This window comes from Pseudonaja textilis, chromosome 1 (genome assembly GCF_049901715.1).
Source record: "Pseudonaja textilis isolate UNSWEBS1 chromosome 1, rPseTex1.2, whole genome shotgun sequence".
Lineage (NCBI taxonomy): Eukaryota > Metazoa > Chordata > Lepidosauria > Squamata > Elapidae > Pseudonaja > Pseudonaja textilis.
Window position 1 is genome coordinate 239,628,165 of NC_141990.1, and position 55,431 is coordinate 239,683,595.

General features: G+C 35.7%; 1 protein-coding gene across 2 annotated transcripts; it reads right to left on the bottom strand.

Moving 5' to 3' along the window:
* Positions 1-3,412: 3,412 nt before the first annotated feature.
* PDE3B (phosphodiesterase 3B) lies at positions 3,413-49,617 on the bottom strand. Of its 2 annotated transcripts, none has more exons than XM_026706489.2 (16): positions 46,361-49,617; positions 29,720-29,770; positions 27,888-28,136; positions 24,483-24,616; positions 18,039-18,148; positions 17,608-17,812; positions 16,999-17,069; positions 16,182-16,306; positions 15,223-15,360; positions 14,322-14,433; positions 13,500-13,613; positions 12,456-12,649; positions 9,059-9,262; positions 5,602-5,760; positions 4,958-5,192; positions 3,413-4,567 (listed from the first exon to the last, which is right to left on the bottom strand). In XM_026706489.2, exons 1-16 carry the CDS (start codon positions 47,366-47,368, stop codon positions 4,362-4,364), a joined length of 3,315 nt encoding a protein of 1,104 aa, XP_026562274.2. In that variant the 5' UTR covers positions 47,369-49,617; the 3' UTR covers positions 3,413-4,361. The 2 variants fall into 2 exon arrangements, with proteins under 2 accessions (XP_026562274.2, XP_026562273.2); XM_026706488.2 differs by having other exon boundaries at positions 16,999-17,075.
* Between the last annotated feature and the right edge of the window lie 5,814 nt (positions 49,618-55,431).

A 55,431-nucleotide genomic window follows, 5' to 3' on the forward strand; every position in this document is an offset into this window, starting at 1 on the left:
TATTCAGTTTGATTTCAGCTCAGTTATGATAAAGTTGCTGAGTTTCATTTGGTTTTAACTGAAAATACTGTAGTTAATAATTTGGGAAATAACCAATCTAGACTAGGAACGTAAGGTAGAGATAGGTTTCGGAAGCCCTTCAAAAATTACTTAGTGTGAGAAAATAGTGCAATCCTCTATAGCAGGGTGTCAAACTCATGACCCATGGGCTGGATATGTCACGTGTTGGCCCCACCCGTGCCCAGTTTAGCAAAGAGGAAAAAAGGCCTGATGTGTCATGTGACACCACCATGATGATGTGAGTTTGACACCCCTGCTCTATAGGGATGCAAAATATTCTGGAAACCATGAAGGCAGCCTGGAACAGATAAGAGAGAAAATAGTAGTGCATCTGGAAATGAACATAATCTGCTCTCATTGTTATTGTAGACATATATTTTAGTCTCTAGTAGATGACATGGATGGGAAGTCCTGCCATTCTCCATATATGAGATGCCAGCTGTGTGACTGCCACACACATTTTCCATATCTGCAAATAAGTCAAGATGGCTGGAGTCCACACTGAGGCATAGCTAAAAACTGGAAGGCAGCACAATCAAGGTGGAGATCCTGAAGGTAAAACCATAATAGTTTTATACTTGTTGAAATTCATGGAGCCTTTGATATATCAAAGTTCTTGAACTGAAAATGGCCATTTCTCTTCTACAGGGAAAATTTGGATGATATGGCCAAATTGCAACATGGAAATAGGTGTCCTATTTAAGGACACCTATTAGGGAAATAGGGAACCACTGTGTTTGGCAGGCAGATAGGACTTGTAAGATATTTTTTTCTAGCCAAGAGAGATTAGCAGAGATGAAATTTCTAAGGTTGCCAGAAAGTTCTGCATTTGTTCTCCTCTCTCAAAGAAGAGCAAACTGGATGCAGGTCCAAAGAGACAATTTTAGGGAATGAAGCAAGAATTCTAGCAGCTGGTTGCTAAAATATACAGGTGGGGGAAAGACAATGTCTCAAGTATTGGATCATTTCCAGTGGCCAGCTTTACCCTATCCAGGCTTCAAGGCTTCTGCTTTACATCAATTAGAGTCCATAGTGTTGTATTTAACAACTATAAATTCCAAACAAATTGTGACTACTAAAGAGCTTCTTTCTGCAGTCTCGTGGTTCTATGCCTTTCAACGCTTTGACTTTTGACCCAATATCACTGGTTTTACTTGAACCATGCTCCAGAGTCCAAATCAGAATCTGGAGCTCCAAGGTGCTAAAGGTTCAATGGATTATATGCTCAAATATAGTGAAATTCAGCACTCAAGTTGGATCTAACCAAGAACAACAAACCCAAGATGGTGCGCTCTGAAAAGTGCTGGACTGAATTTAAGCAGCTACAAACAATTGTTATCCTATGCTACAAGACAGAATATAGTCCAAAGTTCTTAACTACTGTTGCTTTTGAGAGATGCCTTGGGATAATGCAACCCTTGATTGATCAACTTAATACAAACAAGGCCTAATCAGTGGGTTTTTCTGAATAAAAAAATCAATTGGAGAGTGATTTGTATTTTATTTGTATTGGTCTATGTCAGAAAATAAAATTGGCTGGGTAACTTTTGCTCGCTTCCTAAGTAGGTAGGGCCAGAAGTCCTGGTGGCAGCTTATAGTTTTGGGACCATTGCTACTGGTCTACTTTTGATGGTTGAACCTTCTTGCATTTTGCTTCTTTTTACCATTTCTTTTCTTCTTTAAGTCCTTAAACTATTTTTCCCACTACTTTTCTCCCAGTTATCATTTCTAGTCTCCTAACAACCAGTTACAGCAGCTGAGATCCAATAATAAGGGGTTTTTTTTTTTACTACTTACCTCCAGCAGTGCTCCATGGAGGAAACTTTTCTGTCTTTCCAAGGCACTAGCCCATTTCCACCCAGCACTGGGCATTTTTCTTCTCTGAGGGAGTCCTTAAATTGGCCAGGTGGGAGGAACAGCATAGACAACTCTGTTTTTTTCTCTCAGATACATTGATCAATGTATCATAGATACATAAATCCAGTAATTGAGGAATATTGCCTACCTCTTTTTTTCCTGGTGCTTTCAAGTCACTGTTAACTCTTGGAGACTGCCTGACAAATCCATGCAGTTTTCTTAACAAGGTTTTCAGAAATGTCTCTTTTCTACGGCTGAGAGTGGCTCACTGATCCAAAGTCACACAGCTGGATTTGTGACTAAGGGGAACTAGAACTCATTAAACTTAAGCCCTAGCTTAAGCCCTAATCACTGTATCAGATTGCCTCTCTAACCTTGCTTATGTAAGTGTGACGACCCAGGGTGGGATACAAAAGCAACAAAGTCACAAAAACAGGTGAAGTCCCTTTAATTCCTTCAACTTGGCTTCAAAGGTCCAATTATCATTGACTGGAGAAAAAACTCCCCCACAAACAGTTGTGAAAAGGAAGAACTTCTGTTCAAACTCAAAATACATATAAATTATAAATAGAAAAAAACCATACAAACCATACTGAAGCGATTAATGAGAAAAGGCAGGGTAAGGGCTTGAAGACATCCACAGTTCTCAAAATACACACACTGGGAAGGACGCCAGAACTCAGATAAGAACTGACAAACTAGAAATGTTTTCACGCTTTGCTTCCAGCACTGGCCCATGCTCAGTTTGTCCTTTTAAACAGTCCTCACAGCTGCAGCCCATGAAGGGGATCAAGGCCTTTTCCTCCCCTGTAGACCACGCCATTCATATTTCTCCCTTATCCACTTCTCCCTGCATGCCTAGGATGAAGAGGGGAAGGGCCTGGGTCTTCCTCTGAATGCCCAGCCAACCTGTGCCCTTCCCCACTTTCCTCCACAACCTCCAGAGCCACACTCCCACTCCCTGTCGGCTGTTCCTCCTCTCCCTCAGAATCAGATTCTAACATGGGTGTGACAGTAAGGGTTTTCTGTGTGCATTCTATTATTGGTGTACTAAGTATCAAGACTTCACATAATTGTGCATCTCATACATTTTCCTAGGAAACAAAAGATAATCTCACCCCAGCACTGATCATCTGGTTCCCTTGTAAAATTGGATGGAGAAAGAATACCACGAGCCATCAAACATTACTCCCCTTAAAGAAAAGAAAAAGATAATTGCTAATTACTTATTGGCCCCAGATGAAATAAAGGAATTTGGCTGCAATTAAGAATACAATTCCAGAACAGCAATAGATCTACCTCCCATATCCGGGTACAAATAGATACTTTATAAAAAATGAAATTGAAACTTAGTTAACATAAAATAGATCAGATAATTGATTTTATGAGAATATAGTAATGTTTCTTTTTTCAAGCTTGTCCTATTAAAGTTTATTCAATAATATTTCTGATATGTTGGATACCATGTAAAGTGACAAAAGCTGAGTTTAGAACATTTATACAAAACCATCTTTTAATTTTTATGACGATTATATACAGAGCAAAAGTCAATTTTTAATGACCATCTAGCATTAGCATAAATCTGTAAATATAAAATCTGCTGTGCCATGTTTTTAAACATGAATCCTGAAAAAGAATGGAACATATTTATAACATTGACTAAAAGAATAAAATCCTGTAATTATTAAAATAGTTAAATAGCTTGTATGTTCTATTACAGAACAATGAGAAAAAAGGCAACAAGGGTATATTTAGCAAATTAGCCTGAATACTCATTGGAAACCTGTACATTTTTAGAAAAATAAAATAGCAGGCTATTTACCACAGTAAAAACAAAAGCATCAAACAGATGCAGAAGAAATTCAATTTTAACCATAAGTACCCGGCAATTCTGATCGCAGCCATCTAATGGTTAAATCAATCCAATAACTTCATTAATCAAACTCTTGCAAATTAAATTTATGGGAACTGCTTGTTGATAGGCACAGTGATTTTAAGGGTCACATTAAAAACAAAATACCAATTCTAAAACATTATAGGCCTTTGTTCAAGAGCGTCTGTAAAAAAGAATGTCCTTGTAGCTTGAAAAATCATATTGATTTTTCTCCAAACTGTTAATTCCCTTTTGATAATAAAAAGTTACTTTCAGGAAGGCAGCCAAACAAGATACTTGAAGACCAAGCTGGACATAAAATCTTCTCATCATGGAATGCAGTACTGTGTTCAGTAAGTCTATGAAGTTTTTTAAAAATTTCCATGTGGCAAAAGTGCATAGAAGTGTGATAATGCTGAAGAAATAAGTGTCCTTTCACATTATTCCGTATACTCTTTTTCATACTTCCCTCAGGGCTGTCAGTTTACAGCTACCATTATGGGTAAAAATATATTCTTGTAGCAGTCTAGAACACTGTTATAAAGTCTATTTAAAGTGTTTTTCCTTGTTCTTAATGTCGTTCGTCTTCTTCATCTGCTTCCTCGATGACCTGAATCTCATCTGTTTGACATAAGGTGGTATTTTCTGAATGTGCATTTTCTTCTGATGTATTTAGTTCTTCTTCTTCAATTATTTTCTTCCACAATTTATGGTTTTCATTCAAATGGTATATTAGTTGACTAAACATTTGCTGTCTGTTTTTTCTTCTTTGTAATTCTGCAAAAGAAAACAAATTTTCCAAACTCATTTCAAATAAGTAACACGTTTTTAGAAAATAAACCATGTGTTGAATTTATGTCCTGTTTAAAGAAAAGAGGGGGTGAGGGAAAGGAGAAAAAAGAGGCCTGTTATCAGTTGAAAGTTCTTTTATGGAAGTACAGGTAGTCCTCAACACAGATCATTTAGTGAATGTTCAAGGTTACAATAGCACTGCAAAAAGTGATTAATGACCATTTTTCACATGACCATTGCAGCATCTCCATGGTCAACATGATCAGAATTCAGTTGCTTGGCAACTGATTCGTATTTATGATGGTTGCAGTCAGTGGTGCAATTCAACCAGTGTAACAACCAGTTCAAATTGTTCAAAAAAGCATTTAGTCTTACTTGTTCCTAAATCTTCCAATTCCTCTTCGCTATCCTCTTCTGCATCACAATCTTCAGAGCTTTCCCTCTCGTCTTTTTCAATCCACTGGCCTGGAAGCAAGCCGGCTGCATCGTAAGAATTGCAAAGAGGACCAACGATGTCGGTTATAAAAGAGTCTTGTAACTTGGCAAGTTGAGGAGAATGTCGATTCATAAAAGGGCTAATAGGTAGCCCAAGGTTTGCTTCTTCATCTCCCTGGAAATTTATACATACAAAAGAGTTAGAACAGATTGGACAGAAAACGAGAAGAAAAAAAGGGGACTTCTTCCCATAATCTTACTTAGTGTTACAAAGAGCAAAAATAATTAGATCTTTGCTTTTAAAATTGCATTACACTTAGATGCTTTCTAAACAGATGAAATAGGATATAAAAGATGGACAAATTCTATGATCAACATTCCTTCACACAAATAATGGTCTAATAGAAGAATAGGCAGGCTGCAGGCTTTGTATTACTTACATTCCAGTTTTTAGCATGATTTTACATCCCTCTGTAAAAGAATACACTTAAATATTTTAAGATTCAGTTTTATGCACATAATCATTCCATGTACAAGATTATCTGCATTATTTTTTCATATATGTTCTGTTTACACAAGTTTACCTGTTCATAAAATTCATTAATAATTCCCTCTGTCCATTTCAGGTGTAGATCTCTAATTTTGGCTGGACCATTGATATCTGCCAGCTTGATGCATATCTGACAAATTAACAGTCGATCACTCTCATTGCTCCATTCAATACCATGCCCATTCATGTTCACCTATTTAGAAGGGAGACAAAGTGTTTTCTTCAATCCCTTCATAGCTTTCATATATAAATGTAAAACACTTTGGGAGTTTCTTATATAAAACACAGTTTAATTTGTTCATATATTCTGCAGTACTCATGTGTAATTTGAATTAATTTCCAAATATATGGCTTACTTCCAAGGAAGGAGGCAATGGGTTCACACTTATTTGTGTTTAAGTATCACTGAATGGAGTGAATTGAACTAACTCCTGTCTGTCTCTCTGTCTCCCTCCCAAAGTATTTTTAAAGAATTTCGCTGTTGACATACATCTCCTTGTTCCTGTCTAACATTTTGTGCTTAATACTTGAAGAATAGTTAATACTGAATTCAGCAAATAATTAAAAACATGCAATGCACTGAAATTTATTTGTTTACTGAAATTTATTTATGTACATACACACACACACACACACACGTATAAGACAATAATAACTGCATCACATTAGCCAACCTGACAGCCACTCTTCAAGGAATCTTATGAGCACTCATAAATCTTCATCGATTTCCTGAATAACAGCAAAGAAAGGGCCTGCTTGACCTCATGAAACAAAAAATGCCGTCTCCTTCCAAGCGTAAGAATATTCAATATGAGTACTTGGCCTGAATGAATTGAACAGGCAGAATCTACCTGGAGAAGAGAGCACCCTTCCCCCAAAACTAAACTATTAAGGATATTTTAGGTAATGTCCCGCATATTGAAATGGGCCCAGAGCCCAAAGCAACAATACAACCTTCACAGTACCGTTATCACTCTGAGATTTCAATCAATCTGGAAGTAAGGGATTATGTTTAATTCATGCTGTAACTTTAAGTAATGTTCAGGAATAGTCCCATGTAAAGCAAATTACAGTAGTCTAACTAGAAGACAAAAGGTCATTATTCACTATAGACAGCATCTCCTGAACTAGAAAAGGTTGTAATTGGTGCACTAGCTGGAGCAGGCCAGTGTGTCTTCTGTCCGTGACCTATTCCTGTTGCTCAAGGAGAAGCCACAAGTCTAGAAAAACCTGATGGACTGCCACCTTATCAAGTGCTAAAGATGGAACTAATCTATTAGCATAAGGCCCATTCAAAAAGAGCACTTTTGTCTTGCTACAATTCATTCTGAATCTGTTCCTTCCCAGATAATTCTTCACACCTCCAGGCGCTGGATCAAGACTCCCATTTCATGATGGAACGAATAAACTGAACACTTTACAATGTACAGATATACATAATTTCCAACTTCCACTCAGTGCAATTATAAAATCCACCATTTAAAAACAAATCCTCTGATACAATCAAAGATGCTCTGATCCATCATAGACTTTTAACAATAGGATTTAGATTAGATTTCTCCAATTGCAAAACTCACCCAGGACATTAAAATAATCATAAATTAAACATACATGAATTAGCACCACGAAAAATCTACTACAAAACATATCCTGCTAATAGTTCTCAGCTAAAATTCCTCAAAGGTATCACAATGAGAAACTGATCTCAGTGTTTTCCCTATTATCACTCAAGTGACCCTATTACAGAACTCACTGATATCATGCATAGATCAAGAATCTACATATCTGCACATCTTCCAATGTGATATATATTATTTGCTTACCACATTTTATATAGAATAAATTAGCAAGTCACTATTGTATATAAAATAATAAAAGGACAAACGGGCTCTCAGATAGGGCAATATATTAAACAGTCTAGAATTTGGATTACTCCAAAAGAAATAGAGATTATCACTGATATGCCATGTAGTCTACAAATAATTAAAGTGCCAATTCAACCAAATAAATAAAGTGCCAAGTGTAGAGAGAATCCATCTGAGCAAGAATCTGTTAAGAGCTTCAACATCTTTCTGGTGATTAATTGAATTGAGGCCAACTGTTCTTTCCAGAATAAAAATCTTAATCAAATCCCCAGTGCATAAATATCTGTCACACCAAACAACTGCTTGATGAATGGGTATTATTAAGATTTCATTATCATCATCTGTAACTTCAGAACTTCATTCCCCCTGATATTACTGCTGATCCTGTCTCCAGATTATAATTTATATGTCTGATTAAATGAAGTATAAGATTAGAAAAGCAAAATCACAATAAATCTGTGCCTTTTCCATTTTCTATTGGTTATCCTTGCCCTTTGTTTCTATTCTGAGAGAATAAATTTGTAATCCATAACATTTGATCAGTAATTGTGAATTTGGCATACCAAAGCGAATTGGTATATAATAGCCAATAATTTTAGGATATGGGTTACAAATTAAATACACATTTCCCAATCATACGTGGGACATTTGTATGGAATAGAGAACTGTATAATTTCACTAGTACCCTCTCCTCAACTAATTGTATCTGGTCTTTCCCAGTGGAGGGTCTATCATTCCCCCAATAACAATAATGTAAAATATGCAATCTATGACCTAGGCCATATAACACCTAATTTAACCTTATTACAGCAAATATATTAAAGGCTTCTATACCATTCTAGGAAGTACTGACGGACTAGTAAGATCACCATAGAGAAATTGTTGTGATATGCATCCTAACCCTTCTTGCACTGACTACCCAAATAGGTGAGGCTTTTTCTATCACACACTAGGACTACTTTTCTTCCTGATTTTATATTGTTCTATGTTCAGGGGATTCTTAATGCAACATAAAAGTGTACAGGAACAAATAAAATATGTGACAGCCGGATAAGGAATTACTTTTTCAATTTGCCCTAATGTAACACATTAAAAAGCCATTCAAAACCTATTTATATGTGGCTAAAATGTGATTTTATTGGTCTTATGCAAATTAAGCACATTATGTATGTAACAATTTGGTTATATCCTGTTTTGATTAATTTAACTTTGTTCTGTATTTTTCATTTATTTATAAACCTTTTCATTATATACTGTAAAAAAACAAATAAATAAGCAAATATTTATGGAGCCGCAGTGGTTAGAATGCAGTACTGAAAGCTACTCTTACTGCAATTTGGTAGATTGAATCCCACCAGGCTCAAGGTTGACTCAGCCTTCCATCCTTCTGAGATGGGTAAAATGAGGACCCAAATTGTTGGGAGCAATATGCTGACTTTGTAAATGGCTTTGAGAGAGCTGTAAAGCCTTATAAAGCAGTATATAAGTCTAAGTGCTATTGCTATTACTAATTAAATAAGTAGTATACAATATTGCTCAAACCATATAACATACATATGTATTGTATATTTCTGTACATTTCTATAAATATAATGAATATAAATAATATTAAGGAGAACAACAAACCTTGGCATTAAATTCAGCAAGAAAATCAAAATGTTTCTTGAGATCTGTTGCAAGGATTGCTTCAATCACTAAGAATCGAAATCGTTTGAACTGCACGTGATCAAGATTAGACAGAAAATTATATTCCGGTAGTGATAAGAAGAGGCTCCATGCAGAGGCTGCATGATGATTTTCTAGAACTGATCTATCATTGTACAACACAGCCTGAAAAATAATTAGTACAAATATTTTAAAGAGTGACATTTCACAAAACTGTAACAGCCCATTCAGGTTATCTCTGAGAAATAGAAGAAAGCGGTTACTTCTTTTTGGGAAATATTATACTAAGCAATTAGATTTACGTTTCTAAATAAAAACACTACCTGAGTTGGATCCAGCAAACGTAGACTAAGTTCAATTTCCTACTCTTAAGGAAGAACCATGTTCAAATAAACTGCTTAGTCATTCTTCTCCATTTTCTTGAAAGGTAGGGAAAAGCTGAAGCAGGGAGCGGGAAGCTTCAAGCCAAATCTTCAAAGCATAGATTTTTGGTGAAAAAAAAGAAGAGCCAAACAATATCATAGAGCAAAAAAATGTCAAACTCACGGCCCATGGGCCATATGCGTCACACACTGTCCATAAACCCCCCCACCCCCCCCTATTTTAGTGAAGGGGAAAAAGTCACAATACGTCACATGACAACATGACGCCACGAGTTTGACACCCCTGTCACAGAGTGAAAAAAGGGCTAAAAGAACTACAGTCCTCTTCTGTGATCTGGCTATCTTGGCATCCGGTTCATGATGGATCATGGGTCTGTCAGTTGTGTACCATCAGGTGTGTAACTATATTGTGGAAACAGGATAATCTGTAATAATTATAGCTGCCTTACTAAGCAACTCTGATGCTTTACATCTAGTGATGGATAAGTGGGTCAAATGACAGGCAATGTCACTCCTCATCCTGCTGCACAGCTGCTTTGCAGTCTGAATGTCCCAGTATGGTATCATCATGAATATGAATATAAAGGATTAAATATGGGTAAAAGGACCAATATTTGTGGTAAAATTTGGAATATCTTTCCCTGAGAATTGCCAGGTTCCTTATCCTCCTAGCCTTCCAATAAGCCTTGGAGACTTTTCTCAAAAGCTCTGAAACCTGGAGTTTTTATGCTTTTTTAAAACTGTTAATTAATATTCCCTGCTGAGATTGATGCAACAAAGCCTATTCTGCCCTTGTATGGCCAAAGGGCCAATTTGGATGGTTCCAAAGGCTCATAGTTTTCAAAAGATTCTTGAATATAAGAGTTGTTGAGGCTCTGGCCATACATTAGAATGAGATCCCAGGGGTTGCTTTTTCAGAAAGAAACTGGACTTTCTTATTTTTTTACTTTGGAAAGCACCTTTGAATGGTATGGGAGTACAAATGGATTTCCAGAAAAAATTGCAGACTACAGGAACCATTTGCACTTCAGTTTGAGATACAGACAACACAGACACATCTCCAAGAGCTTGCGCTTGTCTTCAACAGTGAAGGGACACAGGGCAGAAAACATCCTGTAGCCAAGGCAGCTCCACACCCCTTTGCACTACTTAGGTGATCCTGAGGACACAGATAAACCTCCAAGTGGCCTTAACGACTCTCTAAATTAAAAGAATGAAAACGACCAGCTGTCTGCAAGGAATATAAATCTTTTCATTCCCCACCATCCAGTCAGAGCTGAAAAAGTTTCTTGGATGATAAGTGAAACATCTTCAAAGAAAAACAAGGAAGTCCAATTGCCTCCTGAAAAAGCACCTTTGGGACAACCATCACCTGGATGACTGAGAAACTCCATAGATTAGACTGAGATAAAATAGCTTGTTGATACTTCCAAGTACCCTTCCTAACCTTCTAGAAACAATATTACACCCTGATTGTCATGGGAATAATTAGTGATACAGGCTTTATGATGTTTAAAGCAGACTCACTGCAAAAGTGTACATTTATACTTAGAAGTAAGCAGCATGCTGGCAATTTTATGGATGATATCACATTAATCAGCTTGATTTAAAAAAAACTTTCCAGAAGGAATTTCAGAATGATTTCATTAAAAGGTAATGGTCGGTTAAATAATAAATAGTTTGGTTCAAGTGAATGTAATGTTATGCACATTGTAGGGAGAGCCTTTACCTCACATATGCCCTATTGGGAACTGAGCTGCCTGTAACTAGCCAGTTCATGGGATTACTACTGTGGCACCAGAATGTGCAGAAGCGATAAAAAATGCAAATTTCATCATAGGAATTTTTAGGAAAAGGACTGAAAATAAAACAAGTGATAATGCAGTGCCTTTACAAAAATGAACATTCATCTATCTCTGAAATATTGTGTACATTTCTGGTTGCCAAACTGAAATTAAAATGATTAAGAAATCCAAATGCATTTCCTACAAGAAAAGCTAGATTGTTGAGAACTGCTGAAGTTGGAAAAGTGATTGAAGGAGGGCGTATAAAAACACTCATAGCATGGAGAAAGTGGGCAGGAAGAAATTTTCTGATTTTCTCAAAACTGTAAGACCAGGAACCATCCAATTAAGTTGATGGGAAAGAGATTTAGAACCACTACTATAGCAGCAGCCACAAAAACCCTTCACACTGCATATAATTAACTTCTGAAATTCATTATCCCAAAATGCATTATCCCATTTTGTAAACTAGATTATCAGACCCTTGGAGGCCTTGGTCTACAGCTGCAGCTGCTAAATGCCAGTAATAAATTTCTCTTTATCTACAATGTCATCAGAGATGAGGAGGCAAAGCTGGCTTGCAGTACCAATACTTGGATGGATGCAGAGGGAGGTGTTTCCCCTCTCTGAATGTGTTCATCTAAGGTTAGGTTCAGCTGCAAGCCTATGGCAGAAGAGGAAGGAGAGCAACAACCATGCAGAAACTCTATAGAGGTGCTGTTCCACAAATAACAGGGTGTGAGATCTTGTTCTTCAGGGAAAAGTTGGAACCGCTGCTGTTGTACCATCTCCTTCTGCAGAGCACCATCTCTTCTTGAGCTGCTTGATCGCATCTCTGGGTTGGCAGTGGGACCTCCTGCTGGCTTCCCCACTGACTTTGCTTGTGGGAAGCTAGCAGGGGAAGATCCAAATGTTGATCACGTGATTGAGAGACACTGCAATTGTCATAACTACAAGCTGTTTGCCAAGTGCCTAAGTTGCAATCACATGACTTTGGGAATGTTGCAATGGCCACAACTTCAAAGACTGGTCAAGTTTCTCTGATTCAGGACAGGTGCTGAATACACTGCTCTGCGAGTATAAAACTTAAAATATCAGAACTGCTGGAAATCTCATTATATAATGCTAAAATGTAATAGCTGAATGAGATAGCATATATGACTTTTCATATGATACAGAAAATGATCCTACCTGTGGAGCATTTGTTGCTACTAGAAAGGCATTTGTCCGACCAGGATGATCATAATCATGCATGGCTGCTGCTACATATAAAGCCATTAATTCTAAGGCTGGAATATTTGATGCTAAATATCCGTAGTTTTCATCTAGAACAGGACAGCTTTTGGAGGAAACATAGGCAACATGGCCCACGGAAATATCACTCTCTATATCCAAAATAATAAGCATAAAAATAACATTTTAAGAATATTCAGAATTTTTATAAACATTTTCAACATATCAAGCAATCTATGATCTCACTGTGCTGGATCCAGTTAAATATTTCCTTAGCCAGGACTCTTATCAGAGTACAACTTGATTCTGCAGAGCTTTTCTTAAAGGCCCTACAAATTACATCAACCTCTGAGCTAGTGAGACAAACTTTCCAGCACAAGTGCACGAGGAAGAAATTTTCCGATTTTCTTAAAACTGTAGGACCAGGAACCATCCAATTAAGTTGATGGGAAAGAGATTTAGAGATTTATATTTAAATATATATACCTTAGCATCACAGTTCACTTTACATAATATTAAATAATTCATTCAATTCACGTGATGCTAAAAATAATAGAATGTACTAAAGAGGTATATATTAATTGAAATAGAATGTTGAATACTGTTTCATTTTTCCCATGGAATAATTTTAAAAAGCTCTAATTAAATTAAAGACTTCAAGTATTTTTAGTCTGACGCATTTACTTTAATAATTAAATAAGGAAAAATTACTCTAATGTATTTTAGTTGCTAGAAACATGCTGACCAATCATGCTGACCACTGCAGTAAAATATAGGCCTTATTTAGGAGAAGGGTTCCAAATGGAAACAGTTTACTTGGCTAAGAAGTAAAGTCTGTCAGCAATTATCCAATCAGTTTCCTAAAATCTTATTGTTTATAAATGCTACTAAATTTAGTTTCAAGCAGGCAATCTTCAGACAAGTGTATATTTACTTCAGGTGTATTAATTTTACTCTATCAGACATGGCCTCCTTGTGGAATAACACAACAGACTTACTCACCCCTGGTGGTTCCACTCCCAGAGTCACTGACTATTTGCTGAAATCCGGGAATTGGTCTCGTTGTAAGATACCATACAGCATGAAGAACATCTGTTGCATGTATTCTATTGTGATCTTAAATAATACAGTTTTTATTAAATGTAAACTTGCTGTTACATATGAAGACTCAATAACCCAAGGAAACATAAGACAGAGGCAAATATAGAATTCTAACTCAAAAAAAGGGCCTCACAGACAATAGCTGTATTCCACCCTCCCATTAAACAACTTGCATGCCAGTTCTTCATCAGCTAATAAACCACCAGAATTTCAAACCCACAGCTTAACTGCACAGGGCTTCAATGAGATTTTTTCACTAGGCTCAATGTGTCAATGAAGATTCATCCAGGTAGAATCTTCTGGAAAATGAGTCATGGCAACTGGACTTCTTTTTGTAATTTTTGTTTTGAAATGTTTTGCTGCTTATCAGTCTGAAGAAGCTACTTGGATTAGCAGGAAAACATGCTAATCCAAAAAGAAGTCTAGATGCCATGACTCAACTAGACTCCAGATGCTAGTCTCAATGAAAATTTAATTCCTATCTCTCCTTAATATTTTTTTTAGATTAGCAAACTCTTACACATATTTGGCTTTATCTATTTTTTGTATTATTATTATTATTATTATTTTAAAACTATTCTCATCAAATTATTAGTAAGATTAAGAAAAAAATAAAAGAAACAGAAATAAAATTCTGCTAGAATTCTATTTACAAATATCTTATAAAATTCAATGGAAATCTCAGATTAATAAATTAGCCTAATTTTGTCAACTATTACTCACAGGGAATGTCTCGATATCCATTTTCTAGTGCTTGAAAGTAGTTCATGAAATGCTCAGTTGGAATTTTGAAAATTTCAAATAAACCAGTGTCTTGAAACAATGTAAATGCAACCTAAACACATAATAGACACATATGAAAACATTTCTTTTTTTTTTAGATTCTTTGAGAATGAATGTTTGTCCTCGTCCCCCCCGCCCCCCCAATGCCTCTTTCTGGCAGTCTACCCTGCCAGGAGTTGAGGATCAAGAACACCTCAGCTTGAAGAATATGTAATGAGAAGGGTATAGGAATGGGGCTTAACAGAAGGTGAAAAATCATCTTAAATTATAGCATTGAAACTATTGATGTTTTTTGTCAAAATCCAATTAATATTTAATGCTAATATAACATAAATTTGCAAACCAATCCTTGAGATTTTCTTCCTACCTGATAAATCTGTACAAGTCACATCTATATATGTATATGCATATTTACATACAAAAAGAACAAATTTGAGATATATCTCAGATGAAATATTCTTGATTAATTAATTTAATTGATTTACAAAATCAACTGATCCATAAGTGTATATATTAACTATTCTTTCTAAATACACATAAAACATATACAGCAGAAAAAGCAGAAAGATTTATAAGGCCATCTGTAAGTACAGTCATTTCTACCCTATGCTAACAGCCGTTTTCAACAGCTTCTTTTATTTTTATCTATTCTCACTTCCTCCCATTCACATGGAGCTATGGTTCAGTCTGGAAAAAAGATACGTTTGTTTGCAAATGTGCTACTTATTTATATCAATGTCTGTATGTATTTATACAGAGAGAACAGCTTGCAAAATGTTGATATATGTACAGTTAGAAATATTCAAATAAAATAAACAGAATTTCTACAGTAGCAACAAACCTGACTAAGGATTCTTCTAGATTTATCTCCCATTTTTTGAACAAGATCAAATATTTGAAAATTCCAGCTGTTCATTTCCTCCATTAATGAATTATGGTTTTCTATTAACATCTTTTCTAAAGAAGAATTCTCCTCAATCTGTGACAGAAAAAATAGTAAGACTAAATAAGAACAGGAAGTTGAAAACAAACATCTTTTATTATCATAAAATCAAACTCTGTTAATCAGAATTCAACTATGTACTATTATGGTTACACAAAGTAAAGGGACATTTGTATGTATTTGATTCTTAATATAATTAAGATTATTTGACTGTTCTGATGTAATTACTGTAAATAGATATGTAGCATCTTCTGAGATATTTTACTTCAAAAAATACGTTCAGTCTTCACAGTATTATTTTTTTAAGATTCACAATCTGAGGTACTTTCTTCTCCCAATTTAATATCAATCTGTATATATGCATGTACTGTAAATCTCAATCTGGTCTTTGCTGAAGCAATTGGTATAGATATAAGCGGAGCTTTTCTGTTAACAGCGCTTATAATTCAACATTTGGAATCACTAACGATCTGCAAAAAACCAACACCACCATAAACCATCCAAAACAATTATTTCAGGACACTGGGTTGCTTTGTGTAAAAACAAAGATGCTCAGAGAGTCAGAATATTGTTACAGTTACAATTTGAGTCAAAATAATAAGTAAGGCAAAAAATGCATGCAAAATGTGTTTTAATATTTTTGTGTACATTTACTGCCTCTTTTTTGATTCTGATATTTTGAAAACTTCAAGATCTATTCAAACAAAAACTAAAGAAAATAAAATTCAGTGTAAATAATAATATAATAACAGGTAAATAGGTGAAGTATAAAGGTAGTCTTTTTACAATAAAATATCAAACATCTTATTAAAACCAGAGATCAAACCACCAAGGTATGTCTGAAATAATATACTTGCATCAGACTGAAAATTCTTAGTTTGATCCATCTGACAACAGGGATGTTTTGTTTCTCCCATTTCACTGTGCAGTTTCTCTGCAAGATGGTTGGGGTCTTTTGAAACTTCACTGTTTCCATCCTCACCTTAAACAAGTGCACATAATATTAGTAATTTAATCAAGCAAATGTATAAAAAACATGATTTCCTAACCTGAATCCCATTATATGACTTTTTAAACATACTAACATTTGAAAACATTGTAATTACTATGGACTGCTCTAAGATTATTAAAATAAAATATACAAAATTTTAAAGAAATATTAAAATATCTTTTTTAAAAATAGTATTTCAGATCTATAGGGCTCCCACCCTGCTGATGTTTAAGAAATTGCTGAAAGGTTGGCTTGTTGAATTAGGATGGTTATTAAGCCCCTTGTGGGATTTTATCTGTCACTGTTTTTTTTTCTGGACATACATTGTCCTTGGTTCTTTTGTTGTTACTATGTTCAATGCTGTATACCCCTCAAACTTAATTTAATAAATAATAACTAAATAATTCTTCATTTTCTAGTATCACCTCCTACTATGTTCGCAAGACCAATATTTCACTACTATGTTTTTGGGGAGTGGAGGATGGGGAAAACAATTAAAATTCCCATTTTCTATACAAGTGAACTCTGCTCATGTTTTCCACTTTACACTGGATGGAAAACTGTAGCCGAGATTGAAATTCATAAATGTGGATCACCTGAAGTGTTTTTCATGAATTCATATTCCCAAAGAAATAGTCATTACTGAAACAAATATTAAATATTAACATGGACCATAAACCTACCTGATTTTTGATTTTGAGATTCTGCTACAGATTCAAATAATGAGTTTGCAACAGAGTTGAATACTTGTCGTCTGCAACTTACGGAAGATTAAAAAAAACACAGAAATGTCATTTTTGATTTGTATTCACATTTTCCCGAATGTATTTTTCTTAAGTATTATATCAATGAAGAGATACCAAAACTAGTAAGACAGTAAGATTATCACTGCTGTAACTCCAATTTGAGCATCCATCAATATCATTTTAGCTGCACTCAAGAAGAAAAGGGCTTCAAGAAAGCAGAAAGGACCAATTTTTTTAGAGAATTTTTTTCAGGTACTGTCTCACGCATTTTTAGGACATAAGAGAAGAGAGAAATGTATTAAAAAGTAAAGGATGATGCCAACACAAAGAATCATAATTAGAGAAAGCTTACTTAAGTTCAGATAAAAGAAGCCAATATTGTATAAACCAATATTTTTTTTAAAAAAAATATTGTAACTACATACCATAGCAAACAAATTATTATTTAACTTTAAAAAGTAGCAGGGGCAGGAACCCTACAATGACACTTTCTATCAAATAAAGATATTATATATGCTAGCTGTTTAAACAAAAATAGATCATTACCTATTACAGGTATAACATGAAGATGTTCTAAGTTGTTGCTGACAATCTGAAGAATTAAATGAGCTTCCCAGAGATGTATGTACATTAATACTAGGTTTAGTAAAGAAATCAGCAGTATCAGGAAATTCTACAGATGATCGGTGGTACCCACTGGAGAGAAATCCATTACTGGGTGAAATTCCAGGACTTAAATTCTGAGAAATTCCTAAAGGGGAGATGAAGGAGAAAACCAAAGAAATAAAGTGTTAGAAGAATAGCACTGGTCCAACAGATGTTCTCAGGTTGCAGGAAAAATCCGGAACTCTCTGTCTAAAAAGGTTGTTGGGAACCTCTCTGTTAGTATACTTCTACTGAGTCAAGATCTTTATTTTCAGAAAGGCATTCTATGGACATCCTTATAGACAACTTACAAATAATTGTTACATTCTTACCGGCTCGTCTAGAACCTGCATTGTTTGCTGAGGTCACTGAAGATGATCTTTGTTTCGGAATTGTCAACAGGCTTGTGCCAACAAGAGGCCCATTTGGATAAGATCCTTGGCTAATTGAAAAACAGAAAAAGAAATCTTTCTCCTCTTATTTTACTAAACTAAAATACAGGAAAGTACATTTTAAAATTGCAGTTAAATGTATGACATCGATCAATGATTGCAGCCAAAGGCCAGGGATACTGAATACTAGTAAAGATAGTAAAATAAAACAAATAGTAAAATAGTAAAGTAGTAATAAGAACCCTAAAACAAAATACTAAATGTCTCTCAGGTGGCAAAAGACCAGCTCCACATATGAAAGTTCAAATTAACCGATTTATTGCTAAAAGGAATCTTCTCAATTAATGGTCGGAACCTGGTTCTACTGAGATAAGGGCAATCATGGGGGATTGGTCTTTGTGGCTACATTCTAGATGATCCCTCTTTTTACTCCTACCTGACACTACCAGTCCTTCTCCTAAAATGACATCATGCTGGCTAACAAACAAACCAAGTTCTGACTATGGGAGATCTTACTTTAGTTGATGCCTCACTTTCATTGCTGCTACACAGTATTTTGCTATAATTTGGGCTATAGAGGTTTTGCAGTCTGAAAAAAGCAAAGCGCATATAGAAATGAAGTTTAGATCATTGTTCTTCCAGGATACTAATGAAGCAAGAGTAAGTCATGTTTGTATATGTCCCCACAAATGTAAAATAAGACATTGTTTAAATAAGCCCGGTTCTTCATGGGCACATATGTTTCCAATAAAGGTTTCAAAATGTCCTCTCTTCCCTGTTATAGTGTTACAGGCAAAATATTATACTTAGCCAGAAAAAAGTGTTTCTTAACTTGGGAAAAGTAAATATGGACAGATAACTGGCTGCTTCCCAAAAATCTTTTGTCACCCAGGTGCTGCTTCCTTGTACTACCTGATACTTCCAACTGCAACTTAACATCACTCAAGTCTCTGCGTATGCTTGGTAACATGATATAGGTTCACATGAAATTTGCTGATAACCTACAAGTCCTAAACTTTTGCTCGATGACATTGTTTCAAAAGTTGCCAGAGTAGAGCAAGGATGTTTTGGGTTGTATGTGAGATATCCCAAGGGGATGACTAAGGTGTGGAGTTTGGTTGTGTTTTATGGTTTTATGGATTTTATTGTTTGGGGTTTTACTGTTATTGTGAGCCACCCAAAGAAGTGTTATAAAAGTGGGAGATCAGAGTGTTAACTGCATCTTTGGGTAAGGCAAATATAGACCTCATAGAGATCTTAGAAATTTAAACTAAAATTTAACAAGCATTCTTCCCAATATGAAAATTTTAAACAATAATTGAGACAAAGTTTTAACTTGGAAAAGACTTAGGGCAATCAATATTTGTGTGTGTGTCTGTCTGTCTGTCTGTCTGTCTGTCCCCTGTAAAATTTATTCAGATTCCATCCAAACCTGGAGTTTATTACTCAGATGCTTTGAACATAATTTGCTTGTAACACTTAGTAGACTAGTAGGTCTATAATTAGCTAGGCCTTCAATATTATTTTTTGAGGACAATTATGGCTACCTCCCCATTCCACTTCTTAGGAATCTTCCCTGTTTGATCAATAAATATGAACAAGGAGGCCTACCAGTTGCAATTCCCTTTAATTATTTCAGATAAGACAAGTTCATTATTTGACATCTTCCCAGTCTTAACTGATTCTAGTTAGACTATTTCTGTTAAGTAATTGGAGTCAGCTTTCCAGAGTGTTGAGATCACAATATACATTTTCTCTATTGATATTAGTCAGTACAGTTAACCTGAAGCTTTCCTTCTCTTGAAGAAGGATCAAATTGGCCAGGCTATCAATCCACCAAAAAAAGAAAGTCATTTTGTCTGACAGAAAGGATGAGTTGGGGCCAGGCATCTATTATAGGTCTCTAGTTCTTCTCCCTAAGAATTAATTCATATGGTGATTTGAGGCCAGACAGAACCTGATCATGGAACTCAGAAGAATGAAGTTTGTAAACAACATAAGCAACCATAAATGTCCCTTTCTCCTAACAGCAATAGCACTTAGACTTATATAGCACTCCACAGTGATTTACAGCATTCTCTGAATGGTTTATAATCAACAACAGTCTGGGTCCTATTTTACCGATCTCGATCTTGGAAGGATGGAAGGCAGAGTCAACTTTAAACACATCAGGATTGAACTCTAAACAGTGTACAGAGTTAGCATATAGCACTGCATTCTAATCACTATGCCACTGGGGCTCTTATCTAATTCTAGATAAAATAAAATTTACAAGTTATTGTACAAATCTATGTGGCAGTCCTGTGGGCAATAGACAGTTAAACCTCAGTAATTTCTAAAACACCTTGTGACTTTTGAGTCATTTGAGTTATAGCATTAGCATTTCTTTCATTCTACCTTAATCACATATTGGTGTTAATGATTCCTAAATTCTGTGCATACCTTGCCTCAGTTTCCAACCATCCCTTATACATTATTGTAGCTGATGGCAACTCTCTAGATGTGCTACCACCTCTAACTTTAAAAGACAAAATAGAAATGTTGTGAGAAGTGATCCAATGATCACCAACTGACTTTCTCTCTATTCTCTAGCTTTTAATTGCCAATTAACACACTACTTAAAATGCAAAGGTCCAGGTATTTGGTCAACTGTCTCAGATAAAATCTCATTAAACTCATTAGTTCTTTGATGAACTTGGGTGGAGAGGCTCCACTAGGATTCATCCAGATATTAACATTAAAACTGTGAGTAGAAAGTATGACCATTATCACCTATACTAGCATCTAAACCATCAATTAATATAAATTGATTTTTGCCATGTTTGCTGTATTTTCCATTTGCTTTATTTGGGACCTATTTAGAGGTATATACAAATTAAATTGCTCTTACAAAACATGGCTATATTGCAGCTGCAATACTAAGGAAAACAGGAGAATTTATTAATCCACCTTTGGGTCTCTTACTTCACTGGGACAAACTGAATTAATATAAAGCTTACTTTAGTCTAATTTAGTTGTAAGTCATTTGTAGTATAATACAAGAACATTACATTTTGAAAAATATTTTAAAAAGAAATAGTTTTTTTCATTTTGACTGCCATTCCACAATATTGCATGATAAGGTGCAGGTGTGGTCTTTTGGGGATAGTTATTTTTCCTGGTTATTACTGCCATTTCATGGAAGTCATCAGAACAACACAGCAGTATATTAATTATTATAAGTGTATCTTATTCATAAAGTTATCCAGGCACAGATACATAATTACATGCAAACATATATTAAAGGTTAAACACACAGAAATGCAGCTAATTGCTATAAAATATAGCACAGAAACATAATATATTCTAGAAACATAATAAAGAGTTATACTTTATCAGACCATAGACCTAATTACTCCAGCAATCTCTTGTGAGAAGCCCACACATAGGACATAAGTACAAGAGAATATACTTTTCATACTCCCTAGCAACTATCTACTGTTATCAATGGCTAATAAAAGGTAACCACATGCCGAAGACACATGCTCTCTTGAGGGAATTTAAAAGCAGAGATCCATTTGGTCACACTTTTTCAGTCCGTGATACTTCTTTTAATATTGCAATGCCTTATCTACTAAGCAAACATAAAATTTATAGTGCACAACATAATTTCAAAGAAACAGAGGACCATCACCTCAAATACTTGCAGGTAATCCTTGTTTAGTGACCTCAGTCAGGACCAATAACTTGGTCATTAAGCAAAGCAAAGTGAAACCATAACTATGCTTATGATCTTATTTCAGCTTTTCTTTGCTTTACTGACCTGCAAAAATTGTAAATGCAAGGATTAGATATAAAGTATTTTCCATCACTGTCATAACTACAAACAGCTGCTAAACAAGACAAGTCACTAAATGAGGACTATCTGTATAGCATTTTTCTTAATTCTAAGTTCATTGCTTAGGAGGAGAGAACACCATACATTTGTTTGTTTGTTTGCTTGTATTTTCTAAGCTGCCCATCTTCCACAAAGAGGGTTTCTGGGTGGTGAGAGAGGCTCTGGGCAGTGATTATATATTGATTATTTAATAAATTTATAATAGAATTGATTGAAAGCAATGATTACAGCTTTGCACAATACAGATTTATCTTTTGCTGTTACCTATTCACAAAGTAATAGTTTTGGTGAATAACGACTGCAGGTAAATGGATAGAAATAGCACTTCTGCCCTTGTCGTCTTCATTCATGTAATTCTTAAAGAAAAAGGCTTTAGATGTAGCTAATTTTAAATGAGAAACATGCATGAAGAGTTTAGAAATCCTGAACTACTAATAAGTATTTCATTAACATATTTAAACAGATTGTTTCCTATTAAAAATAATAATCCAAATTTCAAATGTTCTCCAGGCAATGTGTTTAACCAGGAGAAGGAATGCAGGGTAACATATTTCTGGAGAGTTTTATCATTACAGTCTTTTATTTATTAACTTGTCCGCTGTGCACCTCTGTGCCCATTAACTAATGCATTCTATTTCTTATAACATTAATGTGTAACCCTCTAAGTGCCAATTTAATCCTAATGCACACTGAGCATGTATTTTAATCAAATCTATCTTGGGGTGCTATTCAAAAAGAATACTTAAGAGTTAAGAAAACATTTATGTTGTACAATTGTCACTTTAAAAATGAATAGAAAAATAGCAGCTATGTTGTAAAACTATGCCATCTGCTGTTTAAAATCTTTAAAGTTCATATGAAGCATTTAGGTATGCTCAGAACTCAGAAGATTTTTAAAGCCTGGTATTTTGTTGTGTAGCTAGGGCAACTTTCAATATATATAAATTTTAAAATATTACATATATATATATATATATATATATATATATATATATATATATATATGTTTTCTGAGGTTCTCGGGTATTTGTATGTGGATCTTTGGTTGTTGGGTTTCTCGCAAGATTCGAAGTATCTAGGCAACGTTTGATGAAGATGATGAATGAGACTTCATCGAAACGTTGCTCAGATACTCAATCTGCGAGAACAACAAAAAGATCCACATATATATATATATATATATATATATATGATTGTACATAAAATTGTATAATTTAAGTTACATCTCTCTGTTAATCCTTTGATTCATTTTTCTGTTTGGAAAAAAGTTATAAGTTATTGAATCATATTTTCTTATATATATTATGTGTGTGTAATATAACACACATTAAATTAGTAATTTAATTTATACATATTAAAATCTTATAATAAACAATTCATGATGAGTGAAACCTAAAAATTGTTTATTTGAACCAATCAATAATATGATTCAGTAACTATTCTCTCACCTATCATTATATCTATTTAATATATTTGTGGAAAATTTTTCAATAAACTTTCTCTTGCCTATGCATTTTGGCTTTCATTACCCTCTAGCTTTTTCTTGACTGATAAATTTATTAGATTCTTACAGCTTCTATATTGAGCATTCTCTATTGCTTATTGGTATGTTCTCGCTGTTTTCCTTCTTTTTAAACATTTGCTTAAACGTTTCTTACCCTGCACAGGAGGAGACCTCTCCATCACAATTTCTTGACCTCTACTCTAGAGAAGCTAAATTTCTAAAATTCATTTTCTCTTACTTTTATCAGCTAAGTTTTATTTTTCAGTTTGTACAAAAAGAACTACTAGCATGCAAACTGAAGATTTATGAGTACATATTTTTTTAATTAACAAAAGATGATTCTGAAGCTTAGGGAGAAATTATTATTGGTAACACTTTTCAATATTGTCATTTTTAGGCTATCAGATCTGGAGCTAGATTATTATTGGCTGATATTTAATTATTTGCTGTCATCTAGTGGTCATCTGGATTTCTGCAGTTCTGTTCTGAAAGATCTTGTGTAACTGCTTGGTAGCTCTTCTCCATTAGCAATGTTCTAACTTACAGTTAGTTATAGGGAAAATTAAAAAAAACCCTAAGCATTTATTGATAAATTTAATTCACCAATGACATTTAAAATTTACTGGTTCTTTTCACAAGAGCAAAATAGACTGTAGGCAAACTGATGGCATTCATCCCATTTATATTATTTCTGAGAATTATCACCTAAACAAGAATGATAGAAACTGACTAAATGTTTTCAAGTGGTGCAAAAACAGATTCCTGTTTTTTATTTCACTATCCAACAAATATTATACAGAAATGACTTATCCTTAGTTACAATTTCATTTCTTAACTCTTGATGTTGGATGAATGAACTAATGAATTTAGTTACATATATTTTACACTGTTTATAGCATTTGAGAATTATATTGTACAATATTGATTCAATTCAATACATATGTCTGAATATATTTTACTGTAGGTAAAAATACTATGAAATCGATATTGGTAATCTGCTAACCTTGAAAGATTATATTCATGGTGCAACCTTTTGCCATTATTACGTTCCCATCTAGAAGTTGGATCAATAGGCAGCAAGCTTCCTAAACTTCGCCTTAATTGTGGTGTTGGTAAACTATTTCGGCTGGTCAGTACCTAGTTAAGAACAAGTCAAGAAAAATTATATTTTTCCCCCATAAAAAAAATCCATTTCAAATCATGCTTTATTGTTGTCAGCAGCACACAGCTATACATTAGCATCATTTAATTTAAGTATTTAATTTAATTCAGCTACATATATAATAGCTAAAGTAATTAAACTTAAAACAACTTTAATGTTTAAAAAGTTTGACTACCACATTATCAGTTCCCTTTATCCATTTATTTTTCTGTCATGAGCATCACAGAGGATTGCATTTGTAGCAATGTATTAATATTGTGGCAACACCATCTCCAACACTGATTGGAAGGCCTGCTATGGTAACAGAAAGTTCATTTCTTGTTAAGACTTTAGTGAGAGTGGAAAGTTATCAGTCTGACTGCAATTTAAACAGAGACTGAAATAAGACCAAAACAGAAAAATTGAGAAAAGAAAAAAGTATAGGTGAAAAGGACTGAAAAAAAAAAACAAGGAGCAGGTTAGTTAGCTGAGGTGCTGATTGAAAGCACTTGTATTATGCTAATGAGATAAAATATGATAGGAAAGAAAGCATGCTAATAGAGAAAGAAAAAGCTGGCTCATGGTTAATGGAAATGTAATAAAATAGGCAATAATTTGAAAAATAGGCAAACATTTGAAAATGTAGTCATTGGCAGAAGAGATATGAACTTGAAATTAGGAGGCATGATACACATGAACACACACATAGATAGATAGATAGATAGATAGATAGATAGATAGATAGATAGATAGATAGATAGATAGACTGAAATAGACAATTATTTGGCTACATATATACTTATAATCTATTAATAGGTGCAATGCAGGCCAACCTTCTGCTCCATGTAGGAATCCAAATTAAAGGATCCATGCTATCCAGTTATTGCTCAAATACTTCTCCACACAACTAATTCCATGGTTGAACTGCTTTGTCTTAGAAAATGTTTCCTAATTATTGAATGAAACCTGTCTACTATCAATTTCATTATTCTGTGACCGGCCTCCAGGATGATAAAAATAGATCTCAAATGTTTTTCTCTGTAACATCCTTTCAGCTATTTGAAAAATGGAATTGTAGCCAAGTAATCTTTTTTTAAAATGAAGTCTTGTTTTCTTAGTCTTTAATTTTTAATGCCTTATTATTCTATCTTTCCCTAAATCTGTTCCAGTTTGTCTGAAGTTTTAAATGTGATGCTCGGAATTGGATGAAGTTTGATCAATGCAGAATAAGGTAAAATGGTTTCTTCCCATGATTTGGCTTCTTTTGATGCAGTCTAAGTAGCAGCAGCTTCTTCTTTTGCAGCTCCATCACACTGATAACATACTCAGTTTGTAATACATTATTCCAAGATTTTCTTCGTGTTATGATTACCAAAACAGATCCCTATTCCATGGAGTTGACATTAATGTCTAAAGCAGGGCTGCCAAACTCATGGCCCACAGGCTGAATGTGTCACACGCTGGTCATGCCCACGCCTGGTGTAACAAAGGGGGGAAAAGTCACTATATGTCATGTGATGCTGCTGTAATGGTGCGAGTTTGACATCCCTGGTCTAAAGTGAAATATTTCTGATTTGTCTCCTCAATTTTATTACTTTATTTTTGGTCCATTTGGCTATTTTACTGAGATCATTTTGAATTTTATTTCTGAATTATAGAATATTAGCTATCTTATCAGTTGTTCTCAATATAATAAGCAAGCCCTCTATCTTTTTATCCAAATTCTTAATAGAGATGATTAAAACGTAAGATCCAGCACCAAAGACTTTAATATCCCAGTGATTTCTTCTCTTCTCTTCCATTTCATGAGGAACCACTGATGAAGACTCTTTGAGTATGGCTTGCAAGCCAGTTAAATATTCATTTAATTGGCATGACACCCAATCCATACTTAATTAGCTTACTTATTAGAACATCATGGCATATTTTATCAAATGCTTTGCTGAACTTACTTCAGGTCTACAATATTCCCCAAAAGCATCAAGGACTCCCAAAATGTAATAACTGTAATTCAGTTGAGACATATTCTTGAGAAAACGTATTGACTTCTGGTAATCAATGCATTATTTTCTAATGCTTAGAATCTTCATAGGTACCAGTATCAGACTGATAAATTGTAGTCCCTGGGGAAAAATTTGTTCTCCTCAGTTTTATCTGATCCTTTATTCTTTCTCCAGGAATTTCCAGTATAATATATGAAATGTTAAATATTAGTAAGTTCCTTTAGCATCATAAGATACAATTGATTCAGACTAGAGGCTAGAGACTTAGGCTCAATGTATGTTTTTTGACCAATGTATGTTCTATCATTCTAATTCTCTTCCTTCAATCCCATCCTTTTACTATAATTGCTTGATGAGATACATATACTCTTCCTGAAGAAGGCTCTGCCAAAATAGGAGTTCAGCAATTCTAACACAGGAGAATATTTATAGTTCAGGGTTGACACGAGGGGTCCTTGGTGCTCTCTGAGCTTGTTTTCTTACAGATGTTTCATTACCCAAACTAGGTAACATCATCAGTGCTCTAGGTAGAATTAGTCAATTCTACTTTTCATTACCTATAAGCATTTTTCTATTTTCATTAAGCAATTGGTTTATTTTATCTTCTGTTTATTTTAAAATCCCTGAAGAAGTTTGTATTGCTGTTTTTTTTTAAACATTCTCTGACTACCTCATTCTGAGCTAGTGGCCAATTTACTTTTCTTTCACGACCTGCCATTTTTTCCATTTAGATCATCCTTTTATTTTTTTTGTACAACCACTTTGGCTTCTTCTGCAGTCATTTTTTTCATTATTGAAATTGTTCACAATTGTGCTTTCAGTATAGTTTTTAAAGCACATAAAATAAGCTCATTTTCCTATTAGCTTCTCCTTTCATACTTGTGTTGATTTTTGTGTTTATTAAAATCCAGTTTATGTTCAAGCAGTCTATTTGCAGTTGTTCATAATATTTTCTTCCAATATTTCTGATTCTTCCAAAGTGTCAATCTAGTCTCTTTTAATATCAGGTCACTAATGTCAGTCTCCATTCTTTAAAGGAAAAAAGCTGTTAACAAGGTAAGTGATGAATAGTATAAATAAACAATTTGCTGCTGGAATTCCTTTCCTCCTTGATTAAATTCTACTGAAATAATGTGAAAATTAATGGAGAAGAAGAGAAATTCAGGAACACTTTAAGCACCAAGTACTTTATTACATTGGAAAGTATTTAAATATGTTATATACTATACATGCTATGTATTGATTACAATGGTAATATTTTAACCTTGTGCAGCTTACAGTCTCCTCTTTCAGGTGAGTCTTCCATTTCTGGACAGGAATAAAACCCCGGAAAGGGAGTAAACGGGTTAATCTTTGGCCTGCGTGAACCTGAGAAAGCACTTAGCAAGTTATTGATGCTTTGAAGAGAAGAAATCACATGTGGAGGAAGGACTGGATCAGACAGAAGATCAGACACTATGCTGCGAGTTTGATTTAGTACAGAAAGATCAACTTCCGTTCCACTGTATGCATTCTATAATAGAGAAAAATAATATTAGCTATTAATAACAGGAGGTATCTTATTATCTTTTATCTTATGCAAAAAAGTTTCATACAAATAGGAAATACATCTCAGATATTCTATAAAGGTACATACAACAATGTGATGTAAAATATATTTTAACAAGTAAATGTTATAGAAATATACTGTAATATTGACCATCAGATTATCAGAGTTGGAAGGCATCTTGTAGGTCATCTAGTCCATTCCCCTCACCCAAGCAGGAGACCCTACACCATTTCTGACAAATTGCAGTCCAATCTCTTCTTGAAAGCCTCCAGTGATGAAGCTCCTACAACTTCTGAGGGCAAGCTGTTCCATTGGTTGATTGTACCTTGGAAAATAGCTTGACCCCTTCCTCTCTGTGGCAGCCCCTCAAATATTATAAACACTGCTATCATGCCTCTCCTCGTCCCTCTCTTCACTAAATACATATTAAGATAATACAAAAATATTTGAACTTTTGCTACTTATTTACAATTTGGGAAAAAGATCTGCACAAATAAAATGGAATCATTTCTAAGCTTTTTAAATCAAAGTGAGAATAGTATAAATTTTTGGCAACAATATTGCCAGATATATTTAAAGCTTTATTTTCAATTGTACAGGTAGTCCTCGAGTTATAAATGTAATGGAGCCTGCCAATTACATTCGTAACCTGAGGATATGTTGGAGTAAATCATGTAAAACAAACATGATCACTCCCTGCTTTCGCCCCCGCATTCGCTAATCTCACATGCGATCATGGCCACAGAAGCTTCCAGTCTCAGCATGAAAAGCATTTGCAAGCCAATGGGAGGTTTGAAGCAATGCAATTTCACTGCCCCAAAGTCTTGTTGGCTTGCAAATGCTCTTAGGCTGGATGTGGTGCAGGCCTCTGTTCACAGAGAACAGAGGCCTAAACTACTGTAGTGCAAGATCATGTGAGATCACTAGCACGAGATCTCACACTACTGTAGGCCTCTGTTCTCTGTGAATGCATCAAAGCAGGTAAAGGAACCAACAGCTCACTAGATTGTCACGAGTCTCCACATGCCCATGTGGGAGGGGGGAATAGGCGGAGCGAATGTTCCAGTGCCTCTGTGAATGACTGCCATGGTGCTGCAATATTTGTAACTGGCAGCCTGTGGGCCAGATATGTCATGTACAGGCCACGCCCAACCCAGCTCTGCGAATGGGAAAAACATTGTGAAACATCATGTGACGGCAATGTGATGCGGCAAGTTTGACACTCATATTCTAAAGGTTTGGTGCTCTCTATAATGGGCCCTATGTATGAAGTGTGACATCAATCATTTCATTCTTAAGAGGGGGCCAGATGAATATATTATGCATATAATAAAGGTAGTATGTTTGGGTTATGGAAGTTTTGGTGAAGTTCCTTGTGCTTCAAACTATTCATGACAAATGAGAACAACAGACTGCCTTTATAAAATTTCCCCAGATTTCCTGAGAAAGAATCTACATTATTTGATGCACATTTTTTATTTGTAGGGCAAATATCAATTTGTATTTTTTTCCTGTTAGAATTATTTTTATATTTTACATGTACTGACCTGATGGTGAGGTTTATACCATTGCTTTAAGTCGCAGTCCCAAAGAATCATCTGTAAAACAAAAAAACCCAGGAATTTATAGGCAATTTGTCCATATTTGAAAACATTCAACTCTTCAAATCATGAATAAAAAATAATTCTATAAATTATCTGTATTTGCTGCATTTAGTTGCTGTACTTCACTTCAATAAATAAAATGAATATAAGGAAGTTTCTGAAAAATAGCTAATTATTTTAAAAAATAATTTAAATAATTTTGTATTTCACAAATTTATATAGCTGCCCATATGTGACTCTGGGCAGGTCAAAACGGGAAAATATAAAAAAAGAATACAAAAATAACAAATATCAGATAACAACAATAATCAAAATAAAAGCCATTAAAACCATAAAAAATACAATCTACAAGAGTAACATATTTAAAATAAAAAATGTAAAAAAACCACATATGAGCCTTTATTCCAAGCTATTAACAGTATAGAAATTTATACAGGATCCACACCACCAAAACATTGTTTTCTATTTCAGATTTAGAGACAGTGGGATGGGCAGATGAACTTTATTTAAAGTTGTCACTTTATCATTCATTCAAATGTTCTCATTTTTCAAATTTCAATAGAAAGTTATGTATTTTAGCAATCACATATTCATCATTTATACATAATTCAGTTTCAAACTCAGACTTGCAATATTCACAACCATAAACTCTTTTGTCTATTTTAAGTCTTTCTAACAGCTGTAAATAAGAAAACATTAGAAATTATTATTCCTCTGCCATCAGTTCTCTTGATTTTATCCCATAGCCCATGTTTGATCAAACTCATCCCTTGCTGACCCCCAATAACGCTCTAGATGTCTCTTCTCATGTATCATCTGCCTCAGCATTAACCATGGTTAGTGATGGGATCCATGGGAAGGGAGAGGTCACATGACTGCAATCCAATCCAAGCCCCGCAGTTGCCTTCTCATTAGTGGTGAGTAAGGCTTCACTCAGATTGTGTAAGCAGACCATCAAATACAATTATCATAAGGAATGATGGTCCTGCTTTAGTCAATAGCACTGGGATATTAGTTGCTGATATTCTGGAACACTGGATTTTAAAAAACATGCTGATAAATTAGAATGTATGCAGAGAAGGGAGACTAAATTGGTAAGGGGCCTAGAGATCAATCAAATAAAGAGAAATTTGAAATAGGTAACTTTTGCCTGGAGAAGAAAGGATTAAGAAGTGATTTGATAATCATCTTCCTACTAAACTTGGACAGGTGGGCATGTTCCAGGTTCCCTCAGTGAAACAATGTCACCTATTATGGTGTCTGTTATAGCACCCGCCTTAAGAAGAATCCTCTCTCCAGAGATACAGATAGCCCTGACCCCTGTTCGGCCTTTAGGAAAGCAGAAAGCTTTTCCTGGGGCATTGGGGAAAGGATATTGATGGACCTGGTATAGGATGAATGCAATTGTATTGGGCCTCAACCTTGTTTATTTTTTGAAAGTCCTTTTAGTGCATTGTGTTTTTAGTTAGTTAGTTGGTTAGTTAGTTAGTTAGTTAGTTAGTTTGTTTGTTTGTTTGTTGCCTGTATTAGATGGGTCGCTGTATAATTTTCTTTAATAAATACACTGTAAAGGATTTTTATTTTTAGCACTGTGAGTCTTAAACCACATGGAACAACCACAAAGGATCTAATTTACATTTTAGGAGACAAAATATCAAAGAATGGAAGATTTCATGGGGTTAATGAAAAGCTGGATTGGTGTTTTTTTAGAAGTGTTACAATTTTGAATTTCCTGCAACAGCTAGAAATTGAATTAGTGAATCTTTGAGCTTCATTCTGTGATTCAGGATTTAAGCAAATATATTCTTTTCAAATGTTAGAAGCTTCCACAAGGTGGTGCTCAAAACGTAATTCTCAGAGAAATTATTAATCCAGTTTCATGACTCTTGTTTTTTATTCAGTGAAAAATGAGATTAAAGATGTTACTTAAATAAATCTAACTTTAAGACTTGCTGATCAGATTGAAGCACCCCTTATATCAGATTGAAGCCTGCCTTCCTTAATTTTTATTATTAGATTTTTACTTATTCTTTATTACTTTATGAGTTCCACAAGGCAGTGAACATACCTAACATTTCTTCCTTCCCCTATTTCCCCATCACCACTCTGTGAAGTAAGTTGGGCTGAGAGACAGTGAATGGCCCAAAGTTACCCTGCTAGCTTTCATGCCAAAGGGGGGAATACAACTCAACAGTCCACTATCTCATGAAAAAATTGTTGATATTATATATTTTGTCTAAATAATATGGTAAAGAGTCAATATGGATTAGATAATGGGTTAAAACTGGAAGGCCCATGTTCAACTCTACCGCTAGCCATGGAAATTGGATGGTTTTTAATTCGGCCTATCAATTCATAGGGTTGTTCTGATAAAGAAAAAATAAAGCAGATTCCTAGATAAGCCACCATGAATTCATGAAGAAACAGTTATAAATCAAATCAATAAATGTCAAAGAATACTAGTGATTATGATGTGATGCTTTTATATTTTGCCATTACAAAAGATATGTGTCTCATTTGAATGTGAGGGTACCAAATTACTGGCCTTTTAAATTATTTCGGCACTGAAAGTTGGTAGGATGTGAAGAATATTTGATTTGAAAAGTACCAACTTTAAAGGATGTTGGAAATCTTTGTCTTTCTGTAAGTTAAAGTAAATGAGAATAATTTCAAAAGACATATGGTTCTCCTGCCTGAAGAACCAATGATAAAGTTAACAAAATGCTATCTATCTCCCATGATAGAAGATAAATGACTAAAAGTTCCAGATAATAGATGTTTTATAGATGTAAAATAACAGGTTTGGTATAGATTAGGAGGTGATGATAATACTAGTAGGTAAGACATAACAAACAAAAAAAACATGCTACTGCAACAGAACTATAATCCCAGCCATTTCAGAATTGGTCATGGTGCTCCATTTCATGAGACCTTGAGTGAAACAAACCCACCTGGTCTTTCTGCCTGCAACAAGAGCTTCAAGTGCCTGCAGAATTATCATCTCAGCTGCTCTATGACATTTCTGACGTAGAAAGATCACAGGGGCTTTACTTATTCTCTGAATAAGGCTCTTGCAAGCCCAACTACAGATATATTATGGAAGGAGTGATGTCAAACACTTTTATTGCTTGAAGTGTTTGTTTCTCTCAAGAGTGGTAGATTTCTTGAACAGGTGTGATTAAGTTCTAGCACCAATGATTATGATTTCACCTAGCCCACATGGGGCATATTAGAGGAAGATTCAGCCCATGGATCAAATCTTATATTCCACCCAATTTTCATATTCTGTCATTCAGCTGCTCTCAATTCTGATATGATCCATGATCTGATGAGCATCATTTTGATAGGACTGTCTATTAGTAGCTGCATTATCTGTCAAACAACAATGGAGATGGCAGGATGAATAGCAAATTTAACATATTTAAATATCAATTAACTAATTTCAGGCAAAACTTCAAACTAATTTATAGCACTTTTAATCAAATAACATTATTTAGATGCAATTTGATATGATTATTACCCAGGATTGTCATTTAGGCAGGTCAGAGATTTATACTGCAGTCAAGGATATATAAATTCCACATAAGAATCTATAGAATTTCAACTTTAAATTGATAGTTACTCTATTTTAGTGCAGGCTCGATACAATAGTGGATACCGCCAACTTTCAGAACCTACAAAATGTAAAATTTGAGTAGAGCACCAGTAGTGTAGATGATCAGATCATAGATAATCCAAATTACTGTAAGAAGATCCAACAACCTAATATTTTAAGTGTAAAAAGTATCTGGTAGACAAAATTCATTTAATGTTATTTTGACATCTATCATTTATTTCTCATTTTTATTTATGAAAAATAGTTCAGATCTGTTAACACCATCTCATCAGATCTAGCTCGGTAAATAAATATTTCCATGGAAACTAAGCGCAGCATTAACCAAACAAAGACAATAACACCATAGCAACTTGATTCAGAAGGCAAATCTGCAAAGATCTTTACAGTTTATTTTGAAAGAAAGAGAAACACTACTTTTACAAAACGAACATGTCATTATTAAACAAACTTTCCTTCATTACTCCAAACTGGAAAAAAAATCCTTTTTACCCAGTATAGATAAAGAACTTTAAGTTGATTTAAATGTTCTTACTGTGATCAGATAATAGGTTCATCATGTGTCTGACTCAAAATAAAAAAACCACTTCTACACAATTTTGGGAAATTTACCCAGATTTGGGAACCACTGACTTTCTGCTAGACTTATAAATATGAAACTAAATATTGCAGGCAGAGAATCCAAAATGGCAGCTAAGAATGAATTACTGTTGCCAAGATCTTACTTCTGTTATGCTGGATTAACTCAAAGTTAAAACCTGATTTCCCAATTGTCCAAAAAGCTTGCCACTTTGTCACTGCAATATCCCGTTAATGTATTATTTTCCTTTTCTCATGCTCCTCAAAGGAATTTCTCGTATATCACCTGTTTTTCATTTTTAGTTTTGAGTCATAGTTGCATCTTGTGTATAAACTGTGAAATTTCTCAAAATAATTTTTAAAGTAATTTTAATAAGTAAATTATTTTACTTGTTTTTGACTGTTGCTTTTCTTGCGGTTCCTTGTTCCTCCATCTAAATAATGCTTAATAATAATAAGCTTTATTTAGCTCATAAAATGTTTAACTGTATGCTTCTGGCTATTCAAATTCCATTCACGCTGAACTTTGACTGAAAAACAATAAAGGATGAATTGGTAGAATTTATCCCATGATTAGAAAACAGCTTCTTGTCGTTTCCCTCTTCCTGGTAAATACTTACCACTATCTTACCCTAGGTTCAATAGAAGCATAGCTACTGTAAGAGAGCCAATTTGGTCTAGTGGTTAAGGCACCAGGTTAGAAAATGGGAGACCATGAATTCAAGATCTGCCTTAGCCATGAAAGCCAGCTGGGTGATTTTGAGCCAGTCACTCTCTCAGCTCAACTCACTTTATAGGGTTGCTGCTGTAGGAAAAATAGGAGGAAGGTGTGTTGGATATGTTTGCAACCTTGAGGTATTTGTAACAACAATAAAGTCAAAATATAAATGAATGCATAAATAAATGAATAAAGATGGAAGTACTATGCATGCAAACACACACACACACACACACACACACATAACTTTGCTGCCTTGTTGTGGCAAGGAAGTGTTCCTGGGAGGGAGGGATGAAGACTGAAAGTATATATACAGAGTATATAATCTTTAGCAGGGTCACCATGGTGAAAGGTTATTCCAGTTCCCCAGCTAAAACCAGAAGGAACTACATTGGGCAGAACAGGGAAATGTTAGAGATAGAAGGTCACTTTAGTGAGAATGATTTTAATTGTCATTTTAATGAAGCAGTACAGCTGTGTGTGTGTGTGTGTGTGTGAGAGAGAGAGAGAGAGAGAGAGAGAGAGAGAGAGAGAGAGAATGAATTAGATGCCAACCTAGCCTTGGAGAGTGTGAAACCACTGAATTGATTGGGGTCACCACTAACAAATACTCCCCAAAAAGGAGCAATATTAATAACTTTCCTTGTTAGGAATTTATCAAATGGAATGTTTGCATTTGAAAGACCTCACTTACTTCCAGGATGTTTTTCCAATGCTGTCCCTAAAACTGGAGGTTGAGCCATCTTTAGCCATTTAATATAAATAATTTCTACTACAACACAAATGTTAAAACACATGCCCCCAAATTGCTCTTTAAGAGATAATATTGCTTGAATCCAGACATGATATGTAAAAATGTCATTAACTATTTGCTACTCAATGCAGAAAGCAATCATATGTTTTATTTCGGATACATTTGAAATACGGTAGGTTTCCACAGCTATGAGCTGTGATGATAGTTAAAACTGCCCTGACCAGTAATAATTGTAAAACTAGTAACTTAAAGTAAAATAAAAGTGCTAGGCTGCTATGTGCCACCAATTACTCTGCTGGAAGTTCCTTAAAGTCATGGGGTGAGTGGAAGAGCCTCTCAGTAGCAGACATTTTTCCTTAGGCCAAAGGAACGCACGGCCTTGAAGGAAAGATGCTTGAAGTTTATTTTTAAAGAATACTTCTTGGCTTATTTAAACAATTGTTTCCACTGATTATAAGCCATTTTGAAATAACTGTTATCCTGAAAACTGGGATACAAATAATAGCATTAAAATAGTAACATATCCTTGATTAATTAACACATGCAGTATGTTATGTCCACACAGAAAAATCCCTTAGAGACTCCTTCATACATTTTATGGCAATACAGAATACTTTCCCAGCTATATCTAAAAACTGCTTCAGCAATGTCAAAAACACTCTTTCACATTTCTGTGGGAGGAAAGAGGTTTAATTTTGACCAAACTTCCTACAAATTCCAATAAAATCTAATTAGGTGAGGGAATTTAAAAGAATACAAGAGTAGCAAAAAGAAATAATGAGGAACAGTTAATAGTAAATAATAGGGTGGAGTGGAGAAAGAACAAAGAATATGTGGAATGACAAGCATAAATAAAATAAACAGCAAAGACAAACAGAAGTATATAATTCATATTCAAAATAATCACAAATCAACATAGACTATTTGGGTTGCAGCAAAGTTAATATATACTATTTCTTTACAATTCATTGTAAAGTGAACAAAATTAACAGATCTGACTCAGTTTGCTTTTACTGGTGTCCTTGTTTAGCAACCACAATTGGGAGCGGCAACCCAGTTGTTAAATGAAGGGGTCGTAAAGTAAAACTGTGATGGCACCTATGATCTTACTTCAGACCTGTAAAGATTGTAAATGTGAGGATTGGTCTTTAATGGCAAAATTACTTTTGGTAGCTGTTTGAAGTAGTAGAACAGAACAGAACAGAACAAAACAGAACAACAGACTTAAAAAGGCCTAGTTCAACTCTCTGCTCAAGCAGGAAACCCTATACCATTTCAGACAAATGATTGTCCAATCTCTTCTTTAAAACCTCCAGTGTTGGAGCACCCACAAATTCTTGAGGCAAGTTATTGCACTGATTAATTGTACTAACTGTCAGAAAATTTCTCCTTAGATCTAGGTTGGTTCTCTGCACTATTAGTTTCCATCCATTGCTTCTTGTCCTGCCTTCAAGTGCTTTGGCGAATAGGTTAATCCCCTCTTCTTTGTGGCAGCTCTTTAGATATTAGAACACTACTATCATGACACCCCTAGTCATCTCTTCATTAAACTAGATATGCCCAATGCCTGCAACCGTTCTTCATATATTTTGGGCTCCAGTCCCCTAATCAACTTTGTTACTAGTCACTAAAATGGCTATGTAGTTAACAAATTGGTATCCATTCAAAATCAAAATGATTTTCACTACAGATGCTGTTCAAATTGCAATATGTTCCTAAATATTTATTTTCTAAGCAGTTCCAATGAAGCCATGTCTTCAAAATGAGATTGTAATAATGACATCTGAAATCCGACCTTCCTTCATTACAGTGAAGTTCAACTGATTCCACTATCAAAAATAAAGGCGTTATAAGGTAATTGCTGGGTAGAATGACGTAAGAAGTTTCCACGACAACAAGAACTGGAGTGGCTGCCTTTTACTTCCTCATCTGTTTGCTCTCAGACCAGGAGCCTGACAGTGCAGTCACTACATCCTGTTTCTCTAAAAAGATACAGAAATATAGAAGCTGCAACATTTAACCCTTAACTAGCCTTTGCATAGTTTTAAAACCATCCTTAATACCAATATTTTGATATCTATATTTCATTAACTTGACTATTAAATATTAAAAATATGCACATGCATATATTTTAAGAAGTATATTTAAACCCATCTAAACATGTATTTGGAAAAATGTATCTGAATGAAGAGAATATGAAAAAGAAATTGTTTGTTTTCTCTCAAAATTATTACAAATCAATAATAATTATTGTAATATTACAATTACAATATCACAACCAGTTTTATAGAAAAAATAATGTTTAAATTAGTGACTTTAAAAACAGTGACTGATGGTTTAAAGCAGAGGTCTCCAACCTTGGCAACTTTAAGACTGGAGGACTTCAACTGCCAGAATACCTGAGCTAATATGACCAGAGGAAGAATTCTGGGAGTTGAAGTCCACAAGTCTTAAAGCTGTCAAGTTTGAAGACCCTTGGTTTAAAGCGTGATCATGAAACCAGGAATCATAAAGCACTATGAGTGCTTTAGCTAAAAATAACTGAGGTTCCCCTCAAATTCTCCAATTGAGAAAGGTACCAGAGTAAACTTGAAAGAACATTCATGTCATCCTTTACTCAAAGTTACATCCGAAGTTTCACACAGACCTATTTAGCAGCTCCCATGTCTCCCCCATATCAATTTTAAAAAATCAATATAAAACTGATAGCCTTTTACAGCTTAGAAAGCACGGAAGAGAAAATGTAACTTTATATCCCAGAGCATAAACCCTAAGAGGCCAAACCACACCATACCGTACCCTATCTTTTGGAATTGCCTTTATGAGCAGTAGCAGATTCTTTAAAATACAGTACCCACTTAGAGAAAACCTACTGCATTATATTTAATAGCCCATACAGGCAACCCGTGACTCAAAATCTTTCTCTGAGCTCAGACTTTTCACTGCCAGCCATTAGCATCCATCAATGTGTATTCCAGCAATTAACAGACGCACAGGAAAAAAACCACTTTTAATAAAGATCACAGGGAAAGGAGAAACACTTGTATTTAACTTTGTTCTGCTACCCAGTGATAGCCATCAAAATAGCATAAACACCAGTGAGTTGCAAAAGGCTGAATCTGTCTACCAAAACAAAAACAAAAAAGCTCTTTTCTTGCCAATTATATTAAAAATCACTCAAAGCTGAACTCTCTCTAAAAAGATAAAGGAGAGAAATAGAGGACCTGGAGCCATATACTTTAAAAACTGTTAACAATTGTTCTCCATCTAGCTCCTATGCTATATCTTTAAAATATATGCATATATTATTAGTGTTGTTGTTGTTGTTGTTAATCTTTGGTGAGATCCACAGCCTTTGGGGCTGGTTGATAGCTCAACTGCTCGAGTCCTAACCAAGGACCTAGGAACTGCTAAGGTAGCGTCGAAGGATATAAGCTGTTCCAAGTAGGGTGGTTTTTTGTAGAATTAGGGTATTCAAGTCTGATAAGTTCAGAATTTCCAAATAGTGAGGTAGCCCTTTAGGTATTGCTACAAGGGCTCCAATTACAATTGGGATAACACATGATTTCTTTTTTCAAAATCGTTCAACTTCAATTTGTAAGTCCCGGTACTTTGTTGTTGCTTGTCTTCAATTTGTGCATCACCAGGTATTGCAATGTCAATGAACCAAACCTTTTTCTTTTCAACTATTGTTATGTCAGATGAGTTGTGGGCCAAGTGCCTGTCAGTCTGAATTCTGAAGTCCCACATGATCTTGGCTTTTTCATTCTCCATAACCTTCTCAACCTACTGTTCCCAGTAGTTGTTACTATACTCAAATCCAAACTTTTGGCAGTTTCCAGTGAATGATTTTAGCAACTTGGTTATGGTGTTCTAAGTAGTCAGTTTGTACAATTTTGCTGCACCCACTGATTAAATGGTCAACTGTTTGATCTTTCTGATTACAGAAGTGGCATTTGCTGTTGATGGTCACATGCTGAATCTTTGCCTTCATGCAATTTGTAGCTAAAGCTTGTTCTTGAGCAGCCAAAATAAAGCCTTCAGTTTTTTTCAGTATTCCTGATTTTAGCCAGTTCCAAGTAAGCTTTTGGTCAGCTTTGCCTTCAATATCTTTCAGGTATTGGCCATACACAGCTTTGCTTTTCCAATTTTCAGTTCACTTCTCATTTACTTTTTTGTATTCAGCTTTTGACTTGGTTGTCTTCAAAAGGGCTCCATTACCACTACTACTACTACTACTACTACTACTACTACTACTACTACTATGAACTACTTTAGGAAGTCAGTTTGGTGAAAGACTTTAAGGCACTATGTTAAAAACCAGAAGACTGGGAGTTCTAGTCCTGCCTTAAGGTACACAATCAGCTGGGTGACATTGGGTCAGTCACTTTCTCTCTCACTCTTAGGAAGTAGACAAAGCCAAACCACTTTGAAAAAAAATTGTCAAGAAAATCGCAGGGACGAACAATTTTATGGTATTTATCTTCTAAAAAGTATTTTTATGTCATACCTTTATTATTTTCACAAATAACTCAAGGGCACAAACATATCCAACCTACCTTCCTCCTACTATTTTCCCCACAGCCGAACAATCTGTGAGGTGGTTTGGGCTGACAGTGACTGGTCCAAAGCCATCTAACTGGCTTTCATGACTAAGGCAGGACTAGAAGTTCCACCCTGCCCTCATATATCATCTCCCCAAGTCTCTCTTTCTCCTTTCCCAGTCCAAGTCCTACCCATTTACCTCAGATCTGCACTCACATTCATGCCAGGTCCCCACAGTTGCCCATCAGCCCTTCCTCAGACTGCACCTGCCTTCGGCACTTGATAAAAGGAAAATCAGACCATTACATCTTTAACCTACCCTATGATCCCTTCCCCACAACTTCTTGAAAGGGGAAACCAGATGGAACCAGCTAGAAAGTCAGGGAGGTTGATCCGAAGTCCAAGGGAAACAGACAGTGGGGCAGTGCTCAGCTTCAGTTTGGAACATGGTCCCACAAGACTCAACGGGACAGCAGCAATTTCCTCATGGTAATCATACTATCCAATCCAAAACTATCAACCCCAATTCATGTCCTTCTAAGTCTTCTTCAGGGCACCTTCAATCTTACGTAAAAGCACTCCAGGGAACCAAAGCATGGGTTTAAATTACTTGACATGCCAATTACTTAGCTAACATCCATTTATTATCTTTGTAAGAGTTAAAATATGATAAGGGCAAGACCATTTAATTTTCTGTTTTGGTAAAACTCCTGAGGCATCCATGGCTATAAAGACCTTTGGATATTATATTCTAAACAAAGAAGCTTTCTCATAATTGAGCATTGCAGTAAATGAGAAGCATATGCTTCCATTTATGGGAAGGCTTCTATGCATGCTTATTGAATATACTTATCACTCTCTTGCAAACCTTTGCATTCTATGTGCAAAAAGCAGCAGCTGTGTGGCCAGAAATCCCCAATTTTCCCCTCCAAATAAGGATAGAAGTTTCTTCTTGATCCTTATTTATTTAAATTATTGCTTAAATAGCAAAAAGCAGCAGAAACTTATGAGGGGAAAGTACGTTGCAAAGGACGTTAAAAACAACTACAGAAAACATAGCATAGCAGATTGGAATAACTATAATCATTGAATATATTAATGCAGTATATTTTGTTGTCAGAATTTATTTTGCACTGTTGAAGCTATTCAGCCAATGCTGCTTAAAACTACATGTGCATTCCTATCTAACAGATAACAGATAATCAGAGTTTGAAGGGACCTTGTAGGTCATCTAGTCCAACCCCCCACCCAAGCAGGAGAACCTACACCATTTCTGACAAATGGCTGTCCAATCTCTTCTTGAAAGTCTCAAGTGATTCTCAGTCATTCAGATCATGGTTGTCCCAAAGGTAGGGGTGGGATTCTACCAGTTCGCACCTATTCGCTAGAACCGGTTAACATTCTAAGCAGTTCGGAGAACCGGTTGTTAGAAGAAATTACTGGCCTAATCCTGTAAGGAAGGCAGGAAGGAAACATTCTGGTGTTGCTTATAGAAACTGCCTCCCCCTTAACCCTTATTACATTCTTGGCAGGACTAGACTTCCTGTCTCAGGAACGTCTCTGGAGTTTTTTCCCCCTCTTTTGCTGGTACTTTGCTTGTGTGGAGTGACCATTCAAAGTTACAATGGCACTGAAAAAAGTGACATGACCATTTTTCACACTTACGACTGTTGCAGCATCCCCACAATCATGGGAGGCCAGGCGAGGAGATGCGTGCCTCGATGTGAGTGATATTGAGTTGGCCACACCCAGCCAATAACATGACCACCAAGCCATGTCCACCCAGTCACATGACCACCAAGCCACACCCACCACCTAAGCCACACCCACAGAACCGGTTGTTAAAAATTTTGAATCCCACCCCTGCCGAAAGGTCCTTTTTTTCAAAAGGGAACTAGACTTTTTTTTTTCAAATGATTTGGAGTCATTTGCATTACTCAGGTAAGCTGAGGACACAGATAAATCTCCAGATGGCCTCAATGTCTCTCTAAAAGAATGAAAATGACAAGCTATCTGTAAGGAATATAAATCCTTCCATTTCCCCATCTTCTGGTCAGAGCTGAAGAAGCTTCTTGGATGAGAAGCGAAAGATCTTAAAAAGCCCAAGCAAGTCCAATTGCCTCTTGAAAAAAAGCACCTTTGGGACTACCTGTGCATTCCTTGTTTACTGGATGAAACAACTGTTGTAATGATATATCATAATGACATTGTGTTGTCATTTTGTTGTCTGTAGAAGACTCATAAATTAATGCAAACTTTGTTACAATGCATTTTATTTAATTTGTTGTAACATAGGGAGAAAGAGCAAATAAATCACAGTTCAAAGTTCATGGAATCAGGCTTAACATATTTGCTTCCTGAAATAATATGGAATTAAATATGAAATAAGTATTGTAATATAACAGCACATATGAAGTTATACAAAATATTCAACATAATAGCCATTTTTAAAAAGTAATGTAGCATGTTAAATTGTATCTGTGATTCCTCCCCGCTTCCTGCTCCAGAAGGCTTCAGTTGATGAAATCAGTGCTTCCCAAACATTTTCCTTCAATACCCAAAACTGCTTATCAGAAAGTAGGTAAAATGTAGGTAAAACACTTTAAAATCATTTTAAATCTCCCCACCACAATTGAATAATGGGCATGTTGTCATTACTAAAAGAAAAAATACCTTTACCTAATTTTGAGGAATTTAACCAGGTTTGGGAAGCACTGATTTAAATGATATGCCAGTTCATTTCTACAATGTTGCAATGTATTTTCTTTCTTTTGTAAAGAATATTATTGTATAAAATAGTATTATTTACACAAAAAGTTTGTGTAAATGTGTGAGCTTTAAAAATTGATATTGTTCATCACATAAGCTATATCAATTTTTACAGCTCGCATATTTACACAGTTTTTCCCTATTGTAAAAAAATAATGCAACCACATTGTCCAACAACTCAATCTTTGGAACGAAGCATGTCATAATAGTTTCTACTTTTTAACATGCCCACACCCTGTAAAATAGAAAAGCTAACCTGAGATTCATGCCTATATTCCCTATTTTCTGGATAATTAGTGAAGAAAAAAAACCACTCCTAAGATATGTGTTTTTGTGGTGGAATCTGGCACTGAGTGGGTGGGAGGTAATCTTTCCCAAAGAGCTAAAAGGCAAACCAGCTTTGAGTCTTTGGTGTGCAGAAAAAGGCCCAGGAGGGATCCTCCCTAAACCTTCAAAGAATAAATCAGATAGTTATACAGATGTACTTTAGTCTGGCAAAATTCCTGCCTATGGGCAAAGAGCAACAAGAAAACTACTGTGAGCAATTCATTGTGTCTTGGCTCCTTACTCCTGACAGTGTTGTAGCAATTATCTTCCTGGAATGTTTGTTTACATGGAACGTTAGTCTGCCCCAAAGAAGATGTTACCAAGTTCAGATGAATGAATCAGATGTTTAATAAAACCCTAGTTGTATCATTCTTACTGGACAGTATTTTTAAAGTTATGCCTAGGAGATTCAACTTAGGAAATATGTATTTCTCACCATATTATACCCATTGAAACGACTTCAAAAATCTAAAAAGAAACCTTATACTCTAAAATATATGCCTTGAAAGAAATAACTTTTTTTGGTGCAAATTTTGAATTTTCTTTTCCTTGAAATTTTAATTTAAAAGAAATTTGAATTATAGAATAATAAATAATTACTCGTGGTTTGAACCTAAATTTCACTGCCATATTTTGTTGAATCATTTGAAATGATATATGCTACCCATGATAAGCTTATTATAAGATTCTTGACTTTTTCAGACTATGATATGGTTAGAAAAGCTATAACGCAGATCATTATTGGAATTGATTATTCTTTAAAAGTTAGTTAATGAAATATTAATGAACAAAATTCTTGTTTCTACAGCTCATTCTATTTGTATTATACAAAGCATAAAAAGGACTGTTCAATCACAGTACAAGCTTCATATACTATACAATTGCAATAAAACAGTTGAAGTATAATTCACAAATGAGATGTACTTCCTGTTTTACTATGGCAGGTGTGACGTTAAAAAATGAACTTGTACTGGAGAAACATGCAAACAGATTTTATTTAAAATCTGCATATCCTTTCCCATGCATGTTTTTTTCAAAGCTTACACCAGTTCCAAAAAATAACAAGTGAATTATTTCATTTTTCACCATGAGTGTACCCAAAACTATTCTTAATATACTGCCTCATATATGTTGTCTCATGCAAATGACAAAAAATTTCACTGAGAACAGTTTTTATTAAAGCACACAAATTTGTTTCACTCATGGTTGTGTATAGCACATCTTTTTCCAGCTTGGATTATTTGAGCTGTGTTTTAATGATGTATAATTGTCTAATTTTCAAAAAATAAGTCTCAAGTTACAAAGATGTGCTAAATAATAATCTAATCTACTTTTTCTATATTTCCTCAGAACTTTCCTGAATTAATGAATATCTATTGTTTTATATTTTTTCTAAAATATAACTTAGACGTTTTCATATAAAATCCAAATTGTTTTAAGAATATACACTGTTATACTATATTAATTAAAAAAACCAATGTTTTAAAAAATAAAATGTTTGGAAATGTTACTGCCACATTAAATATTAATTTTAGTGTTTATAACATTAAATAGTAAATTAATTTTAATTTTAAATGGTAAATTAATCTAAATTAATACTAATCTGTAATGGCGGTTTCTACAGTATATAAGGAAAGGATTACTTTTTTAAAAAAATTGACAATTGATAATTACCAGTTATGGATTTCTTTGCCAATATTTATGTTCATATTTTAAAACAAAATAATAAAAAAATAATATTAATTAAAATTCACTGAGGGCAATGATATAATCTTAAGTGATTACGTTCAAGGGTATCTTTTTTGCATGCATTGTATATTTATAAACTTATGTATTTAAGAGAATTAGTAGTAAACTACTTTATAAATGGCTACTAGGAAATATATTGTTCCTTAGAAGGAATAGTTGCAACAGTATTTTGTACCTTGTAAGTATTTTCCTTCCATCTTATATAAATACAAAGCTAATTCTTTCAGTTGTAACACATTTAACCAAGAATCCACTATGTAATATACAACTTCATATTTAAAAGTTCAGGGAAGAAGATACTTGAGAATGAATAGCCCAATCATCTGTACAGAATAAACTCAACATTCCTTAGAACTTACACATATGTAGATATGCACAGAATTGCAATCTTATTGTACAAATTAATTAAAAAAACATGATACATAAAATAAACCAAATCATCCAAAACTGCAGACAAGCTTCCTTTATTTGCTAACAGATTTTATACCGTGAGCTTTTCAAATTATGAAACCTTTCATGATCAAGTCTATTAGCTATGCGGCTTTTCTAACAGACAAAGTTCTCTTCAGATGGTTGTAATGTAGTATTATAATTTTAATCTTTTTAGTGTAAGTTAATATACCTACCTTATAATGAGTCATGTAAATTGTGAATCAATCAAGAGAATTTTTTGTTCACTTATCCCCTTTTAAATACAATTACTACTAACAAAATAGGCTGAGTACAATTAAATCTATTTGAAAGCAATGCTATTGATGAGTTTTCTTAAGAAATGTTTTCTAATTTTTCTCACTGTTCTTTCCCTAGGCTTTTATCTTTCTTGCCATTTCCAATAATATGAAACTTTTATCTGTCTCCCGTCTGTCAAAACAAAATTGATTGTTTTTGTCACATTGCTGAGTACTTTTGAATAGTTCCAAAAACATTACAGAACAAAACTTTACACGACTGTTTCTCTTCCTTTTCTCAGGCTATATGGGAATTATAAAAGTAATACTGAATTAGTTTCAACGCATTCAACAGCTCAATGTTCACCTAGTTTATATTGTTGTTAAGAATCTGTAGCCCTCATTTTCAAAATTTATACTAAGTTGGCCCTGAGCAACAAAGGCTATCAGATAGTGCATAGTTACAAAGTCCTTTAACAGTTTAGTTTGGCTTAGAGAATGCAGTTGTTTTGCAAACTATCAACTAAAGTAACCTAACATGAAATAGCATGAAGTAATTCTGTATGCAGCCTAACAATATCAGTGTACAGTACACACAGTGTATTTTTTCATCAGGCTAAGGTGTCTGCTCCTGGATGATATAGGTTTTGAGTCAAGTGAGTTTACGTTCAGTTTTAGAGACTGCATAGTCTTGACCAAATTATACAGGTACAATCTCCATAAACACGGGCTGGAAAAGGAAACACCACACTGCCTAACAGGAAAAGAGAGTTCTGCATTAGAGTTGCGGGAGGCTCATGCAGAAAGCATCCCGCACGCTGAGCTGTGTCCTAAGGTCTTTTCTTGGCAGAGTCAGGCTTACCTGTTCTTTGGAAATGCAAGGCAACGAAGGTCTCCTGGACGTTTTCCAGCCGGCATAGTACCCGGCAGAAGTCTCTCCCAAGGACACGCAACTGGATCTCCTCTTGGGTCGGATGACAGGAACTTTGTGATCGGCGCTGCCGGGCAACTTGGGATGCGATCCCTGGAGATGCTGCTGTAAACCCCGAGCCAAAGGGGAGCAAGAAGAGAAAGCGCAGCGCTCTCCTCCTCCCAGCAACGCCCACAAGCATCCCGCCATCCCGGCGAAGCAGGAGAGCAGCGGTCTAAGGGGCGGCGGCAGGGACCCCAGGCTGGTGAGCGAGACCAGCCACACGAGGCTGGAGAAAACCAACACCAGGAGGCTGCTGCGGAGTTTGAGGCCGCGCTGCAAAAGGGTCAGTCCGGCCACCGTGCTAAGCGCGGCCAACAACCGACCCGCCAGCATCTGCAATTCGGCTGGCGGAGCGCGGGGGACGCCTGCCTCGGCTTCGGTTTCGGCCTGGCGGGCCAGCAAGAGCCACTGCAGCGTCACCAAATCCCCCGCGAAGCAACAAACCGGCAGCGCCAAAAGCCAGCGGGGGCCGCCGGGCTCATCCCGGCCCAGGTAGCAGGTGAGGAAAAAGAAGGCACAGGCGAGGCTGAAGAGGGGGCTCAGGCACCGGCAAAGCCCGAGCGGCGCCAAAAGTCCGGTTGCTTCGGGGCTGCTGGCAGCTGCGCCCGCTTTCCTTTGCCGGTCTCCCCAGGGCAAGGCGCACGGCAGGAGCGCCAAGGTAGCCGCCACCGCGGCACCCAGACCCCAGAGCAGAGCCCGGCGAGGGGCGGCTGGGAGGAGCGCCCGAAAGTCCAGCAGGAGGCTGCTCCGGGCCAGAGGAGCCGCGCATCCCTTCGCGTAGTAGCCGTTCCGCAGACTGGGCTCTGCGGAACCGCCAGCCGGAGGCTGCTGGCTTAGAAGTTTGTTGAGCCCGCGCTGCAAAGAAGCGGAGGCGGAGGCTTCTTTCTCGTCCCTCATGGTGGTCGAGCGGAAAAGGCTGAAGGAGGGCAGACGGAGGAGGAGGAGGAGGAAAAGAAGCCGGGCTCGGTCACTTTCTCCTACCTCCCGACCTTGCCTTCTTCATCTTTCGGGGAAAGCCAGCAATAAGGAGCTTCGCTCCTGAAGCGCAAACGGCGGCGGGATCGCAGAGTCCAAACTCGGAGCATGGTGCGTAAAAGACAGGAGAGGAGGGGAAACGAAGGTAGAGAGAGAAAGGGGGTAAAAAGTATCCCTCTCCCCTCCTTTCTTTCCTCCTCGTCCTCCTCCTCTCGCCCGCTCTCGGAGGGAACGTGCTGCCGCCTCCCAGAGTTCCAGGGCAGCAAGGTCCGCACGCGCTCTTCCAAGGCACGCCCTCCTGTGACGGCACAAATGCAGGAGCTGCCTTCTGCTCTCTCTCTCTGCCCGCCGACGGCAATGCAAGGGCGCACGTCACAAAGTAGGAAAGGCCAATCGGAGGAGGAGAAAGTCTCTCTCTCTCTCTCTCTCTTTGTTTTTGTGTGTTTGTAGTGTGTGTGTGTCCCAATAGAAAGGGGAGGAGTGACTCCGTAGGGCTGATGAGAAATATGGTACTGTAAATTCTAACGAGTTTTGCGGAAGTTTAATCCTTGTGAGGGCAGGAATGCAGTCTTGAGGCGCGGGTTGGCCCTTTTTGTTTTTTTCCCTACGGCCTCGCGAAGCGTCAGCTTGGCTTCAAACCACCCGCTCTGGCTGCCCGCTTCCGATTCCCACCCTTTCCTCCGATTCTTGAAAATTTGCACGAATTCTCTCTTCCCCGCTACTGCTTAGGTCCTCTTTAATCTTGATGCTGAACGCGAATCAAACGTGTGACAGATCGAAGATCCGTAATATAGGTAGCCCTCAACACAGTTGAGCCCCAAATTTATGTCGCCAAGTGAGAAATTTGTGAGGGGAGTTTTGTCCCATTGTATGACTTTTCTTGCTTAAGTGAATCAAAGCCGTTGTTAAGCTAAGTACGGTGGTGGTTCAGCTAATTTGGTTTCCCCATTGACTTTGGTTGTCAGAAGGTCGCAAAAGGCAATCACATGACCCTGGGACACTGCGACCCTCAGAAATGTGAATCAGTTGTCAAGTATCCGAATGTGAATCAGGTGACTATGGGGATGCTGCAACAGTCATAATTATGAAAAATGGTCATAGATCACTTTTTACAGTGCCATTGTAATTTTGAACGGTCACTAAGTGAACTGTTGTAAGTCGAGGACTACCTCTAAATGGAATTAAACTACAGCATTTGCCTAGTCACTTCAATCCTGCAAGATTGGCATGCTCCAGATTTATTCAATGAAACTTTTATCTACTGGGACACTAGAAGTGTGCCTTCGCTGTAGCAGTGCCTGCCCTCTTGGAATAAAGTCCACCACTCGTATTCATTCTGCTGTTTTTTGGAGGCTTTTCACCCAGGCTTTTGGCAAAGAGAAAATGAGATTCCTCACTTCATTTTACTTTCCATTTTTAAATCTGTATTATTTGCTGATTTATTGTAATTTATTTCATTGTTGTGAGCCACAAATTGAGAACTGGTCAGGATACAAATATAATAAATTACTAGAAAACCAGTGACCCGTTGGCTCATTATTTCCGAATTCCTTTCCAGATTCCTAGATGCTTTCAACAGTGGCAGAGCTTCAAATGGACTGATAAGGCTCTTAAAAAATTCAGGGAGATATTCATAGGTGTGGTCTGCCTTAAAAATAGCCCATTTTGAACTGTTCAGTATAGTCAAACATCAGTTCACCACAGGCCATATTTTATGATATTTTGCATTATGCCATAACATGTTTTCTAAAATTTGCCTAATTTCAATTCCACGGGACTCAAGGGTTCTGGATTTTGGACATTCTGTAGGTTAGTCCATTTGAAGTATTTTTGTTTTGCTCTATGATACATTGTTTTGGCCAGTTAAAATAACAGATATGACAACTTTAATAGTATACAAGATAACCTATGACCCTTTATGACTTCCTTTTAGAGATATTTCCTCACCAGATTCCTCAAAGCTTTAACAATGACAAAACTTCTAATTGTACTGCCTTCACTGGAATAGTTGGAATAATTCAGATATATATTCTGTATCTTTCCTTGAAAACAATCCATGTTGAACTCTAGAATAGTCAAACAGCAAGATGAGAAACGTTTTATGACATTGTGTATATAATGATATGTCAAATAATGTTTTATGATAATTTTAATGTCATGTTTTATAAAATTTAACCAAATTTCAATTCTACAAGAATCATAGGTCTCAGAGTTTGGATGCATTCTGTAAGTTACCCCATTTTAGGAACCTTGGTTTAAAAATTGTTGTTCTATAATGCAGTGTTCACCCAGTTAAAAATACGGAAATCAGAATTTTAACAATACAGAGATATAATATAGCTGCCTTGAAAGTAACCTATCTTGAACCAGTAGCACAGTCAAACTTCAGGAGGTGATCGATCACAGGAAATGTTTTATGCCATTTTATGTGATGTCACAAAAAATCATTTTTTAATGTCATTTTTTAAATAAGATTTCTAAATTCCAGTTCCACAGGGATCACGAGCCTTGGGTTTTGGATGCATTCTGCAAGTTAACTCAAACCTTCACTGAAAAAGTTTTGCCCTATGGTACACTGTTTCATCCAGTTAAAGGTTATAGACACAACAGTTTTACCAGTATCTTAAAACAGAGATAAAATTAGTTATATTAAGAAACAGTCACAGCTGACCCCAGCCAGAGCATAGAAAAACTCAAACAAGTAGTGTGAGATCAGAAAATGGGAGGAGATGCCCCACAGAATTGCCAAGAGTTGGAGATGACTGAATGGACAATATATTAATAAAATTGTAAAATTAATAGTTCTGGCTGGAACGTTTATCACATTTGCACTATGAGTCCCTACATTTTCACTGCAGTCACATAGAATTTGGTTATTGTGTGGGTATTAACATAGTAGAAATCTAAGAAGATTGACATATTCTTCAGTCCTTCCTGGGATAATGTATTACCCCTATGCCGAGCGATATAAGAATTACAGTGGAACAGCACATATTGGATAGTTTTTATGTCTTCAGAATCCCCAGAACAGGTACATTCTATTAATGGGATTTGGGTAAATTAGCCTTGTAATAGTTCCGATGTAGTCATTGTTTGGTTCTGAAGAAATCCTTCTTCAACTTGGGGGAGGTCAGCGTCTATAGATAACTTGCAGGTTGTCAGCAGTCTTTCACTATTAGGGTTTTTGTATTTTGGGAAAGGGTGCCAGCTTGAGTACAATCCTCAATGTCACCTAGCCTTTTGTCTCTTGCCTGGTCAAGGTCAGAAGCTAAGAGGTAATCTGTGGCCAGCCTATAGTCCTTCAGTTTCTGGTCCACTGTGATAATCATGGTGATGGGTGCTTATTCAAAAATATTAGCATAATCAGGCCATTGGCAAAGACACTAATCTCAAGCCAACATATCAAGACTAAATGCCATGCTCTTGGTATTAATTTGGTCTATCCCATCTTAAGCTTGAGCTCCCTAGGGATGTTCCTTGGGGCTGCAGTATGGACCTTAAAATTTTTGTTCATTTAAAGTTGACTGCATCTTTTTTAACATAAGGTTCTACCTGGGCTCTATATAAAGGTTGAGTGAGGATTTTGACCTCAAATAATTTTAAAGCTGCTGCTATTAATTTATTTATTTTGAAATAGAAGAATCTCTTGATGAGTAAAATGATCTTTCGTTGAGGACTTTAGGTTCTTTGAATAATATATTTCTGACAGGCTTTCCAGACTCCCTAAGAATGGAAGACCACTCCCAGAGTTTTGGACATGAGCACCTGTTTGATTCCCCCCCCCCCATTTATTATCTGACTTGACGTATAGTTTTTTTATGGTTATGATGCTAAGTTTACACCCTTTGGCCTCTTTTCTTCCTTATAAGGCATAGCAAATAAGAAGACAGGTAGTCTTATCAACCAAGAACTGATACAAGAAGGGTGTGCTCGCATGTCACACATTTCCTGGACTTCCCAAGGGGTTAAAAGTAATTCTGAAAATCAGGGCAGTGAGAATAAAGAGCAAAGATCACTGCTGCACAGATACTAAAGCAACAAAAATAGCTTTATTTACATGCCATGCAGGAAGTTAGAAATTTGTGTTCCAGTATGCATCTTAAACTGAAGCACACTTGCCGTTCAGCTGACCATTTTAAGGAGACCTTTAAACTGAAAATTGACTTTTTGTTTTTAACCAGTTAGCAATCCTTAAATAGTCAAGTTCTCTTACCCCGTGACTGCCATGTTTGCTCTTACTTAGTAACTAGCTTTGCCAAAGAGTTTTTCAAAATGAAGTGTTGATGAGGCAGGATTTATTTTTGCGGGATCCTTACTGATTTCCTTCAGCAAATCTTATTCCTCTGTGTGTTTACATTACTTTTGATAACTGTACACCTTCCTGGATCTCTCTTTCAAACATGGTATCACACTTTGATTGAGCCTGACTTGAGGAAAAAGTTACACATTTTTGCTAAGAGGGCAACAATTTCACATCTGAGTTCTTTAAGGATTCCCCAGTACAGTGATCAGAATCAAACTATTTATTACTGTGTGGATTTTAAAGTTAACCTAAAGTATGTGAGAAAATCAAATAATTGCCTTATATCTTTTGTAATACACACAAAATAAGCAGTTTCTCTCTTAAATACAATATTTGAGCATCCCTTTGTCATCTAATGACCCAACTCATTCCATGGTATGTATGTATGTATGGTACGTATATATGTATGATACATTTCTCGTGTTTGGCAGGGTTTTGCACTTATTACCGTTTCCTTTTTCTGCAAGAGTTTATGCCTTCTTTTTCTTCTCATCAAGACAGATTCTCTAATTCTGAAAGGAAGATTTATTCATTTTTATAGCTTCCTGAACATTCAAGGAAAACCATGCTGTCCAGATGTTAGACTTATTCCATTCTTTGTTACACTATGAAACTACAGTAATTACATTTGTGAATTATTATGGGATTAACCTATCCCATAAAACTGGGAGGACTGCAGGTGGCTTTCAGAATGTACACATAAACATAATGTAGGTAAAATTGTTAGTCAAAATAGTAGCCCAAATAAATTTTAATACAGTGCTAAAAGTACAGATAGTACAGATAGATTATATTGGTCCTGATGGGTCATAAGTTCTTATTTTTTCCATAATCAAATTATTTTTCTATTTGCAATATACATGACTATGAGACTACAAACATTTTGGTTTATTTTTATAGTATTTATTTAAGCTGCACTTATGTGTCTCCAAAAGTGCTATTAAAAATGGAACTATGCGCTGTTCACTGTACAGAAAGAAAACTGAACTATTTCTGGACCTCAAATTTATTTTATGAAGGAACGTAGACTGTCTATAATCCAGACACATTTCCATGACAAAAATGAACAAACAGGTAGTTCCTTCTACAGAGTTTTGATTCTTCATAAACATGTCTCCTATAATAGTTGAAAAACAAATTTTAAAAAAATACTGTGTACTTTTCTAGTCATAAAAAAGTGATTCAGTTCTTTATGAAATGATTTGCAGCTCCGTGATAATTTATCATCGGTAAATTCCAATAAAAGTACCATGAGTTCTTCAGGGCTTGTCTAACACATACTTTTATTCCCTACAATACAAATTGTGCAGAGCACAAAATTATTTTTCTAATAAAGAAGCTATTGTAATCTACTTTTAATCTATTTTAATAATTGAATTCATAAAACCAGACAATAATTTACAAACATTTTTTAAAGTGCTTTTCTCTGACAGAATGTCACTTCATTTACAGAATTCTATGATAGGACTGTTTGGAATACAGGTAGCCCTCAACATAGAACCACAGCTGGGACTGAAGCTTTTCCAAGTGAGCACACTTGATGTTACGAGCTTTCTTGCTATGGCCATTAAGTGAATTACACAATGATTTAGAGTAGGGGTCCTCAAACTTGGCAACTTTAAGACTTGTGGACTTTAACTCCCAGAATTCTCCAGCCATCTTAAAGTTGCCAAATTTGGAGACCTCTGATTTAGAGAATGCAACTTCCCCTCATTGACTTTGCTTATTGGAGGCCAGCTGGAAAAGTCAAACGATGATCATGTGACCCAGGACAGTGCAACCATTGTAAATACAGGCCAGTTACCAAGTGCATGAAGTTTGACCATGTGACCCATAAGGAGGCTGCAACTGTCATATATGTGAGGACTGGCCATAAGTCAACTTTTTTCAGCACTGCTGTAATTTTGAACAGTCACTAAACAAATAGTTCAAAATCAAGGATTACCAGTAACTACTGATTAGTGCATCAGAAATAATACATTGTTGAGCTGAAAAGGGTACGCTTAATACTTGGAAAAGCATGAAGACAGAACATGACAGAATTATGTAAAGTTATAGATATGAGGTAGATGAGAATGACTTTTTTTCATTATGAGTTCATAATTAAAGTTGGAATCCTCTAGAAATTAAATCAGATTTTTTTTCTGAAAGAGGGTTGCCAACCTGGATTGCTTTAAAAGAAAAAATATTGTTTTTTTGAAAATAAAGTCATTAGTGTTTAATAACCACAATCCTAAATCAGCATTTTTCTCAGATGAATTAGATTCAGCTCACATAATTCCAAACCTACTTGGCCAAAGAATTATGAGAACTGAAGGAATCTGGGATTTTGAACAACACATGGTGAACACGAGACTGAGGAATACCTAGGGAGGGGCACTGTAGCACTAGCATTTGTTTGCACACTTCTAACAAAGTGTTTCTCACTATGAGAACTAAAGGTTGACTGAGAATTAACCGTCTGACTGATATAGTAAGGCTTTTTTGTATGAATTTATATTCCTCATATATATTTAGCCATTTCTTTGATTGATTGATTGATTTTTATAACTGCCCATTCTCAGTAAATGACTCTGCTTACAGTTTATACTTCAAATTCACAAATATGCATGAAAGGAGAGAACTTTTTGAATCCAGGAAAGTTAAAAAGGTTCCAGCAATTCTGCTGAACTTTTCAGGCAATCTCAGAACACCTTAGTTGATTTGGATGGTGCAAAAGCAACTCTGGATGGGTTAAGCAGCCAAAAAAAAAAAAAATGGTACTCCTTCTTGACCTTCTGTAGATACTGGGGTGGCATATCCCATTGGTCCATCTGCCTCTGTGATATTCCAGTGTTTTCCCTCTCTTCAGCATTTTCCCTGTCCTCCTCAACTATTTCTGTCCAGAACAAATGGTCTGTTTTATGTCGTGCCCAGAAGAAAACACCAAAAACAGGTATATTGTGCACAGTATGGTGCAAACTGTTTGGTACATGCACACCCCTAGTTTGAACAAGGAATGCAATTATGTGTTCATAAAAAAGCCAGTTTATAGAGGTTTCCTTTCTCTATGCTGTAAATAAATAAAATATTTAAAGGTTAGAAGAAGGAAAGGATGAAAAGAATTATACCTTGGTAACAAGAATATGTTTTTAAATATAACAGGACTTTAGCAACCATTTAAAAAGTCAAACATTCAAGACCAACATGTAAAGAACAATATTTACATTTTGATCTTTATAAAGGTCAGGTATTCCATTACAGAGTTCCTTAATGAAAAGAGCACAGGAAACAAAATTAAGAATGAAAGCAACTCTTTGTTTTAGCAGCTAGGCCATCTGTTGTTCTTCCTTAGGCTGGTATTGGTTCAAAGAACGTAGCTTGGGTGGTTGTTGCTTGACAACTCAAGGAAAATGGATGGATGAACATGACTTGCAAACAAGAAAAAAAAGAAAATAATATTTGCTGAACAAGACTGAAAAAGCATATAGCCTAAACAAAGGCATAATGAAAATAGTAGGTTAAATAATAATAAAGGCAGTTATCCCTTGTAGTAGAAAATATAGGAAGAAAATAGCAATCCTAATTTTTCAAAATAATTCCAAGCTACTTTTCATTAAAGTCAAATCTCTGTTTCAATCTCTTGTTTTTGCTGGCAGTAAAAAGAGTGCAACGAAATCATTTCCTTCACAAGAATTCCTCT

Coding starts and splice junctions, on each gene's coding strand:
- PDE3B (XM_026706488.2), bottom strand. CDS start 47,368: ATGAGGGACGAGAAAGAAGCCTCCGCCTCCGCTTCTTTGCAGCGCGGG. Junction 28,137..29,719: donor GGTATAAACCTCACCATCAG/GTCAGTACATGT, acceptor TCTCTATTATAG/AATGCATACAGTGGAACGGA. Junction 16,307..16,998: donor ATCTCAAAATCAAAAATCAG/GTAGGTTTATGG, acceptor CACTTGTTTAAG/GTGAGGATGGAAACAGTGAA.